General features: G+C 49.7%; 1 protein-coding gene across 2 annotated transcripts; it reads right to left on the bottom strand.

The window, feature by feature from the left end:
• Window positions 1–341: 341 nt before the first annotated feature.
• TMEM51 (transmembrane protein 51) lies at window positions 342–49022 on the bottom strand. 2 transcript variants are annotated; one of them, XM_064494043.1, is made up of 4 exons: window positions 48823–49022; window positions 7898–7971; window positions 3499–4036; window positions 342–1480 (listed from the first exon to the last, which is right to left on the bottom strand). In XM_064494043.1, the coding sequence occupies exons 3-4, from the start codon at window positions 3837–3839 to the stop codon at window positions 1072–1074; spliced, it is 750 nt and encodes a 249-aa protein (XP_064350113.1). In that variant the 5' UTR covers window positions 3840–4036; window positions 7898–7971; window positions 48823–49022; the 3' UTR covers window positions 342–1071. The 2 variants fall into 2 exon arrangements, with proteins under 2 accessions (XP_064350113.1, XP_031319969.1); XM_031464109.2 differs by lacking the exon at window positions 48823–49022 and adding an exon at window positions 47646–47876.
• Window positions 49023–69546: the final 20524 nt, after the last annotated feature.

The raw sequence follows: 69546 nt of genomic DNA on the forward strand, positions 1-69546 counted from the left end.
TTGACGGGGACAGTCTCAGCTCTTGGGAGGCACAGGTCCTCATTCAAAGTATGAACAAGCTCTTTACACGGAGTTGCACAGTAGAATATTTAAGAACTCAGGTCCTGGAGGCCTGGGTTCAAATCCCAGTTCTGCCACTTACATGTGGTTGGGCATGGGGCCTTTTAATTAACCTGATCCTTCATGAACTAACCTCCAAAATGGTAGTAACACCTGACTTGGGTCCAGTTGAAAATGGGACATACACTGTTTGGTATATATTAGCTAATATCCTTATCAGTGAGGCTTCTCCCTAAGCAAGTCAGTTTTGGAAGAGTGGCTAAAGTAACTCAGCACCAAAGGAACGACATAGAAAATATTTTATTACAAAAAGCTCAGTTGCACGGCGTTTTAGAAGGAACAGAACATCTCGTACGGCCTTCCTTTTTTGCTGTTACGCAGGAGAGACTAGTCAACTCTACCAATGAAGACCAGGACCTTGCGCCTCCTCAGGCCTGGGGTCCTCAAAAGAACCGATGGCATCATTTCTCTGAGAACCCCATGGGACCCCGCTCCTATGTATATCATCCAGCCTCTTGTTTGGCTTAATGCACGAAACAGGCCTGTGTCCCTTCTATAAAGCTGGGTCAGGTTTCCTACCCACAGTTCAGGACTCCAGTGAGAAAGCAAAGGCATAACTTGTTTTCTTTTGGAAACAGAACAGTCCTAGCGGAAGCAAAACAAAACCACAACCTAAACCAGTTGCTAGGTCTCCTTTCCTAATTGGAACAGGGAGTGATGTCACTGACGATTCAGAGTTGAGGAAGGCCAACAGGGACGATGCCAGCGCCCTGTCCCTCGATGGGGACACAACATCACGAGATCCGAGGCAGCAGCTCTTTCCGATGCACCTGCCACGTGAGGTTCTGTGGACCGCTCCCGAAGCCCCTCACCCCTTTGCCCCCGGCCCCCATCCAAATTGCTAAGGACACGCCTGGCCCCTCGGCTTCTCAACGGCGACTGAAGTGGCTTCATTCGGGGTCTGGTGGCGTGGAGGATGAGTGAGGGAGGGACACGCTCGGGGAGGGGCCATCAGTCGGGGGGCCGGGTGTCGGGGGCTTTCTCCTGGACTTCATCATACTGTGGGGGGGGAGTCAAAGGCTCGATGGAGGGAGGAGGCACATTTTTGTCTGGCAGGTTGATCCTGAAGTCTTTGAGGTGAAGCTTTTCGGATTTTATCCTTCGAACTTTGAGCGGCTTCAGGCGTTTGGCCAGTCTGGAGTTCTGCCTGTCGGGGGGGTTCCCTGGGCTGATCTCCACGTCGGCCCTGGTTGTGGTGGGGCTTGTCTCGTCCAGCCCCGTCAAGGACTCGTAGGAGGGGAGAGAGATGCTCATCCTGGGGTTCTGGTCCGGTTCCCTCGCCTCCGAGTAGTTTGTGTTCATCACTTCCTCGTAGCTGGGGACATAGTACCTCGAGGAGGCCTCCTCCTCCTCCTCCTGGCTGCAAGACAGCAGGCACAGACATGGGGGTGTTAGCATGTGCTCGGGTCACTTAAAATCACAGATGGACCCCAAATCCCGTGTTGTCACTAGGGCACATAAACCAGCCTTGTAAACAACAAAGGTGTCCAGGAGGTAATAAAAACCAACACTTCAACAGTTGATTATGAGCCAAACCCTGTTCTAAGTACATAGGAGCCAATTTCATCTTCACTAATGACACTATGAGTTAGGTACTATTAGTATACCCATTTTATGGATGGGGAAATGGATACATAGAGGTTAAGTGACATGGTCATACCTTTAAGAAGTGGGAGGGCAAGGTATGAATGCCACACACTTATGTCATATCACTGGTGTTAACCCCCCTTTGCCTTTAAGCCTCACGCTTCACAACATGCCCGATGGGCTCTTCTGATACCCAGCAGGGGGTCCTTTGACGAAAGGCAACACAAAATGCACGAAACAGCTGCCAATTTGAAGCAAAACAGTTATCCCCCAGTAGAGAAGGAATATCTGGAATATAAAATTCACATGTATCTCAAATTACTCTGTAATTTTGTCTTCCAAAGTTCACCGTTAGATGCAAAGGATGGGTCACATCCTCAGCCTTACTCTTGACTGTTGGCAAAGGAAAACCAAAAAGTCAGGGCATTTTTTTTTACATATTTTTTAACACTTGAACCTGTGTCACCTGTGTAGATGACAGTGGCCAACATGGGAAACCTCACTATTTGTCTGGGCTTTCCTTTCATCTCCTTTAAGAATGAGCTCATGAATTACCCAGGGTGGGTTATGATGGGTGACTGATCTTCCTTCTTTGTTCTTTTCTCTATTTCCCAAGTTTTCTGGAATATGCATGATTATTTTTTACTATCAGAAAATCGGTTTAATTTTTCCAAAATAAAAAACAGCTCCCATCTCACCACAGAGATAAGACATACTTGCAGAAAATTCAAACCATACAGAAAAATTGAATGAAGGAAAAAACACCAAAATCCTTCCACGCAGAGATGATAACCACCTTTGACCTTCTGCTGTGTACCTTTCCAGATCCTTCTCTAATCCCACAGCCACAGCGTTTGGTGCCATGAGGACCTTCCCTAACACACTGTGTTGTAACCTCCTTTTCTCAGCGTGCTGGACGCGGTCCCACATTAGCAAGTATAAGCAGCGCAGAACTCCAAGGAATGGGCATGTCATGCTCGATGGATGGGTGTTTAGGTTGTCAGTGTTCGCGGTTCTCAGCAGTGCTCTGATACACATAGGGGTGCAAACCCCTTTGCACCGGTGTGACTGTCTCCCACAGACACGCTCTTAGGAATAGCACTGACAGGTACACACGTCTTTAATACGGCCTCTTACTGGGAGCTCCCCTTCAGTAAGGTTATGTCTATCAACACTCTAATCAGCAACCCATTTTCCTACAAATCTCCAATCCCAGAGGCTGTCTTGGCCAATACGATGGCCAACGAATTACGATGCCCGTTTTGGGTTGTCTGCACTTCCTGACTAATGGGGCTGAACATCTATTGTTTGAGTTTCTATGAAATGCTTGTCTGTGTCCTGTGTCTGTTTCCCTGCTGAAGTGTTCATCTTTCATATTCCTTTGCAAGGGCTCCTTCTACAATAGGGATATCAACCTCGATCATAGGTTCCCCAATTTACCACTTGTCTTTTAAATGTGTGCATAGCATTTTTGGTCAAAGAGAACCCTGCTTCCCAACCTTTTCAGCTCAAAGCATAAACGCACAGGATGTGGGGTAAGTGGACAAGCAGCCGGTCTGAAGGCTCTGGCCGCTCCAGGCCCCCTGCAGATCCCCTGGGCATGTCAAAATCTCGATACACCTGTCATCCATTCATAGCACATTATTTGGGAATCTTTGGGATCAAAGCATAAAGTTCTTTGTAAAACGACAAACTGTTTTACAGAAGCCTTAGCGGGAGAAAGGCTCCTAGAGGAAAACGTCCTCATCACTGAACCCTGGGAGGGGGGCCGTGCGGCCAACCAGTCCTCACCTGTCCTCCTCCTGGGCGTGAGGCTCGACCCCCGGGTGCTGGACGTGTGCCAGCTCCTCGCCTTGCCGCCGCTTCCTCTTGTCCCGGACGCTCAGGCAGATGGACAGCAGCAGCAGCATCACCCCGGCCCCGACCAGCACGTAGGCCACGGAGAAGGTCTTGCTCTTGAGAATGCCGCTGCCTATCTCCGTCTTGTTGTTCCCCTGAGCGGTCGGCTTCTCGGCTGCGCTGAAGCCAGGTACCAGGTTCCACATGGCCATGATGACCCCGAGGACCAGCATCCCCAGGCCGATGGCGGTCAGCGCATAGTGCGAGCCGTTGGCCTTGGACTGGGCCATCATGCCAGAGGGAGCCAGACAAGGCCCAGGTTCGAAGAAAGAAAGGAAATAAATAAAAGGCGGCAGCAGCAGCAGCAAAGCCCCCTTACACGCCCTGAACAAAACCCCTAGGGCCACACTGACAACACAGCCACGGATTCTCGAGGGACCGTTTCAAGCCGATGCGAGGCATCCCGTGTGGTCGGCTGCGGCCGAGAAGTCTGAAAGGAAAGCGGAGGAAAATTAGAAAGGGAGGAAAATCAGCTCCGCTTCTGGCCGCCCTGGTGGACGCAGCGGCTGTCCGCTTGAAGGGGTTAAGAGGCAGGACTGAGTCCCAGGCGGGGCTGGGCCTCGCCTCTGATGCATTCCAGATGTCTTACGTGCTCCCACTCCTTCTGTGAGCCTGCGAAAGGAAGGCTGATCTGCCTACCCCCGCCCGAAAAGGAAATGACAGACCTTTCCCTGCAGGAGGACGGAAAGGTCAGAGCTGCAGGTCATTCAAACATGTTGTGGAATTTAATGAAACCTCACTCTGTGCGGGTACTGCAAGGAGACTGGACGATGGCATGTCTGAGCCGTGATCAACTGATGTACCAGAATCACCTGGGTGACGGGCATTGGTCAATGCTATGTCCCAGTCCAGACAGGCCCCTGCGGTCTGTTCACCACCCTCAGTGGCTCCCCGTTTCCTGCTGCAGAAAATCCAGGCTCCTTAGAATCATGCTCGTGGCTGGCTTAACCTGGCCCTGCCTTCCCCGCTTGTCTGGCACCTCACCTTCCTTCCCACACCCCGCCTGGCATTGCTGCCTTTCCCTGATGTGTCCCGCATGCCCCCAGCAACTACTGTGGCCCATCTCTCTCTCCCATGACCGCATCTTCTTCATTCCGCTCCTGGAACGTAACAAGGACTCCAAAAATCTCTGCTGAATCCAATGAATGAAAAATGAGGCCACATGAAGCCACCCTGCAGGACACACTTCTTTTCAGCCACATGGAGTTTTGCTTTTCTTAAAGGGGCAGAAGCCTGCACATTCCTCATCTTAGCTGTTGTGCCCAGCTGGAGGAGAAACTCTCTTCCCGTGAAGCTGCTCGGAGAACTTGTACAGAAGAGAGTGCTCAACCATCCTGGGAGTCCATAACCATCTGCTGGCTGGGAGAGGGAGCCAGATAAGCAACTGACTAGAAGGGTTTCGCTTAGAACACTTGCAGAGGGCGGGAGGACCAGCAAGCAAGGCTCCTGGCTAATTACACTCCTCAAGCACGTTATTTCTGCAACCGCAGCCTTTGCAGAACAGTAAAACTTTACAGCTGTTTAGATGGACAAAGTCCTGTTTGTGGTACTGCATTCTTTCTGCTCCTTGCAAAAGGACAGCTAACCAGGCCACTTGAAATCTGATGCTGCAGAGATATTTTCTCATCAAACAGTGGACTCCATCTGAAACTGGCCACTTTGTTCAAAAATACTCTAAAAATATTTGGGATAACATCCTTTATCGGCTGGAAGTCCATCCCTTCTTTCTTTTACTCAACAAATATTTCTTGTGCTTCTGCTAAGCAGTGGTAGGTGCTGGAGAAACACTGGTGAGTAAGTTAAGGATGAGGGGGGCTTCCAGGCCAGCAGGAAAACAGTCTACAGGGAGTAACAATAAATTGGGAAGAAAGTACGGGAACTGGGGCATAAGGCAGCCAGGTGCCCTAACTCGGGCTCGAGGGCGTATGGAAAGTCTCTGTGAGAGAGAAGTCCCACTTCCCATCATAGGGTCTGCGCCCTGAACGTGCTGTATTATATGCGTGGGCGTGTGTGTGTACAAACGTGTACACACATGCCCTGGTGCTTGAACATGCGTGTGGATGCACGCAGAGCACCGAACAGGGATCAGTCTACCATATATACAAGGGTGTATGTTTCTCCCATCACTCACGACCAGCGAAGGGAAGGATGAGGGGTTTGGCAGCCCTGGGAATGCATCAGCTCTGCCAAATGGATCTGAGACAAGGCCAGACTTGGAGGGCTCAGTGGTGGAGAGGTGCAGCCCCAGGCTCATGCTGGAAGCAGAAGAGATGAAAAAACCACTTACTGAGCACCTGCTCGGGACTCAACAGGCAGGCCTCGTACCTGGGAGGCTGACGACCTATTTATTAAACCAGTGATGGGGCCACGTTACCCTCTCTGCCTCCTTGCTCTCATTAATTCTCAGTTCAAGGTTTGCCTTGTATTGTCATGTGAGTAAAACAGGGCCCCGATGTGAGGCACGGGCAGAGATAAAAATGTCAGAATTAACAGATTTTTGGACCGTTAAATTGTCAATGACCAAAAACAAGTCATAACGCTCAGTGTGGGTGAGGGTGCTGGGATGGGCAACTTCACATGTTTTTTTCTGGATGGCAAGTTTTGGCATTTGTGGACCAAAAGTTTAAAAAATGTTTATACCCTTAGGCTCTATAATTCCAACTTCTAAGAACTGTGTACAAGGCAAGGATATGTATCGTAGCTTTATAGAAGTGAGAAACTAGGAACTGCTTAAATAGCCAATAACCTGGATATGGTTAAATAAAACATAGTATATGCACTTGTTCAATTAGTCTCAAAGCAGCTAATGATACATTTTAAAGTCAAACAACAGTATGTTCAGTGTGATTCTAATTTTAATAAAATTCTAAACACAAGTATGTATAAATGAATACACGGGAGAAAAGGCTGAATGATCCTTAAATGTTAAAATAAAAAAAGAGACAATATATTTTCTTACCTGCAAACATATACATAGAAATCCCAGGGGGAGGGACACATTCCAGACTTGTACCAATGATTGCTTTTGGGGTTGGAGGGGGCTTGGGAAGCAGAACTTTTACTCTATTTCTGTATTTTGGATATTTTTTACAATTAGGATGTGTTGTTGCAAGGCAACAGAGCTTGGTGGTTAAGTGTGAACTTCGGAACCAGGCTGCCTGGGCCCTGCACCTTTCCAGCTGTGTGACCTTGGACAAGTTACTTAACCTCTCTGTGCCTCAGTTTCCACAACTGTAAGTCGGAGATGAAAGCTCTCTAGTATTCACCTCATAGGGGAGTTACGATAAATCAACAGTAAGTATACATAACGCACCTAGAACAGTATGTGACCAGCACACAGTAAGTTCTTACAGAAATTAATATTATTATTATATTAAATAAAATTAATATTTTTTAAGGCCTGCATTCTCAATGGGGTAAGACCACCCCCAAGAGGGGGAAATTGGCTCTTAGGGATGGTATAAAATCATCTCAGTTGTTACAACAGTTTGTGGTCCTCCACAGTACATAAACGGATACCCAGCATATCCGTGGTATTAAAATTTCATGGGGTGGGGTGGGGACTATTACAAAAAGAAAGTCTAAAAAGACTCCTTAGGGAACCCTAGTGGGGCAAAAATTGTTGAGCGACACCATTGAATGTATGCTATTAAATTTTAACACACTAAAATTACACCTGCCGTGATGTTTACAGTTATTTTCTCCATGTGGGGGGATTAGAATGATTTTTATTTTCTTTCTCTTACTGGGAGGGTAAGAATTGGAAAACACTGAAACATGCATGTGTTGCTTTTCGAATAAGAAAATGAAGTAAAGGGTTTAGGGTTTTGTTACAAAATAAAGGTTTTGTTTGGAACACACAGCAGGGTTACGTGTCCAACAGTAGCTTAAAGTTGTTCATCGGTCCCACCCTCCCTCTGGAGACCAGGATCTTGAGCTGGTTCACCAGGGGGTGTGGAAACCCAGCTCCCTGAGGTGCAGCTGGTGACTGTTTATCTTCTTCCTGGCTTGTTGACCCACGTTATATTTAGTATGTTGTTCTTTTCCTTTCAAAAATATGGAAAGAAGCTAATTTTGTGCTTGAAGGATTTGGACCACATAGTTTCCAAGATGTCCTTAAAACAGAGCAGCCCTAGTGGGCAGCCTGGGGTCCCAGCTTGGCCAGACGCACCTCTGGACCCAGGAGTTGGATCCATCACGGGTCAGGTTCAAGGTGGCCCTAAGGGACAAGTGAGTGATCCTGTATCTGGGTTTTCAAGAAAACTGTTAACCAGTTAAGAGAGGCACCTACCTGTTGTTACCTGGGGAGGCTCTGGGCAGGCCTGACAGCAAATCTTCATGCTAAAATCTTGAGTTAAGACCCACCTGTAAAAAAGTAGAAAAGGAGCTTTCTAAGTAAGCCGTGAGCATGTCAATTTGAGGTGCTCATGGGGAAGGCACGTGCTTTCTTTGTTTTTTGTTGGGAGGGGTATGGGTGGGGGTAGGGTACAGCAAGAAAAGCTGTATCAAAAGCAGCCAAGATTCTGTACCACAAGAGTGGGGTTGCAGAAAGATGACAGTATGGGAGCTTTCCATGTTTTTCTCCCTCTTACACAAGTGCTCCAGAGGGTAAAAGAAGGTAAAATGACACTCTCCAGGTCTTCTTTTATGAAGAATATATAACCTTGACCCCAAAAGTGACAAGGAAGGCAGGAAAGGGAAATGACAGGTCAATCTGATCTACCAGCACAGAAACAAAAATCCTAAATAAAACATCAACAAATGGAATCCCACATTAAAAAAAAAAAAAAAAAAAAAGCTGATACATCACAATCTTGTTGGGTTTATCTCAAGAATGCAAGGTTGATTCAACATTAGAAAATCAAATACTGTCATGTCCCAGGAGAAAGGATAAGCCATGACAGCGGCTTACTATGCAGTGATTATCCAGTGGAGTACTATACAGCAGTGAAAAGGAATAAACCACAGCTACAAGCACCAGTGTGGCCCATTCTGACACATGGGAGGTTGAACAGGAACACAAACTGCAGAAAAACACACTCAGCAGGATTCTATTTATTTGACATTCAAAACCAAGCAAAACTGAACAATACATTGCTCTATTTTTATAATATTAGGAAGAAATACAAAGATTATAAACTAAAATTCAGGATAACAGCTACCTCCCTGGAGGAGTGAGAAATGGTGTTGGGGAAGGGAACAGTGAAGAGTACATGGATGTTTATTTATTATATTATTCTGTAAGCCTCACATTTATCTTATATATACTCTTTTGATTGGTTAAAATACTTTGCAATAAGAGATTGTAAAAGTCCATCAATGTCTTTCCATTACTCTTAGCATAAAATCCAAATTCCCACCAGACTGGATGGGACTGTTGCCTCCCTCACATCTTATCTCTTGGCTCACCAAGCCGTAGTGGCTTGCTTTCTGTTTCTAGTTAAACTAAGCACATCCTGCCCCAGGGCCTTTGAATTTACTGTTCCTGATAACTGAAACTCTTCCACCTGACTTTTCTGTTTGTCCACTTCTTTACTGTTTCTGTCTCTTGGCTCAAACACAACCTCTCAGCAAGGTCACTCTCTATATAATGTCCCCTCACTCACCCAACTACTCCCAGGCCCCAAACTTAGGTCCTTATGACATTGCTTCCCATGGATGAATGATACTACCTCAGTCTGTAATAGCCTTGTTTTGCTTTCTTTTTGTCTCCTTGTTTCCCCCATTGGAGTATAAACTCCCTAAAAGAAAGTTCTTGTCTGCCTTGTTCATCACTATATGCCTGGCACCCGGCACAGAGTGCTGAGAACATAACAGGTGCTTAATAACTATTTGTTGAATGAATGGATGAATATCTAAAAAGTCTAACCAATCTCCTCTGTCAATTAGGGGAAATGCCTAGTCCGAGGTGGGGACGGATGGGGAGAGGATTAGGTGGAGCTAGTTTTCAGGATACCCAACTCTCATATCCATATGCAAATGGTTTGCCAGCAACATGGGGAAGGCACCATGTGAAATGTGATTTCCATTCTGACCTGAGACAATGACTGTCAATATTCCCTGGAGCTGGAGGTCTCAGGTGGTCCTTGGTCTTCTCAGCAGGAGTATTAGAGCCTTGAGCCTTGCTCCTCCAGCCCAGGCAGCCCCTGTCTTTACTCCCATGCATATCTCAGGCCAGCCAGAGCCAGAGCTAGGGACTTCCCTGGGACCGGGGGAAGAGCTGTGCCCTGGGAAAAGTAGTCACAGCTCTGACATCAGTGCTTACCTGGCTGAGACCCGAGCTGAGGGTCACAACCACCAGTCCACACTGGGACTGGAGCCTCTCTGAATCTAGTATCAAGACAATTTAAATAAAATCAAAAAACAGAAAACGGTGCTACTCTGACTGATACAGAGCAAAAGTCTCCATGTGTTGCTGGGCGGGCCTTCCCTGGTCCCCCTCTCACTTGATCCCAGCAATTCCCCGGCACACAGCTTAGAAACCAGGGCTCTGATCTAGACCCTCATGTGGCCTCTGAGCTCTGCCCTTGGGCCCCGAATGGCACTGTCCAGCCCAGCTGGTTTAGGGGGAGGACACCTCGGCATTTAGAGGTGTCTGGCAGCATGAGCAGCCCCTGTGACAAAGAGGCTCCTTGACCATTCTCCCTGCGCCCCAACCTCTTCCTGCCAAGCTGCATAATTGGGAAGGGATCCCCAGCTCCACTTGCAGGGAACCAGGCTGTGCACCATTTCCATCACAAAGGAAGAATTCAGTGGGGCTCTTTTGGCCAAGTTTCAGCCCACAAGCACTTTTGTCACCAAGTTCCAGTCTCATGCCATGGGGAGGGGGTTGGGATGGGAAGAAAGGCCCTGAGCCACCATTGCCGCTGCCCCTGTCCCGCCTGGGAGTTTCAGGCCACCTCCCCAGGAGCCAAGGTCAAAGGGTGTCAGGTTCCTGTTCTTTTAGAACAGGTTCTCATAAACTGTGCACTCAGGAAAAACAAAAAGCACTGTGCAAATGAGTCATAAAGGTACAGGAGAGGGGAGGAGGGCTGCCTGGCCAGAGACAGCGGATGGGAAAAGAAAAAGGATGGTAAGGAATCTGCAAGGCAGAGTAATGATCATAGTAGGAACAGTAACAGAAGGAATCAGGCCTTTCTAAAGGCATCCCGTCCTCACAGATGACCTTCAAGGAATGATTAGCCCCACTATCTCTGAGTCTCAGAGAGGTTAGGTAATTTGCGCTAGGTCACACAGCTGTAAGCAGCAGGGTCAACATTCAAAATCAAATCTAGCCGACTTTGAAGCCCACCTCCTTTCCCTGGCACCAAACCAGCGCCGACAAGGCCGAGTCCCCCTGGGCCAGTCCCTGGGTGGGGCACGCAGGCCAGAAAGGGGCAACGCACAGTTCACCCCTGGAGATAATTCATCACCAAGGCGTGATGGGTGACAGGTGGACATTTCTTTTAGAATGGCTTTTTAAAGAACTTGATTGACTCCAACAATTCCTAGGTCCCTACTGTGTGCCAGGGGCTTTGGGGGACACGCAGGTGTGAGACTACGTTCACAGTCCAGCAGGAAGACGGGTGATTCTTCCTTGTAGAAGGGATGCCAAATCCATGTCAGGCCCTCTGTTGAGCTCTTTCCATGCACAATCATTTAACAGTTATTAGTTCTTTTCTATAGATAAGGACAGTGAAGTTCAGAGAGGTAAAGCAACTTGTCCAAGGTCACACAGCAAGTACATGGCTATGTCTTGTATAAGGTATGCTTAAAACCCATACGTTTCATCACTAAGCAGCCCTGCTAAAATGGGGCACGGAAAATGAGCCTCAGAAAGAGTGACCAATTCACCTGGGAAGGGGGCGGGAAGGAGAAAAGCAGCAGCTCTGTGAGGACTTGAGGTGGATAAAAAATTCCCTCGGGCAGAGTCTGGGGGCAGAGGAGGTTCAGGTGTTCTTTGGGAAGGGTTCCGCCTGAGAAACTGCACAGAGATGGGAGACAAGACGTCTCCCAGGACCTACCCCTTCTCGAGGAGAGAAGAGGCAGCTGCCCGCTCTCCAACATAAGACACTGTGAATTTTAAAAGACCTGATGTCTCCAGTCTCCTTGCCGATCCATTAAGCGTTGGCAAAATTAAGGAAGACAAAGTCATTCTGAACACTCCAGGAGCCATAAACAGAAGGAGCAAGTTAACAAATCAAGGAGCTTTTCTTCGAGAGCTTGACATGGTGTCTTTCTCTAAACAAGTGGCTGGCGTGTGACTCTATTTACAGGGCTGGCACCAGGGACCCCATCTGGAGGGCTCCAGCCACTCTCAGTATTTCTCAGGAAAGTGACACCTCTATGTGTCTCCCTGCCAGGACAGAGTCTGGTGCCTGTGGGTTGCTGGGCAGTACCCAGAGGTCCTGTCACCATCAAAGCAAGTCTGACACCGTGATCCTTCTCCAAGCTCTGTGGATGAGCCACCAGTGGTCCCCAGCTCTGGGAAGCAAGGCTGAGCACAGGCACCGACCACCCCACCCGGCCTGCCTGATGCCAGCCCCAGCACACAGTCAGCAACAGAACCATCTGCTACTGCTTCCCGGACAGCGGCCGAGTGCTGGGCTCACCCTGAGCACTGTGCATGGGTCAGCGCATCTGCCCAGCCACCACGTGAGGGAGGGACTGCTGTCCTCACCTTTGTCCATGTTATCACTGAATACACTGAGGCACAGAGAGGTTGAGAAACTTGCCCCAGGTCTCAAAGCCTCAGGCGGTGGTCCCAAGCACCCCGCTCTGGGCTCTGATCTCCTTGCTCAGACCTTTGTCGTCCACAGGGTGACAGAAAGCCAGTCTTTCAACCAACCTTGATTAACTCAAATCAAGGCAAAGCAGAAGCCGTTATGAAGGGTCAGCTCCACCGTCCCACCACAGAGACTACCCTCCGGGCGCGAGGAGGAAACGAAGTAAGATTTCACTGCCAATCCCCTGGAGACCAGGAGCGCAGAATTCTGAGGGTCAGCTCAGCTTCTGGGGAGGCGGGAGGATTGGGGGCCTCGGAGCAGAGGCTGGAGTGCATCCCACCTCGTTGCTCCTGGTCAGTGTGCTGGCTGCCGGCCAGGCTCGTGGGAACCTGGGCACCATCTGGACACTCTGTTTTGTCCTTGCCTAGCAGGCTGTTTTGGACACCAACTTGATTCATTGGGTTCTTGCTCCCCGAGAGGCATTTTGCACACAAAGTAAAGGAGGGGAGAGATGAGAGCTTCTAAAATCAGGGACTCCGGAGGCTGACTGCAAGAATCAACTCCACCCACCAAGTGGTGGGATTTCCAGTGTGGGCTCTGGCCAGAGGCTGCGTCCATCTCAGCTCTGCAACTTAACTGTTACCTAGACAGGTTCCTTCTTTCCTCTCTCAGCCTGTTGTCTCATCTGGAAGAGGGGAACGGTACTGGGATCTACCTCGCTGGGCTGTTACATGCTGTGAACTCAAAGCTCTGAGTTACAGGTATTTATTCATTCACGCAACACACCATTCGCTGAGCGCCAGCCATGTGCGAGGGTCTGCTCAAGTGCTGGAGACAGAGGAATGACTATAACAGACAGAAGCCTTGTCCCAGAGAGCTCACCGAAAACCAGCCGAACAGAGAAAATGCTATAAAACGTTAAGACGGTGATCCAAACTAGAGGAAAGCCATGATGCTGGGCTGGGCAGGAGGGCATGCTGGCAGTGCTGACTTCAGATACGGTGGTCAGGGAACACAGTCACTGAGACAGTGATGTCTGAGCAAAGATTTGAAGGAGGCGCGGCCCAGAAGGAAACACGTGGAGCTCTGGAGAAGGACGCTTCCGGGAGAGGGACCCACAGAACAAAGGCCCTGAGGCCGGAGCCTGCCTGGTCGTCCCGGGGTCAGTAAAGCTGATAGATCAAGGAGTGAAGGCACTGGGTCAGCTGTTATTTACAGACCTGCAGAGGCAGGTGAGAGACCGCCTACATTATAAGAAGCCCAGGAGGGGTGACTTGCTCATTCAAAGGCCATTCAAGTTGGGGACAGAAAAGAATCTGGGGTGCAGTTCAGGGCTATTTGCGAGTCACCACGCTGTGTTTCTTGGAATTTGGGAAGAGGCGTGTCAGATAGCCCCGAAAGGCATCCAGATCTTAATCCATGGAATTTGTGCCTGTTACTTTCTATGGCAAAAGGGACTTTTGGGGTGTGATTAAATCAAGGATCTTGTGGTGGGGAGATTAGCTGGGATTATCCAGGTGGGTCCAATTTAATTACAAGTGTCCTTATAAAGGGGAGGCAAAAAGTCAAAGGAGGAAGGAGGAAATGTGATGGAAGAAAGAGACTAGTGTGATGAAAGGAGGGGCCATGAGCCAAGAAAGCAGGTGGGCTCTAGAAGCTGGAAAAGGTAAGGACATAGATTCTCCCCTGGAGCCTCCAGAAGGAACCAGCCACTCCGACACCTTGACTTTAGCCCGAGAAATTGACGATGGACTTCTGACCTCCCAAACTGAAAGAGAATAAATCTGTGCTGTTTTCAGGCACCAAGTTCAGCATAATTTCTTCCAGCAGCCACAGGAAATGAACACAGGTGGCATCCGTGTCCATACCTTTCTAAGGCACCTGCCAACACTCGAACTGTTTACTTACCCAGTAGTTGGTTTAATTGGGCACAGTTCCTAAACCCTGATAAAACCAGTCCCTTGGTGAATTTTGTGCTCATTCTTCATGGGACCAGGCCGAGGGGAGACCGGGCAACCTGCCCCCCCCCCCCACCTGGTTTACACGTTAACCCACGATTCCGTGAGCGAGCCAAGTCTGCAGCTGTTCTAGCCTCGCTTGGACAGTAACTGTGACAACTGAGGGCAAGCTCTCTCACGCTGGTGGCCGCGGGCTCTCCTGCTGGCTCAAAACTACCGTTCCTAAACCCTTAGGACAAAACAAGGTAGATGTTTATTTTATGTGGTCCTTATATGAGGAGTTTTTAACTAAAAACCAGAGGTGTGCAGAGGAGACAGGCAGACCTCTGAGGACCGATGAATCCTGCAGAACCAAAGTCCTCCTGTTCCCAGGCCTTTATCAGACTGGCCTTGATTCTGGAGATGAGGACAGAGTTGGAGAAAGTTTATCCTGCCCATATCTGGATATTTTTCTTTTTTAGCTACAGCAAGGCTGCCTGTATAGAAGTGGTTCCCAAACTTTCTGCCAAGAGCCCTTTGGGAATACAGCTCAGCTGTGCAAACCTCTCCCCACCCTCTCTTCTCCACTTAAAAAAAAAAATTATTTTATTTTTATTTTGAAGCAGGGAGCTAATCAGGTTTATTTACTTACCTATTTTTTTTTTAATGGAGGTACTGGGGATTGAACCCAGGACCTCGTGCATGCCAGGCATGCACTCTACCACTGAGCTCTACCCTCCCCCTCTTCTTCACTTTTTATCTGTGACTCCTACTTGAAGTATTTTAGCCAGAGCTGCTGTCCTGAGCTCCCTGGTCTCCTCCTGCTTCTGATTTTTAGGAAGTCACCTGTCACACTCAATTCTTTATCCAAAGGTTACATTCTGGAACTGCAGCAACAACAGTGAACATTTCCGAAGCACTTACTAAGTGCCAGGCACTGTGCTGGATGCTTTCCAGGCATGTACTGTCAGTAATAATAATTTCACTTATTATTTTATTTACTTTATATAAATAGTTATTAATGATATTTTATGACTATTTACTTGATATACTTATATTTTAATTTATCATTTACTACCCCGTTTAAATTTCCCCCAAACCCTAATGAAAAAGTTTCTAGAATAATCCCCATTTCACAGATGAGGACACTGAAGTTAAGAGAAGTTGTCTACTCTAAATAGAAAAGAAGCAGGATGCTACAAAAATGAGAAACTTGTAACTGGAAAGGAGATAACTGCCATGAATTACAAAAAGAATAAACACAAAATTGTAAAAGAAGACATCTAAATCATTAAGAGTGGGAGAGGGAAGCAAGGAAAGGCACTGTGGAAAACAGTATGGAGATTCCTCAAAAGACTAGGAACAGACTTACCATAGAACCCAGGAATGCCACTCCTGGGCATATATCCAGAAGGAACCCTACTTCAAAATGACACTTGCACCCCAATGTTCATAGCAGCACTACTTACAATAGCCAAGACATGGAAACAGCCTAAATGTCCATCCACAGATGACTGGATAAAGAAGATGTGGTGTATTTATATGATGGAATACTATTCAGCCACAAAAATGACAACATAACGCCATTTGCAGCAACATGGATGTTCCTGGAGAATATCATTCTAAGTGAAGTAAGCCAGAAAGAGAAAGAAAAATACCATATGAGATCACTTATATGAGGAATATAAAAAAAAACCCAACCAAACAAAACATAAATACAAAACAGACACAGACTCACAGACATAGAATACAAACTTGTGGTTGCCAAAGGGGTGGGGGTTGGGAAGGGACAGACTGGGAATTTAAAATGCAGAACAGATAAACAAGATTATACTGTATAGCACAGGGAAATATATACAAGATCTTGTGGTAGCTCATAGAGAAAAAAAAATGTGACAATGAATATATACATGTTCATGTATGACTGAAAAATTGTGCTCTACACTAGAATTTGACACAGCATTGTAAAATAACTATTACTCAATAAAAAAATGTAAAAAAAAAAAAGAGTGAGGGAAATGGACCAATCAGGAGTGAGAGAAATAACCAATCAGGAAGGAGCTCCATGCAAATGAAGTACTACAAATGGGCCAATCAGGAGTTAGCTTAGGGAACCAACAGAATTTTAGGGGTAAGTTCCACTTTCCTAGGAGTAAGCGTTTCAGAGGCAAAAAGTGAGATAGAGCCGCTGGGCCAGGGAACCGGATGGTGCTGGCAGGAGAGCAGTGGCCCTACCTGGGGGTCCTGCTGGTCTTTTTTATGGGGCTTCCCATCTCAGGAGAATGAACCTGAGCATTTGGGAACACCATGATGATTTTCAATAAAAGCATCTCTTATTAAAAAAAAAAAAGAGAGAGAGAGAGAAGTTAAGACACCAACTCAAAGTCACACAGCGAATGGCACAGCAAAGATTCAAACTGGATGTGTCTGACCCCAGACCCAGAACAGCTCATCACCCACTACCTCCAGGTCCCCAAACTCCCCCAGAGAGTCCTCTCCTTAAGACTCAGCTGCTGGAAGCCCTCCAGAGGCCAACCATAGCCTCTGTGATCAGAAGGTAGAATTCCTTGTTTTTCTTCATGTCATTTGCCCTCCATAAAAACCAACTTCCCCTGTGTGAGTCACTCAGTCCCCTGCAGCCCTGATACTCATCTGGACATATTGTAAATAATTGACGCTGAGATGTTTAATCATAAAACTGAAATTGAGGTTAAAACGGGGCAGCCCACAGGAGAGGAGGAGAAAAACAGCCCACGGAGGGGAGTCTTGCTTTGCAGGGCTTGGCACCTCCTTCATGCTGGGAAATAAAACAAGAACTACCCCTGGCTGAGTGCTTACAACCTCCACGGCATTGCCAGTGCTTTCCAGCATCTTCTCCTTTTTTGCTCCCAGCAGCCTGTCAAGGCACAGTCAGTATAAGGGTTGGAGTTAAGGCCCTCTCTGTCCAGCGGTGATCAGAACAGACAATTATCGATCTCATAGGGTTGAGAAACGAATATTTTATCGACATAAATGTACAGTGCTGGGTATACAGTAAGTGCCAAGACACAGTGCAGCAAGGGAAGGATGACACTGGATTTCCCCAGCTTGTGTTACTGGTCCACACTCACCACCACCCACTCTCCCAGGTTTTAAAGTCAGCTAGGAATGAACAAGACTCATTTTCCTTTCTTTGCAGCCGACAGGTGACACTGACGTGGCCTCATCACCGACACATAAGCCCCGATGAACTGCAGAGGTGCAAAATGATTTCACAGGGGCCTCAGAGGGCACAGCCTGGCTGCCTTTCCTCTCTGCCATTTGATCTGCAAATGCTAATCAAGACCCAGCTAAGTGCTGGGAAATGTGATGACCTTTTCCAGATGTGCCAGATACAGCTGGCTGAGGTGAGATGTCACCTGCAGGGCACGCTCACCTCCAAGCACAGCTCATCTCCTGATCTTTTCTCCTACTAGTGCTGGAGAGAAACAAGAGATGGTGACAACTCACTAGCCTGATACTCAGGATGGTTTTCTTTTGCCTGCACATGGTTCCCAATATCCACTCTTCCCTTCCTCCATGGTTAAGAAAACTCCTGATGCTCGGTCTCCCATGCCTTCCCAGAATAAAGACGGCATTATCCAGCCTCGTGGGCAGCTAGCAGGGCTGTATGACTAAGTTCTGGCCAATGTGGTATAAACAGATGTATGTATCAGAGGAGGGGGACATTCAGGAAGGGTTCTTGAATGGAAGGGACATGTTTTTTTTTCTTCTCCTTCCTCCTTCTTATTGGCTGTAATGCAGATATGATGGCTGGGTCTCAGCAGCCATGCTGGAGCATGAGGCAGAAGCTGGCAGAGCAACAAGATAGAAGGAGTCTGGGTCCCTGGTAACCAATGAGCTAGCCTCCCAGCCCTGGACTGCTGATCTCTGGTCTCTGCTTATATGGGAGAAAAATAAAGGTTTATTTTATTGAAATTACTGTTTCTACGGCTTTTTGTCACCTAAACCAGCCCAGGCCTGGTAAAGAGTAACACTGAATTTGTTTGTTAAGACTCAACATGCGCTTTCTGAGAGGGTCTGAGCCAGAGGTGGGAAAAGAGGGTAGCCTGGGCAAAGAAGCCAAGAAGGACTCCTCAGGCAGAGGAAAAGGTCCTCAGAAGGCACAGGGTCCAGAGTTTCGAGGAGGAGGTGTCAAACAGGGAGGGGCAGTGGTCAGCCTGAATCCCCTAGAGAAGTTCAAAGGATGCCATTGTTCTACCTGCCCAGTGGCCACTCCCACTCCTACTGGAACAGCATCCTGATTTTCCTTTGCCAGGGACTCCCCACTCTCAGCCCAAGTGTTTGACCAGAACTCTGGCTCCAGGGGTGGGCACATGCCCCAGGCCTGGCCAAACAGGACATTCCATGCCCCTGGGATGGTTACTCTGGAGAGGAAATGAAAAATGGAGTAGGGGAGGGGAGGAAAAGAAAATGAAATAATAGCAACAATAATAAAACAAGAGAGTGATCCTGCAAGGGCCATAGAAGATGATATGGCAGAAATTAAGGGCTAGATTAACCCAACCTTCTGAGCCGAGGCCCAGCACTTCTGCCTACCACCTGACAAAGGAATGCTGGTTCTCTAATTCCACAGCAACCCAGCCATGAAAAGCTACAGAGCCAAGTGGGGCCAGTGTAATCCCAAGTTGTACATGGTAGGAATGGACTGATGGCTGCTCAGTTCCACTGGATGGTGTGAGAGACACTAATCATACCCAGTGGCTGTTAGGATGGCCAGTAGATATTTGCTCTATGCAAGGGCTGGACTGTCGAACATAGTGGCCACTAGGCACATGTAGCTAATGAGCTCTTTAAAAATGGCTGGTCTGTACTGAGATGTGCTGTAAAAGTGTAAGATACACACCAGATTCAAAGACTTAGTAGGACAAAAAGGATATCTCATTAACATTTTAAATGAATCCCATGTTGAAATGATCTCAGATATACTGAGTTAAATAAAATCTGTTATTAAAATTAATTTAGCCTATTTCTTTGTACCTCTTTAAAAATGCATGCGGCTCACATTCTATTTCTATGGGACAGAGCTGTCCTGGAATGTCAGCTCTCCAGGGTGGAAATTTCTGTTTTGTTTGCTGCTTTCTCTTGGTCCAAGAATGGGCCTGGTCCATGCAGGAGGAACTTAATAAATGTTCACTGAATGAATGAAAAGCATGACATGGTGGTATTGTGGAATTTAATGAAAGAATGAAGAGCTGACTTAGTGATATTGTTGAAAATACATGGAGTCTGTTGGAATGTACAATCCTGTACACCACTGGCAATGTACTTCACCTCTGTGAGCCTCAGTTTCTGCATCTGTAAAAGGAAGATGATGCTTTTGAGGATCCAGTGATGTAACCAATGCCAGGTCTGGCCAAGAACAGGCAGCCTGCTCATTGCTGCTGCCCTGTGTGTGCGAGACCAGGGGAGGGGAGAGGCTGGAGGGCTCTGCTGAGCAGCTGTGGCTATTTGGGGTGCATGAATGACACACTCAAGCTATGTGCCAGGTTGTGGCCTCCAGCAGCTGCTAAGAGGTTTGTTCCCACACAGAAGTGCCTCTATTGCTCCTGGAAACGCAGCCTGTTTCCCCATCCAGACAGGATGCTTCGAGCCCCAAGCTGGTATCAGGTGTGACTGAGGACCCCAGGAGGCATGCTCCATGGGCACCTGTAATGGCCGAGACTTAGGAACCCCCAGGGTGACAGGACAGGCTGTTCTCTGGGGCTTCCTTTCCAGAGAAGAAATTAGTGGTGAAAAAAGCATCTGCATTTCAGATATGCTACATGGGAACAGGGAGGCGGGAGGCAGAGGGAAAGGCGGCTGCAGTAACACCCAGCAGGGGGTTCCCGGGGCCACACAGATGCTTGGGACCAACGACCGCACATCATCTGACTGTCAACGCAGGTGAAAATCTGATAGACACCTATGGACCCTCCCTGGAGAAGGGCTGTGTTAGTTTCCTGTTGCTGCTGTAACAAATTACCAGAAATTTACCAGTGGCTTAAAGCAACACAAATTCACTCTCTTACAGTTCCGGAGATCAGAAGTCTCAAATTGAGGTGTCAGCAGGGCCGATTCCTTTTGGACGGTTCAAGGGAGAATCTGTTTCCTTGCCTGCTTCAGCTTCTAGAGGCGGCTTGCATTCCTTGGCTCCTGGCCGCTTCTCCCATCTTCAGAGTGCTTTACTCCAACCTCTGCTTCCATCACCACAGCTCCATCTCTGACTCTGAGCCTTCCACTTCCTTCTTATAAGGATTCTTGGGGCTATATCATGCCATCCGGATAATGTAAGTCTGCAGAGGCTTTTTAACCATATAAAGTAACATATTCACAGATTCTGGGAGTAGGATGTGGACATCTTTTGGGAAGAGAGGGTCATTATTCATTAATAATTTTATTATTCAGCATACCATAAAGGCCCGAGGCACAACCCTGTACAATTTGAGGGGTTCACTGGCCTTCCACACCAACTGTCCCCCAGGAAAAGAATCACCACTCAGGTGTCAGGAGCATGGCTCTCAGAGGTTCTGGTGGACCTGGATATAGACAACGTGTGTCATTACAAATCGGAGGCATTACACATTTTACAACAGGGCCTTTTCTTTTCAGAAGCTCGCATCTTTAAATCGTGGTAAGAACAGCTAGCATGCATTGAATGCTTCCTCTGAGCCCGCATTAGCTCATTGAATCTTCATAAGCACGCTGCCATCATCCCCATGTTACAGATACAGACACTGATGCCCAGAGAGGTTACGTGGCTTGCCCAAAGCCTCACGTTAATAAGTAGCAGAGCGAGGCTGTGAACCAGATAGTCTGAGTCCAGAGTCCCCCCAAATCCTGCCTCTCACCTGCCCTTAAGCCATGCTTTAAAGAATGAGTTTTTAAACATCTACACACTGCTTCCATGAACACAGCAGTCCTTCTGCCAACACAAGAAGCAGAGACTTGCTGATGAGAGATGGAACAGGCGTGCGGCTGTCTGGGACCACTCAGTGACAAAGACGAATGACAGTGACTTAAGAACCCTGCTAAGAAGCTAAGGGTCAGGGCTGAGTGCTGATCCTGCCCCTCTCCCCTCCTTGGCTCAGCCCCTGAAGCCCTGTCTCACGTGCAAGGACTCTGCCCCTCTCTGAGCTGCCACAGCACAATGCTGAGGGTTGCGACTCAACGCACTCACTCAGAGCCCTTCCTGGACCCGGGCACCAAGCTGGACAGTCCGGTACATCATGTAACCTGAATTATCAAAGTACTCCCTGGCTGCGCCCTCGCCTCCACTACAAGAGAAGGAGGGGGGCCGAGGGTGGTGAGCAGTCAGAGAAGACAGGCTCTGTCCAGATTCAGACCCAGCTCACCCACCTGGAAGTCCCATGGTGGGTGTCACAGTCTCCAGTGCATCGGTGGGTGTTCCAGTCATGTCTGCTGTCCCCTCAGGCCAGGACATACACCACATTGTCTCTGCCCCACGAGGAGCCTTGATGGCACTTTATAAAATTAGTGTTTATTAAATATCTGCCAGGTCTGCCCTTGGGTCCACCCTGCAGGGTGTTTAGATCAAAGATCAGCTGAGGAATGAAACTACATACGTTTTGGCACAGAACATTATCACTGAAGCAAAGGTAGCCAGAGCAGGTGAGGGTGATCAAAGGTCAAAACTGCTCCCTGAACCGGGAGAAACTTCCAGAACAATAACAATGGCCATGCAATTATGAGACTAACCACCACTACCACCAGCAGCAATAATTACAATGATGATAAAATAGCTGCCGTTTCCTGAGTGGCCCTGACGCACTGGGCACGGCTGGCTGGCGGGCGCTGCCCGGTGAGGGTGGGCCCCGAGGGGCAGGAGTAAGCCCGGCTGTCCCCCCCCACCGGTCACTGATTCCACGCGCAGGAACTGCACACCCACAACAGTCGCAGTGGCAGTCCACGTGCGCGGGAATGTGGCAACAGACAGCGTAGAGAAATCACTCTGTAACAGTGCCTTCTCTCTAAAACTCCAAAGTCAAACAGGGAAACTGCTAACAGGGAACCTGAGACGTGCTTACTGTTATCCCAGAAGTCTCCACATGGACCTTTCAAGTAGTGAACCACAGCCTGCTGCACTGGTCACTCCCGAGCAGGGTCACTGGAGGCCCAGGGGAGGGACCACAGTGGGCTGCGGGAACCAGGCTCCCCAGGGCTACCTGGGTGAGTCTGGATGCTGAGTGTGTTGGGGGAGGGGAGGCTTCTCCAGGCTCTAAGACTGGGCGTGGCCAGGCGTGGCCAATCAGATTTCCTATTTCCCAATGGGCGGGGCACCAGTCCAGCTAGAACCAATAGGACTCAACTTTCCACTGTTGAGGAAATGCCAAGGGGGCAGTCCGGCCCTCTGCTGCAGGGCCCTCCCCTGCTGGGTTTGCTGTTAGGACAAGATGTGGCCACCATGCTGGTGGCCATCTGGTCCTTGCAAGGGGAGAGGCTGCCCGAGGAGGGGCCCGCATGGAGAAAAGGAGAGCTGGGGTGGAGAGTGAGCAAGACTCCAGAGGACACCCCTTGAACCCAAGAATCCCACTGGACCTACCCCTCTGCCATATGAACCAATACATATCCTCTTGGCCTAGTAAAATAAATGACTAAAAATCAAAAAAAAAAAAAAAAAAAAAAAAGCCAAACCAGCCAGTTGCCCCCAACCTTCCCTTTTCTGAGGCAAGCTAGTGCTGACAGAGCCGGCAGCGGCCACACACTCCCAACGGGCATTCCCCTCCCATGCCCACTCAGACTGCAGAGCCAGGCCACCAGTTGGGGTTCTGGAACATGGCATGAGAGTCAAGGCCTGATTCCAGGCTTACTGGGTCTCTTCCCTTGGCTGGAATGTTTTGAGGATGACTATCAGGGTCCCTCACTAAAAGAGACCTGTAGCCATGGACATGACTGAGGAAGGACCCTGTCACATGGCAGTAGGGTGGCAAATGTGTCCCCGGGGCACTCCCCCAGAACACGTTGCCCAATAGATATTGTCATAAATCACCGGGCTGGGAATGCCTCTAAGTGGTTAGCAGAAAACAGAGGGCGGAAGAACCAGGCCTGCCCTTGAAAACGTCATTGCCAAGGTTATAATGTACATCATTGCCAAGGTTATAATGTACATAGAGCGAACAGATACATGCAGAGGAAAAAAGGAAGGAGGAAGGGAATGCATTGGAAGGGCGTGTGGGGACGGGGGACAGGCAGACACACCCGAGGGGATGCCATCTCTCTACCCTGAGGACCAGGCACTCTGCCGGGCACCGAGGGAGCCATCAGCAGCAATGTGTCCTCAGCAGTACATGCCAAGGAGGGGCAAAAGGGAAGAAAGATTAATTGTGAGAGCTGACAAACTGGGGAGAGGGACCAGAAGGAACAGAGAGACATGAACAACCCAAAGAAGGAGAGAAAAGTGAGCAATAATGGGGGGGAACACGTGACAGCACGGAGGAGGAAGGGAGGAGAAGCGGGGTGTGAGGATCTGGTCTCTGACCAGGCACCAGAGTGGGAGCAGGTGGGAGAGTGCTGGGGCTGAGGGGCGGGGCAGGGGCTGGGGTTGGGGGGTGCAGGCAGTTCAGAAAGAAAGGTGGATCTGGACCCGGGCTGGGCCTCATGCTCCCACCACTGGGCAGCTGCTGCCTCTCTGGTCAAACAGCCAGGCCTCTGGGTGCCGGCAGCTGTTACGGGGGCCGGCCCAGCATACGGTCTGTGTGCACAGACATGGTCACAGAGAGCCCCGGAGCAGGGCTGCTGGGGCCCCACGCCTGCCACCTGCATGCACTGCAGTGGCTGCCCGAGCACAAAGGGACAAGAAGCAAGTTGGGCCCTGAGGAGAGGCCACTCTCCAAGGGGGCCTACCACCGCCTGCTTGGTCCAGGCTGACCTCACGCCTCACCCAAACACTGGCCACAAAGGCTGCCTCCATGGCCTCCCGGCCTGCCCTCTCTCTACTGCTCTTCAGGTGATCTTTCCAAAAGGCAACACTCTTAGTCAAGACCCCTCCATGGCTCCCCATCACCCCCAGGATAAAGCCCTGCTGACAGGCCCCAGGCCCCTGCCTGTTGCTTTTCTTGGCCCTGGCTGATTCTACGCAATTTCCACGCACACTCATTTCATCCTCCCCACGGGCCCATCTCTGCAGATAACATAAATGAGGCTGGGAGAGGTTCCATGACCTCCACCGGTTTCCCACACGAGCCGAGTCACCATCCTCCTTGTCTGGGCTGGAAAGCCAGCTCGTCCATGACTCCTGGCTGCCCCTCACCCCTCCAGGCCCAAGTCTTGTCCAAAGGCCCACCACTTCCTCTTTTTCCTTTCCACTGCTACACTCTAGGGTGAACCCTTCCACCTCTGGGTGCCCACCTGGCTTCCTGCCCTCAGTCTCTCCTTTCTGTCCAATTCCTCCAGCACGCTGCTGCCATTTTGAGCTCCCAGAAACAGCCTTTCATCCTGTCTCTCGCCTGCTCAGACGCCTCCAGGGGCTCCCCAGGACCAGAGAGTCAAAGGCAAACTCCTTAGCTTGGTGTTCAGGCCCTTCCCCTTCACCTGAGGGATCTGGGGAGACAGGTACAGAGGGTTGCTGGGGAGCCTTCCTAGTGCACCCCCTCCTCACAAAGGTTCCTATCTCTCTTACCGGCAGGCAGGGGTTGTACCCTTTAGTAGGGGGTGGGGAGGGGCTGGCCAATGGAGACCAGAGCTGGATTCCAGGTGTTGGCGCCCAGCTGACCTCCCAGACCTGCACGGTCCTCACTTGGGGGCCTACAGGGGTGGGGCATCATTCTCTCTAGTTGGGGGGCTCCTTGGGGCCTCAGAAAGGACAGGAGCTTGGGGAGAGGAGGAGAGCCCCTGGCGGCAGCATTCTGTACCCGAGGCTGCATTGAAATTGACCTCAGTAAGACCAGTGAAAAGAGACCAAACCAGTGCTTCCCAGATCCCAGAGTTCACAGACCAGTAACATCCCTCCCGATCTTCTGAGAAGACTGACACTGGGCTGCAACCTCTCTCTTCCTCGCAAGGGCACTCAAACGAAACAAACCCCAAACAAAGAGCATCCTCCCCTCTGCTCTGCCATCCGTTCGCAGCAGAACGGCCAAGGGAACAGCAAAAACAGGAGGAGAGAATCTCGGAGTGCAGGACACACTCTTAAAGTGAAACTGGTTTTGATTTCAGGGAAATTTAATACACTGTCCTTTGGTTTTCTGATCTTGCTACCAACTGATGAAGTGTTTGTCACTGAGAGGCCAGGGTCTACACACAGCCCTTCAGAACTGCGAGGCTAAAATATGCCCCCTTTGTCAGCCACTGACACCAACCTCACACAGGGGCATGTCCAAGGGGGGAAAAAAACCAGAAACTTTAACTGTCACCGTGCATTACATTAAAAACCTGCAATTAAAATTAAGAAGAGACTATTATAAAAGGATTTTTCCATTTGCAAAAAAGTGTCCGGCCTCAGTTTTCCCATCGGTGAAATGAGAAGTTGGGTGGGACCAGATTATCCCATAGTGTCTTCCGGAATTGAAATTCTGGATTTCCCAAGTTAGTCCGAGTTAGAGAGGCTGCCTGTGTCACAGCAATGTGCAGTTTTCAGAGAGCTCTTTGGAGAAAATAAAGACTACCACAATTTATAGGGGAATGAGGTTTTAGGCCACTTGCCCACCTCCCACTCCTCTGGCTGGGCTTGACCTTCAGCAGGTGGGAGCAGAGCAGATTTGCCAAAACAAACAGGTGCCCTCCTCCGTGCCCGGCTCAGTGCACTGAGCATTTCCTTAGCACCCCTTCCGGGGTGAGGCTGTTCACAGGAAATCTGTATCCTGTATGTGCACAGATTACCACCTGGGCAGTTGGGTAGCAAACTGGTATCAGTGGTTATCTCTGGGGCGTGGGGCTGGGGCGAGAGGAGGGGGCTGTGCACTTCCGACTTCCACGCCTCTACACCGGGGTTTCCCGGCTTCGGCACCACTGACATGCTGGGCCCAATAACTCCCTGCTGGGGGGCTGTCCTGTGTATCGTAAGCTACTTAGTAGCATCTCTGGTTTCCACCCATTAGACGCCAGTAGCATCTTGATCTCAGATATTGCCAAATGTCCCTTGGATTTCAGGGGGAGGGGGGTGACCCCCAGCTGAGAACCACTGCACTAGACTATTGGTTTAAATTATTTTAAAATGAAGCACGTACAATAATATCTATTAAGGTTATTAAGGCTATCTCTATTCAACACCTCAGCAAGTGTTGCCAATCTGCCTCCCCAAAGTTCTCAAATAAACCTACTTCCTGCCTCTTCCATTGCTGCCACTGTCACCTGGGCCACTATCACAAAGCCTCCTATCTGGTCTCCCTGCTCCCAGCCTGGCCCCAGCAAGTCCTCCGCCCACAGCAGCCAAAAGGAGCTTCTGAAAGTGTCCTTCAGTCATGTCACTCTCCTGCCTGGCTTCCTACGGCCTTCAGGAATAAAATCCAAACTCCCCACCTGCCTTCCAGGGGCTCTGCTGCCCAGATCCTGGATCCCTCTGCCGTCTTCCAGTCCTGGCCACTCACGGTGAGGCCTGTGGACCAGCAGCCTCGGCAGCCCTGGAGCTGGTGAGGAAGGGAGAAGCTCAGGTCCGCCCTGGATCCGCTGGAGCAGAAGCTGCCTGTCCATAGGTGAGGTGCATCTTCCAGGGACAAGTTGGCCCAGTCTGCCCCTCACCCCTACCCCGCACTCCAACCCCTCTGCCCCTCATCACTGGCTCCTCCTCATGTCACTTCAATGTCACTAACATGGGGAGGCGTCTCAGTCCAGACATTTGCAAGTCGTGGCCCCATGTAATGTTACATCTTAGTGCCCTGCTGGTTTGGGACACAGCATGATGGCAACTCGTAATCATCTTGTTTACGTTCTGTTTTGTCTGTCTCTCCCCATATCCCACGCCCAGAGAAAGCTCTGTGAGGGCAGGTCCAGGGCAGGCAGCACCAGGCACAGAGAAGGTGCTCTGCAAATATTTTTGGAATTAATAACGTGCACAAGTATTGTGCCCTTACTATGGGGCAGTACCTTTTCTTAACGTGGATCATCTCGTTTATTCTTCATGAAACCTAAGAGGTGAGACAGGTACTATTTATGATAATCCCCATTTCACAGATGAGGAAGCAGAGGCACGTGACACATGGTCTCATAACAGGCAGAGTAGGGGTTCCATCTGGGGCGGTTGGGGGGTGACCTGGCCCCCGCCACTGCACACACTCCTACTGTGCCACCTGCCCTCTTATTCATAAATTAAACCGCATTTTACCTGCATGAAGGGGTGCTTGACATTGAGAAGAAATTCCTAGTGAATACTTTATATAAAATAAAGAATTCTGCTGTTGGGGAATCATAATCCTTTCATGTGCTTCGGGGGTAAGTTCCATCTTTGTATTCGGAATCTGTGTAAGCAAAGCCTGTCTATCCGTATGTTCCTGAAGACTGTTGCTATGGAACACTCCACTTCCAGATGTGAGTCCAGAAACAAGCCCAGCATGGAAGTCTCAGGCCACTCAAGCTAAGGGACGATCACTGTTTCCACGCCCTCTGGCAGCGGGCAAGCCTTCACCCCTCACTGCCACCCGGAAAGTGACCGGTGTTCATCGCTGGATATCTAGGGCTTTCCTTCTACGGCCCTTCCTGCTACCCTCAGCCTCGCTCCAAGGAGCATCAACCACGTTCCTTCTCACTCGGGGCTGTACCAGGTACTCGCAGCATTGCAGCTCCAGGATACTTCGGGGGACACATATGACCTTGTCTGACCTCCCTGAGAGTCAGGGCCACGTGTCCCCATCGTCACATCGCCAGCACAATCACCTGAATGTTCTAAGGACAATGCCAGGCTGCCTTCATTTAGTTACCTTCCTGAATTTAATCCTCATGACAAGCCTTTACATAGGGAACACAGGGTCTTAATTTGGCAAGTGAGTAACTTGAAGTTCAGAGTGGTGAAGTAGTTTGCCCAAGGTCACACAGCCAGTTGGTGAGAGACCCAGAGCTTGAACAGTTCAACTCAGAGCAGGTCTAGCAAACAGATAACCATGGTAGCTAATGCTTGCCGAGTCTGTACCGCACGCCAGGCACTGTGCTAAGACCTCACATGAGTCCCACAGGGTGGGTGCCACAATTGTACCCATTTCCCAGATGAGGACACTGAGGCTCAGAGAGGCAGACGGACACCTCCTCAGGGTCACAGAGACAAGAAGAGCACAGAAGTTGGAGTCTAGGAGTGACACGCTGCACAGGGTGGCCACCTTGCTTTCAGCCTAGTGTAGTCACACTATCTTCATCTACAAACCAGCCCTCGCGGAGTCTCACGTGGGCAGCTGGACATCATGATTTGATGGTTTGCCTTTTATTTTTGTTTTCAACCCAAAGGAAACCGAGCAGCTTGAGAAACCCACACTGTGGTTCCCAAGATGCTGGCAAAAAAGAAAAAAAAAAAAAAGAATCCACAAAATCAACAAACAAAAGGGTTGTTTGTCCATCTTGGGTCCAGTCTTGTCCAGCACCTGATGCCACTCCCCTGCCCCCAATCTGAGAGCCAGCTCCGTGTGGCAGGAAGCCTGCCGTCCATTTAGACATTACAGTGACCATCAGCCCTGATCTCTTCCAATGGAGTAAACATGATGGTTAGGAACACGGGACAAGGCTGGGAACAAGGCTTTGAGTTTTTAAAATGAGAGAATCTGAGAGAGGGTTTTAACCACAGAACGTCAGCTTTCCCTGCACGCGAGTCAGAAAGGCATCTGCTTCACCTGTTGACACAGGCCACCCTGAAGACTGTCCTGTCACTTCCCTGAAGGCATGAAGGACAACCTCCTGTCCTCTTGGCCTCCACCTGGCTCAGTCACAAACCAAGGGAGGTGTGTGACCTTGCAGTGACGGTAAACAAAGCTGACAGGTCTCACGGCGTACCATGGGCTGGATGCCACTCCGTGTGCTGTACACAGACCGACGCATGACAGCCTTTTAAGGTCTGGACTAGCACCCTCATCTGACAGATGGGAAACTGAGGCGGTTAGGCAGCTTGCCCTGGGTTCCACGGCTGGTAGAGCCAGGATGTGAACCTGCTTTCTGAACCAGTACACACGGCCTTCCTGAAGAAGGGAGCATCTCTTGCTCAACCAGAGATGGCTTCTCATTCGGGTACATGGGGGGCTTCTGTATTGATCCCCATCCCACAGAGCTGCCAGCAGTGTGGTGCAGTGAAAAGCCTCAGCAGTTAGGCAGACCCGAGTTTCAGTTCTAGCTCCATGGTCCTGGCTGCGTAACTTTGGACCAGAGACTTGACCTCTCTGAGCCTCAGTTTTTGCTCTGTAAAATGGGGATAAGAATAGCACCTATACCCATAGGGTTATTATAAGCATTAAAGTGGGTAATAATCATTGTAACAGCTAACATTTACTACATGCTTCCCTTGCTCAAGGCACTTTTAAGCAGTACTGCCATCTTCCTCATTCCACAGAGGAGGAGCTCAGAGAGGTTAAGTCACTTGCACGAAGACACACAGCTAATGGTGGCGATGTGGGGGCTTGAGCCCTAGGCTGACTCTGAGCTGAGGCTCCTAAGAACTGCACCACGCGTCCTCTTATATAATTCAACGTGTACACAAAACAACATAACACAACAGCTCTTCAACATACAAAGTCATTATTTTCTGGAGGGCAGAGAGACAGGATCCAGAGAGGGCCTGTCTAGTTCTGCCTGATGCCCAGTGCCTGGCAGACGCCTGCAGCCCTGTGCGGGAGTCCTGCCCTCCGTCTCCAGCACAGCAGACCCTGTGATGCCCGGCACATGGCCAGGATCAGCCCGGTGACTGAGGGCGCTTTGTCCACAGCTTAGAGCTGGTCTTGCCGATTATCAGGAGCCCGCCCTGGGACCAGACTTTGACCCCAGTTGAGTTTTACGCTTAAAAACAGTCTAACCGTAGGTGCTCGGCATCCTAGCCAGAAGAGACCTTGGTGATTAGAGTCCAGGGTGCCAAAATGCAGATGCCTCTGGCCCCACCCAAGACTGCTGACGCTGAGTGGCCAGAGCGGGGGCGGAGGCATCTGCTCATTTACTTGTTTACTTAAAAAGTATAATTTATATCCAGTAGAATGCATAGAGCTTAGTGTACACTTTGACAAGTTCTAACAACATACGTCCACATAACCACTGCTTAGATCAAGATATAAGCCATACCCATCGCCCCAGAAGGTTCCCTGTGTGCGCCTTCCTCGAATCGTCCCCCACCCCAGGCGGTCACGGATCTGCTTTCTGTCACTACTGGTTAGTGTCGGCTGTACCAGAAGTTTACATAAATGGATTCATACGGTGTGTGCTCCCTGTCTGCCTTCTTTTGTTCATCTATGGTGCTGTCTGTGTTTGTAGTTTGTTTGGTTCCTTTCTCTTGCTCAGACGGACACTATCTGGCGACACCACTGTCTATCTGGCCGCCTGCTGCTGGACACCTGGGCTGCTTTCTCGTTTGGGCTGCTGGGCACAAGCTGCTACGGGCGTTGGTCTAAGAGTCTTTGTGTGGCCTGTGTAGGCCTTTCCCTCCATCAATACCGAGGAGTGGGATTGCTGGGGCACAGGGAGAGGCACTGACTTTGACCCTCTCTCCAGGTGCTGCAGCCCAGATGGGGTGGGATTCCCTGACCTGCTCTCTTTTAAGCCCTCTATCCAGGTGAGAAGCCCGTAGAGGTTACTGGACCTGTCCTGGGTCACAGAGGAATCTGTCTTCCTAACCAATGATCCTTGAGTCATTCCACAGTTTGATTCACATGGAGCTTTGAAAGCTGAACCAATTCTGAGTTCTAACTAGTGATGACACCTGTTCATACAAGGGCGGCAAAGCCCATGGAGATAATGCAAAGGGTCTTCTCATTGCCAAAGGTTCATGCCTCCTTCCCCATCGTCTGCAGATTGAATGTGACAAGAATGCATCACTCACAGTCCTTCGTCTAGACTCCACCAGGGACCCCCATGGACCTCCAATGCCAACTGAGCAGAGGCAGTAAAGCGACGTGGTTAGAGTAAGTGGTGATTAAAATCCAAGTCTGTCTGGGTGGCCTTAGGCAAACTGCATCACTTTTCTGAGCCTTGCTTTCCTCATCTGTAAAATGGGGACACCAGCATTACCAGCTCATGATACTGGAGTACAGGTTAAACAACATGAGGTGCAGAAAAGGAGGTGGCAGTGGCTGGATGAACAGCAGATCGGGGGTCAGGGAGCAGTAACTTGAGACCCACTATTACCCAAGAATCCCTGCATCCCCTACCAGGCAGAGGTGGGGCAGGATTTGCTAAATATGCAGGTTTTAGGGCCCCATTGTGGACTTACAGAATCAGAATCCAGGGTGGGGTCTAGGATCTGCTTAAGCAAGCTCCCTGAGTGCTTCGGATGCTCACGGAAGCCTCGGAACCCTCATCCTGAGTGAGAACCACGGTGGAGCCTGGGGAGTCAGCTGGACGTGAGGATGCAGACAGTGTGGAAGGACCCAGGGGGGCAGCTGAGGCTTGCAAGAGCTGCAGCGAAGAACCGGGCCAGCGAGGACCAGGGACTGATTTATGCCTCCACCAAGACTGCCTCTCAGCTCTGCCCCAGGGATTCCAGCCACACGTGCCTCACTCAGCAAAGTCCTAACGCCTTTGCAAGGTTAAAAGGTCTGGCTTTGGAGCTAGGAGGCTCTAGGTTCGACTCCCAGCCATACCACTTCCTGGTTGCATGAGCTTGAGCAAGTTATTTCAGCTGAGTTATTACACAAAGGGTGTAATAAGAAATGTGTCTCTCTAACGGAGCTGCCAGAAGGAAGGCACTCGCTTGAGCGGGTAGACCATTTAACACCTTGCCGGGCAGCCTTCACACGGTTGGTCCTGATGCAGTGCTAGGACTTCATTTTGCATCCCTTTTAGGTTTAAGGGATGCAGTTGGTGACTGTTGATAACTGAGAAATACTCCCCGATGCATGGGGCGGGGGAACAGAGCACACGGCCCTTTCATGCACCTGGCTGTTCCTCCAGCCGTGTTCTCCCACCATTCGGTCTCAGCTTTAATCCCACCTTCTCCACGATGCTCCTAATACACCCATTTGCTTAGCCTTCTACAGCTAAACAGTGGGGTCTCCTGAGAGCCAGGGAGCCCCAGCTCTGCAATGGAGGGAGGGAGAGGAGCAAGCGACTTCAACAAGCCTCAGTCTCCTCATCTGCAAAGTGGGTGTCATAACAGAACACCTCTAGTGCATTGTTGTGGGACTTACGTAAAACAACCCAGATAAACCAGGTAACCCAGTACCTGGCCCACAGTAAGTACGCATTAAACCTCAGCGCACACACTGTGGCCTGGTGTTATTCCTGAGTGGCCCGTGGTGCCCTCCCTCTGGCCAGAGACTAGAAGCCCCAGGAGGACAGGGCTCACGTCAGACAAAACTACACCCAAACCAGAGTCCAGGGCCTCAGGGATGATCTCCGGCTGCCCTGACCAGGGAGGCAGATGTTAACTGTTCTTCTGGATGCCTCTCCGGGGGGCTGAGAGTCCCCTGCAGTGAAGGGAGGCTCCTCCGGATGGTTAGGGTGGGCTGTGGCCCTGGGTGGCCAAGGGGAAGCAGCCGCACTGGGTGAGGCGGGACTCATGAGGCGCAGGTGGGATGAGGGAAACCAGGAAGGACCCTGGGTGCACCCCGTCTGAACCCCTCGTTTTGGAAACGAGGGTTGCCTCGAGACAACTATTTTAGCACTCTGTGTGGAGCACGGGGAACTGGGGAGGGGGCTGGGGACACCCCCTCCCAACCCATCAAGGCCAGCCTTCTCATCCATGTGGGATACAGACCCAGGAGAGAGGGGCCCGAGGGGACTCTGCCCCAGGTCTCTGACAGCAAGGGGCCAACCCAGGATTTGAACCTGTGTCTCTAGGGCTCGAACACAGCGTTCTTACATTTGCCTCCTAGCAGGGTGCAAATCAGGCAATCTTAAGGCAACCCTCCAGCCAAATCTGAAACAGACTGAACCCCTTACAGAAACATCTGGGAGAGGGTCCCACAGAGACCACCTGCCTCTAACCAGTGCTCTTTGTAATCCAGCTGTTCCCCCAGAAAAGCTGTTTTTGTCAGTCTGTGTCCTCCTTTGTCGTATGACCACCCATGTCACTTCAACATCTTCCATTCCCCAGCCCCCTTCTCCTCCAGACTTCCCAGTCCCAGTGCAAGAGGCCCTTCCCTCACCGACCTGGGCTTGAAATCTCAGTGCCCTTCAGCATTCTCTCCTCCTTACTCCACCCCCAGCACAGACACACTCCTGGGTCTCAAACTGGCAGCCTGAGGGCTATATCTGGCCGTGGACATATCTCATCTGGACTGTGAAGTGTTATTTATTTAAATAATAGAGTAGTTGCCATGGATAATCTCATGTACAAAACTTAAAGATCTGGTAAACCTGGCCCCAGCACTCACATGTAACCAGCAGCTGGTGCTGAATCACAGCTGCCTCCTAAAGAAGCGGCCTGCCTTCCCTTTTGCCACAGTCCCCACCACTCCCTGCTGCCTCATGTCTGGACAGACCCTCTCCCTAAATCCCCTGCTGCGTCCTGTGAGACCCGTGCGCTTGGAACTCATGCTCGCTTCCACATTCAGTTGGTCCCCAGACTTGTTTCTTCTTCCTTCTCAAAGCCTTTCTCTGCAGGGATTCTTCCTGCCCCAACCATCTCCCTCCTGTTTCTCAGGCCCTATTGAAGGCCATAGTTACTATAACCCGCTTTTCTAAGGCTTTCTTGGCCGATAGGTGTAGCCACACCAACCCTCCAGCCACCATGTCTGTCAAAACATCAGAGGAGTCCCTCACAGCCTCCAGGACAAAGTCCAACTCTCCTGGGAGGGTTTGGACTGCCCCGTTCTGCCTTACTTGCCATGTTCCTTGAGTGACCGCTGTGTGCAGGGCCCTGTACCAGGCACCAGTAAGACTGGGGTGGATCCATACATGTTCTCCGCCAGAATGAAGATGAGTGCAACATCGGGGTCCCGTCCAAGGGAGGGAAACAGTACTGGGCTCACCCCTCCAGTCACATAGGTCTGCCTCCCAGCCTCTGCCCACGGTGGGCCTCTCTGCCTTGGCTCGCTCCCCTCCCCCTAGCTAACCAGGAAGGTCTCCCCTCTGTCCACATCCAGCTCTCATCCCCCTTCTCCAGGACACCTCCTCCGCGGCCAGCAGGAAGCAGCTCCTCTGAGCTGTCAGTGCGGGTCACCTGTCTTAGCCAGCCTCCCCTGGCCACTCACAGGGTTCTGGAGGGAGTCATGTTCAATCCTACTTTCTCGCTTTAACTGCATTTAAAGTTAAGCAAGCAGGGCCTCGTCCCTGTGTTCTTATTACCACCTCTGGGCATTTGTCCGTGTCCTGGAAGGCACAGAGCCGCGCCTATCACACCACAAAACCTCTCAACAAATCTCTGCTGACTTCATTCATTCATTCAACAAACGCTCCCTGAGCAAAGGCTGGGGGCCAGGCACCACGAACACAGGCGTGAACAAGACAGAGGCCTGTTCTCAGGAAGCTTCTCTTCTACTGCAAGAGACAGACACATGAAAGGGATGGATTAACAAGCGATGTTCGGAAGAGAAAACAAAGTAGTATAAGAGTAAAGGTGGAGGATGGTCCCTCAGACCAGGCGGTCAAGGGAGGGCCCTCAGAGACAGCGACATTTCAGCTGAGACCCACAAAGCAGCAGCCTGGCGGGAAGGGGAGGCTGGGGGAGCCCCAGGCTGTCCTGAGTGACCGCATGGGGCAAAGAGCTTACCTGCCCCACCCAACGCATTACACTGTGACCTACTAAGTCTCTTAAGCTGTTGCGATGTGGAGTGGTTTGCACGGTACATAGCCTCCTCCGACCTCAGTCTCCCCATGGCAGTTATGAGGATCAATGAGTTAGGAGTTAATATATACAAAATGCTTAGAAGAGTGCCAGCCACAATTGCTACAAACATTTAAACTAATGTTAGAAATACCTAGTAAGGTCAGACCCTCTCGCCAGCCAGCCAGCCAGCCAGCCAGCCCAGGATCTGCCTCCTCGAAGGCCACCCCAAAACTGGGGAGCTGGGAAGACTTGGCTGGCCGCCCCCCTCCCCCACAACTCCATCAAGGATGCTGACCCCCCAAAGGCTACTTCCTCAAGCATCCGTGACTGTCCTCACCCACCGGATACAGCTCTGCCTTCGGGGAACTTCCCGAAACTCTTTTTTGAGTATTTTTCAGCCTGAAACTCTCTTGTAGGAAGCAGGTTTGTCTGCTCCTCTCGACGAGAATTTCCCAGTGACTGGGCAACTTCGTTCCAGTTCCCAGTAACTGGGCAAGAGCATACGAGAGTTGTAAAGCTGCCAGCATACTTCCCCACATGCAATGAGTCAGCAGAAGCACCCAGGGCTGAAGAACACGCACTTCATCCCCGCTCGCTCAGCCCGGCACGTCCCTCTGTTCGATCAATGGCTCCGTCAGCTTCCAACCCCAAAACTGAGCACCAATGATCCATAAATTCAGAACCTGTACCCTCAGCTAATTACACACTTATCTCCTGTGTATCCGTACAAGGTTGCTTCTTGTACATCACTAGCCATGCTTCTTCCTTTCTGTTTTTCAGGCTATAGACCCCTTTAAAAATCTGATGAGAGCTCCTGACCTTCCTCTGAAAAATGCAGAGATGGAAGGTTTGATGGAAAATTTCAGGCATATATCCAGAGGGAACTCTACTTTGAAATGATACATTCACCCCAATGTTCATAGCAGCACTATTTACAATAGCCAAGACACAGAAACAATCTAAATGTCCATCGACAAATGACTGAATAAAGAATTTGTGGTATATTTATACAATGGAATACTACTCAGCCATAAAAAATAAAATAATGCCATTTGCAGCAACATAGATGGACCTGGAGATCATTCTAAGTCAAGTAAGCCAGAAAGAGAAAGAAAAATACTACTTGATATCGTTTATATATGGAATCTAAAAAAAAAGAAAAAAAAAGACACAAATGAACTTATTCATAAAACAGAAACAGACTCACAGATATAGAAAACAAACTTACGGTTACCGGGGGGGAAGAGAGTGGGAAGGGATAAATTGGGAGTTTGGGATTTGCAGATACTAACTACCATATATAAAACAGACAAACAACAAGTTTCTTCTATATAGCACAGGGAACTATATTTAATATCTTGTAGTAACCTATAATGAAAAAGAATATGAAAATGAATATATGTATGTGTATGTATGACTGAAACATTATGCTGTACACCAGAGATTGACACAACATTGTAAACTGACTATACTTCAATAAAAAAAAATTTCAGGCAGTTAGTGGGTCCTTAATCTACTTCTGAGGACCCTGATATGAGTTATTACAAGTTTAAAATTACCCCAAAATTTCAAAATGGTCCAGACAACTGTAACACTTTATTGTTTTGATTACCAGGGGACTATCTAAAAGCAGTGTTTACAGACATCATTATATGCATAGAAAACTTCCGGAAACATATACAGGAAATTATGCACCAGGTTCCCTCTGGGAAAAAGGACTGGGGTCTGAGATGAGAGAGATTTACATTTTTTCATTGAATAGCATTTTAAACTGTTTGATTTTTTAAAATCATGGATAAAAATATTTTCTTTTTCTTAACCAGAAGTTCTTTTTTTTTAAATTTTTTAAACCATAATTTTTTTTTAGTTGTTTTTTTTTTTGGGGGGTGGTAATTAGGTTTATTTATTTATTTTTAGAGGCAGTACTGGGGATTGAACCCAGGACCTTGCGCGTGCTAAGCATGCACTCTACCATTTGAGCTATACCCTCCCCCCAAAATATTTTCTAACTAAACAAAAAAAGTTAATAAAAAATGACTTAAGTTAAGAACTATACATAACCCATTGTTACTTCCATTCCTCTAACATGAGGAAGGGGGAGGTCCCCAACTGGGGAGAAGTCAACTTCCTTCCTGACAGAGCTGAACCTACATCAGTTGGGAAAAGGCAAAAACATCACTCAAGGAGAGGGGACGAACTGTTTCTACTGGGTGTTCAACACAGGTCATTAAAGTTCCACACTGGAGGGGAGCAGGGTACTAATATTTTATTAAGTCCCTGCACAGCCTTGGTGCTGGGAGTAGGAGCTGGGAAGAACCTTCCTGTAGAAGTTAGGGGCTTCACACTTAAGCAAATCGACTCTGAGCGAGGCTGGAGGTTATCAAGATGTGTAAACGCCAGAGCGATGCTGGGAGGGGAGGGTGTAGAGATGAGAACACATAATGGATAAACCGTCTGTTATCACAACCTCCCCCACCCTCCTCTGTCCCCAGATTCAAAGAGAGTAGTTCTGCATTTATTAGGTCGAATTATGTGAAATTGCCTTTTCTGTGGGTCATCTGTAAAGGGGAGGCCAGAACCTGTTGTCTCCCAGGCTGTGGTGAGGGTGGGATGAAGCCCCTGGCTCCGCGTGCGGCACACAGCAGGTACTCAACAGAAGTCCATCCCTCCCGCCCTCCCCTCCCCGCATCATCAGCACAAAACTTTTTCAGCTTGGCCACTTCACACACATGGCACTCACCACACACACCCAGCAAGCTCGCTCCCAGGTATTTGCCCAAGAGAAACAAAAAACTTATGTTCATCCCCATATCTGCACACGAATGTTTACAGCGGCTTTTGTCATAATCACCCTAAACCAGAAACAATCCAAACACCCTTCAACACGTGTAAAGGTAAACAAACCGTGGTACCTCCGTGCAACGGAACAACACAGCGTGGAGGACTTCACATGCGTTATGCCGAGTGAAAGAAGCTGGGCTCAAAAGGCTTCACCCTGTATGATTCCATCTGTATGACACCCCAGGAAAGGCACCACTGTAAGGCGTATAAGCAAACATTGGTTGTTAAGAGCCAGGGGTGGGAGAGGGGGTGACTATAAAGGGGCGGCGTGAAGGAATTTGGGGGGACGACGAGACTTCTCTAATGTCTTGATCACAGTGGTGGTTACACAATTGTATGTGTTTGCCAAAACTCGTACATTGAATTGGACATGAAAAAGGGTAAATTTTACTGTTTATAAAAATATATATATTTATATACATGCACACCCCTCAGAGTATATAGATGTGTGTGTGTGTGTGTGTGTATTGTATATAATGGGAGGGTGACGTCTTAGCTCAGGCTGCTAGAACAGATACCGTAGACTAGGGGGGCTTAATCATCAGACATTTATTTCTAATAGTCAGAGGCGGGAAGTCCAGGATCAAGGTGTCGGCACCCTTGGTATCTGGTGCGGCCCCACCTCCTGGCTTGTAGGCGGCAGCCTTCCTGCTGTGTCCTCACACGGCCGGCCTTTCATTGGTGATCTCTCTCTTTCTTCCTCTTCCTGTGAGGGCACTAATCCCATGGGGACAGTCTCACCCTCATGACCTGCTCTAAACTTAAGCACCTCCCAAAGGCCTCACTTCCTAATACCATCGTTAGGGCTTCAACATATGAATTTGGGGGGGGACACAAACGTTCAGCCAATAAGAAACAGCTTTCGCAGGTGCAGGTGAGTGAGCTGCTGTGGTCTCTGCCTTGCTCCTATCTCAGCTTCCTAAGTCCAGGAAGGGAGGCCCAGATGCTCAAAGTTAAAATGGTAAACGAATCATCTAGAAGAGTGGCTAAGATTTGCAAAGCCTTCTACAGCTTACAGACTACCTGACCTTGTAGTAACCCCCAGGGGATCCACAAAAACTCTATGAGATTTTTAAAAAGTAAAACATTTTCTCTTGTTATAAAAACACCGCTTGTTTATTAAACAAAAATTAATAAATCTAGATTAGCAGAAAGCAAATTAAAATCATCCATCACCCCACCATCCGTAACTGCTGAGAATATCTATGTTGGTGTTCAGACTTTCTTGAGTGTTTTGTAAACAAATATACTTTAAATTTTTTTTCAAAAACGAGATCTTACTGCAGCATGTAGTGGTGACCTTTTAAAATTTTGATATATAATGAGCAATTCTGCACGTCATCAGTATTCAGCTAAACCATAATTTTTTAGTGGTTGAGTAATATTCCTGTACACGGTGGACTCATAATTTATATAACCAATCCTCTACTGCCAGACACACAGTTGGTTTCTAATTTTATTGTTATTATAAAAAAAAAAAAACCAGTTGAAACTAACTCTTTACACAATCATGATTCCTCCAGATAAATTCCTGGTATTGAAACTGCTACGTTTCTTAAAGCTTTGACATGCGTTTTCAGAATGTCCTCCAATTTACACTCCCTCCCTGAGCTTGGGAAAGCCCCACCTCCCAATATGAACACATTTTTCAGCTTAAAATTTTCAAACTTTTCCAAACATTTAAAATTGGCCATGTGAAAGGCGGCATTGTTTTAATTAGCATTTTCTTTAATATGATGAGGTTGAATGTTGTTTCTTTTTCTTTTTCATTTTTTTCCCCCAATGTGCTTATGCACCACTGGCATTCCTTCTTGAAAGCTCCCTCTACAGTCCTCCGCTCTACCAACTGAGCTATCGAAGGAATCACTGGCATTCCTTCTTAATCCTATTTCTCCACTAGGGCATTCAATTTTTCATTGGGAAAGGTCCCAAATGTGTTCAGAAAAGAGCCCCTTGCCTGTTGTGTGTTGCAAAGATCACTCCAGTTTAATATTTGCTGTATTAAATGTTTTAAATTTTAGGAGCCTAATCTACCCATCACTTTCAGGAGTTTCTTTTATAATTTGATCTTTTACTATCATGCTTTAAAAGCCCCTTCCAAAAAGGGGCTTTAGTAACTTTATAGTGGACAAATCTTGTAGACACAACTTTGACCAAATGATCAAGGTTAACATCCCCAATAAGTCATGCTGGTGTCGTGTAAATCCTGACATGATGTCAGGAGGACACTTCACCTCTGTAGTATTCTTTCCCCAAACCTCAAACCCCAGTCTAATCATGAGATGATTATCAGACAAACCCAAAGTGAGGGACATTCTACAAAACACTGACCAGTACTCATCAAAGCTCTCAAGGTCACAAAGTCCAAGGAAAGACTGAGAAACTGTTACAGATCGGTTGAGACCAAGGAGACGTGGGTACTAAATGCAAGGTGGTGTCTTGGGACTGGATCCCAAAGCAGAATCATGACAGTGGGAAAATGGGTAAGATCCAAATAAAGTCTGTCCTTCAGTCACTGGTCATGTGAATTTCTTAGTTTTGATATGGGCACTAGGGAAGCTGAGTGAAGGGTATACGGAAACTCTGACTATTTTTTGCAACATTTCTATAAATCTAAAATTATCCCGTCCTTTTTTTTTTTTTTTTTTTTTCCAGTTTTGACTAGGACAGACAACAGTCCAGGCAGAAAAGCCATCCAAGCTCATGGCTATGGGTCAGGGGTGGGAGGAGGAGAGTGAGTGGGAAGTGGCTCCTGGTTCCTTCTGACAGACTCACTGGAGGTGTGGAGATGGGCAGGGGCAGCTAGAACGGGTCTGGAAAGGTAAACTGAGTCTGAACTCAAAGGAGTCCCAAGTTTCAAGAAACCATCTTTAGAGCTTTCAAAGCAGCTTAGCCCAGACTTGATCTTGCAGGCAGTGGGGAAGCAGTTAAGATTTTAGTTCAGTGACTGATATGGTTATGGGTTTATTTCACTTGTTTGTTTTCTAACATACTGACCCCTCCTCCCACCCACTAAGGCCTCAGCTCCAGGAGAGCAGGAACCCCATCTCGCCTATGGAACATTTCTCCCCAACTCCTCCTCCAAAACCCTGAACACCTGGCCTGTAGAAAGAACTCAGTGGATACGGGATGAATGAAAGAAATCATGTAAATGGTTTTTCCCACCCCTGCCCTCCCCATCTTGTATCAGCCGGTGTGAATTAAGCTGTTTTTACGCCTCTGGGCCTTTGCACAGGCCGTGCCCTGCCAAGTGCACCCTCTTCTGCTGCTGACTTTCTGCTTCCCCTTGAGATTTCAGCTTAGACTTCACTCTTTCTGAACTTGACTCTCTAAGAGTGGGTTAAACTAACTCTCTAAGAGTGGGTTAAACTACTTCCTTTGAGCTCCAGGGTGTCTTCATCCCTGGTCAGCTTATTGTAATGGTGACTCTCAGGAGGACTGGCCCACCTGGAGGGCTGAGCTGGCCTCTTTAGTTCACCACCAGCTGTGTGACCAGCACACGGTAATATCAGTACATTTGTTTAAAATGCCTGTCTGTGGCAGCCAAAGACTTCCTCCCCATCCCCCCATAGTACAATCTGCATCTGTCACTGTTTGAAAGCAATTCCCCAAAGGCAGCTAATTGCTACCCTCCAAACTGCTGCTAATGAAGCTGTAATCTTCAGGGTCTGAAAGTGCAAGGGGTTTGTTTTTTTATCATATTCCCACCCACCACCCCCAACCAAGTTTCAAGAAACCACGCCCACACTCTACCAACAAAGCCTGGCCAGTGGGGCGGGGAAAACACGGATCAAGGGCAAGGTACATAAATGCTCTCTCTGCCTCTCCCTCTCTCTCCCTCTCAGACCAGATGTGAAGAGGAGAAAGCGGCCAAGACATAAAACCCACCAAGCCTTAGTGCCACCTGGTTCTATGTCCTGAATAGAAGAAATGGCGGAACCTTCTGGACACATCCAGAACTATACATCCTACGAGATCACGATCCTAAAAAAAAAAGGACCTTGCTCACCACGGTGAATTCTTGTCCTGGTTCTGGCAAGATTTTGCTGGGTGACTTTGAGCCCATCACTTATTCACTATTCTATTAGTGAAGCTCTGGGGACATTAAAAAAGAAGAAATGCCTCCTCGAAAAAGGCTTAACCAACCCTGTGATATGTTTTCAATGCTGGCAGTGAACAAATGGACTGTTTTGTGCACTGTGACAAGGCTGGACCGCTGGCATGACAGCTACAGGCTTTATGATAAACATGAATTCCTGGTGCACATACCAGCATGGCCTGTAGGAGAGCCAGGCTGCACAGCAAATGTGTGTTTTGGGCCTGCAGCTCTGATACTGACTTGAGTGCCTCATCCGGAGACTCTCATCATCGCCAGGCCTGAGAGCCCACCCGCCCCGCCCCGCGCAGGCCCCAGTCACTCTGTTTTCTGGCCTCAGTTTCTTGGCTAGACCAGCCGCAGTTTCCAACTTGCCGTTTTGTTTTATTGTTAAAGTCGCAGGATCTCTTTAAAGGGATCTGTCGCACTTTGACATCTGGAACGTTCGTGAGCAGCGTTTCTGTCCAGCTGGCCCTGCTTCCCATCACTCAGCCCTGTCCCTGCAAGCCCTTGAGTTGCTTCTGGGACCCGTCCAAGGAAGCCCAACTTTCCCAGGATCACAGTTATAAAAACCAGTGGACCGGAGCACTGCTGCCCAAGGTTCTTACCCCGCCGTTGGAAATATATTTGTCCGGTGACTCAGTGCACAGCCTCCTACAAATAGCTAAGAAAGTTTTACTAAAGAATACTTCTCATGACAGGAGATGCTCTGTTTGCTTGTCTACTTTCTTCTATTTCACTTAAAAAGAGCTCGTGGAAAACCACTTCCCTGATTTTAAAACCCATGAATAAGTCTCTGCCTGTGGTCTGTAAACGTTAGCCTGGGGAATCTCCCAGATCACTTCTAGTGTTGGAAATTTACATGGCATTCACAAAGCTGGGATCCAGGTAGAGGAGGAGAGATGCCAGGAGATCCTGTCCCCAGGGTGGAGTGACTGACCTCACCTGAGCAGGTAACAAATTCTCTGCACATCTTTGCCACCGAAACACCTGCTCTCCAAAAGGCAGGGCTTGGAGACAAGCAAAACAAATACTGATTTTTCTAGGGACCTGCACTTGCCACCCCAGTGCCGAGTCCTGGGGAGATTTAGGGCAACGGGTGATGACAAGAAGGTGGGAGCACTTGGCTAGGTTCAAACCAACACAGCAAAAGATCAGAAGACACAAAACTCTCTTCCTCCCTCCTGTAATCTCTGGGTCACACCCACCCCACCCCCATGGCTGGTGTCCTCCATTTCCAAGAGGCTCACTGAGAATCATTGTTTGCTTTAGATTTTGTAAACACAGCCCTTTCCCAAACAGCCATGGTGATGCAGAGGTGATGCACTGTGGGACTTCAGGGCCCCCTGAAGTCCCACAGTGGTGAATAATTTGCATAGGGTTACAGGATTTTGGCTACTGACGTGTTCAACAGAGCCAACACAAAAATCTGGCCTCCAGACGTCAGATGGTAACAGCACGTGAAACTGGCAGGTTAGAACCGGTGTGAAAAAATTATCACACGGGGAAAATACACATTATGATGATGAATTGAAAAAAACCAGGATATGAAATAGCAGAGCAAGCAAGCAAACAAACAAACAAAAAGATTTGAATAAAACATCACCGTATCAACAGTGGTTGCCAGCATATGGAGATGTTTTCCTTCCAAGTTTTCTATGTGGAACATTATAAAGTGTGGTTCAGGGAGAGACAGGTAAGTTTAATCACTAGCTTACAAACTGGCGTGAAAGTCAGCTTGAACAAACAGGTCCTGAAAATGTGAAGATATATACAGATACACACACACACACACACTCCTTGCTTTCCAGGGGCCCCCGCATGTATTCCTTCTGGACATGTGACTGGGATGTCCCCAGATACCTGGCAGTGTGAAGTGTAGGGAGAAAGGGGACCTTGCGGGGGTGGGGGGGGGTCTGTTCTGTTTTGTTTTTTTCTTCAAGAACCAACCCCCAAATCAAGACATAATCGGGGAACTTGGGTTCTAGTCCTGGCTCTGATCTCAGGCCCAGCCCTTCCCTTCCCTTCCCTTCCCTGGGCCTCAATTTTCCCATTTGTAAAATAAGTAGAGTGGACTTTCTGATGGTTAAGGTCCCTTCTTGGCTCTAATATTCTAAGAGCAAAAAGGCCCAGCATTCAGCGGGAAGGGCTGCTAAGTCTGACAAATCTAGGGCAGGAGAGAACAAGGAAACTTGCAGCTGCTCAGCCCACGTAAACACAACAGACTAGAAGATGAGGGCCAGGCCAGCGCCTGGAGGTAGGGGTTGGGGCTGTGGGCAGGGAGGAGCTGAAAATCAGCCTGAGGCACTTAGCAGAGACCCTCGGAGCACTACCTGGGGTCAGCGTCTTGAGCAGGGCAGCCTAACCTGAAGCAGGACAAATCAAACAAATGACCTGTTTCTTTGCGGAACCAGAGCTCCCAGGATGGGCAGCCAGTGCACCAAGTGTTCAATACAGGAGGAGGGAGGAACAAAACACATCGCCAGGCTAAGCCAAGCTACCTGTCCAAACTGGGGAGGAGCAAGACTCTCTGAAGCGGCCGGCAAGACTAAGATGGTGATAAAACCACCTACCCAGGACTAAACTGGGGCCTAAAGCAAGTCTCTGACTTGCAGGTGGCCAGGCCTCCCGGGATAACCCAGAGGAACCTCGACCTGGTTCTGCTGCTGACTTGCTGTGTGCCCTTGGGCAGGTTCCTTTCCCTCTCTGTTTCATTTGTCAAATGAGAGGACATTCTAGGGTCCTCCCGTGGCAGGTGAAAAGCCGTGTGTGGCCCACCTCCCAGAGAGATTTATAACCTGGAGAAGGATACTTTTACAGTTGTCAGCTGCAAAAAAGGACTCCTCAAGGCTTCAGAGCATACGCAACAAAAGTGAAAGCAAAGGCCCGCAGCCAGAAGCAGACCCTGCACCATGTCCCCAGTTAGAGGGCAACTGCGCTTCGGGAACTTTCCTAGCACTTAGGGAGAAAACTCTTTTCAGTCCCTCAGATTCCATCTTAATTTGGAGCAGGGGGAAGAGAAACCCAGAGCCAAAGGTCCTGGAGCCCCGGTCTCCTCCAGCCCGAGAGTTCTGAGGGCTTCACTGCCAGCCCCGCAGAGGGAGGGAAGGACATTTACCAGAACCGAGACCCAGGAAACCAGGAGCCCCCAAAGGGGTGGGCAGCCCAGTGCAAATGTCAACAGGAGATGGGCTGCTGGCTTCGCCATCCCTCACATGGACCCAGAAACTCCTGGGCCGTGTGACTTCTGGGGCCAGAGAGCTGGAAAGACACAGCTGGAGGGGCCTGGGCCCTGCCGCGGTCCCCGGCACCTGCCACCTCACTGTGGTAGAAGACAGGCTGGCAGTTTGGGCCTCATACCGAATCCACAAGTCTCACCCTTGACCAGTGGTCACATGTTAAGGCCACATGTTAACCTCTGCCTCCTGTGTGGGGCTCCAATCCATCCCCCCTTTTCATTCCCACTGTCCCCACCAACCTGCAGACCAGCCTCCTCTCTCCTAGCAGCCTTCTCCAAACACCCATCCAACTTCCACATCGCCAGAATTATCCTCCTAATGCATCAATAGGATCAAATAACTCTCCTGCCTAAAGATCTTGAACAGAATTTGTGTCTTTCTTTGTCTTTTTGTTGTTGTTGCTCAGTGATCTATATTCTGAGCACCTAGAACAGTGCCTGGCCCACAGCAGGTGTTCAGTCAACATGTGTGTAATGGTTCTGAAATGTCTACTCAATAAAGTTCCACTGGCAGTAACGTGGCCCTGCAGATCCAGTCCAGTTCATTCCAGACCCTCCACTCCCCTTTGTTCCCCCATCCTCTCATAAACCCACCTGCCACTACCTGAGCACCTCCCCCAGCCCAGCACACCTCATGTACTTTCATACCTCCATGCCTTTGCTTGTGTTGTTCCCTCTGCCTGGACACCCTTCCTACCTCATCCCCCTGAGACACTCTACTGTTAATACACCAGCATTCTTTTCTTAGCAGGACCTCTTGGCATGCTTTGCTCTGAGTTACTTTCTGTGTTCTGTTCTTCTTTAACCCTGTAACTTCCTACAGAATACTCGCTGTGTGCCAGGCATGAATGTCCCACCTCACCCTAGGTTAGTCCCATTGTACAGATGAAGAAACCGACGTTCAGAGAGGCAAAGTGATAGCCCACTGTGGGGCACACATCCAGGGAGTGGTGGGGTCTGACTATATGGCCACTTCTCTACAACATTTGCCATTTACTTCTCACTAGGCTGGGAGCTCTCTGAGGCCCCTTGGCCCTATATCCCTGGGGCAGGCCCCGCCCTCTGGGATGCCCAAGAGACCCTAATTATTGAATTTCTGTCAGCCTAGGACACCGTAAGGAACAGATGGACCACCAGCCTCCTTCCCTTTCTCTTTCTTCTGCCTTTTCTCCCAGTCTGGGCGGTACCTCTGGCAAGCTGGGGAGGGACATATTTGGAGGGAAAAGGGGCCCCCTCCCAATTCCATTTGGCCCTATCAGCTTAAGTCGAGATCCCTGTGTGACATCTCCAAAGTGTGAAAGCCTTTCACAGGTCCCAGAGCCAACCCTTAACTAGGGAAGCCATCCTGGAAGTCACTCCCTCAAAATGAAAGCCAGAAGCCAGCCCTAGAGGGCAATCGTTCTTCTGCGCCCGCCTAGGCTGGCTCGGGCCCCGCCCATCCCATTTCAGCCATGCCTCGGTTCCTAGCTCCTGGACCACCAGCACAGTTAGGAAGGACCCGACCCGTGGACACACAGGCTCCTCAGACCGCTGCACAGGTGCCTGCGGCTGCCACCCACCAGGGAGGGCCCGAGTGAGACCGGGAAAACCGAAGTACGTCAGTGACCCCCGTCCTTTGGCTAGGAAAGATTTCTTTTGAGAGTGACCATCCCTCTTAATCAGACCTGGCGTACCGGGCCACAGACCTCCCTTCGGGATGCAGACTAGAGATCTGATTTGGATTCTGAGTAGTATTTGCTATGCGGTAGGCGTGAATGCCCCATCTCATCCCGGGAGGTTATCACACCCATTTTCCAGATGAAGAAACCTGAGTTACATCCCACTTCGCTCACGCCCGATTCCTTATTCTTTGCCTCTAGTACCTAACACACACACACACACACACACACACACACACACACACACACAAACACACACACACCCCTAAATCCTTTAAAAGTCTCCATTTCCATAAAGAGTAAGGGATGCGGGAAAGGGGCTCATGCGGGCAGCACCACGGCGGTTTCCTGGGATCTACTGAGCAGTTCTGCTCTAAGCACCGGTGGAAGTGCCTCTTTGGCCAAGGATTCGAAACCCGCTGGGCGAATGGCACCTGTCCCCGCCAACAGGGGCCCGGAGGCCGGCTGCCTTCCCCCAGCCGAAGCCAACTGGCCTCACAGCGCTGCCCGGGAGGCGGGTGGTCCCGCACTGGCCCGGCGCGGCTCTGGGGGCTGCGAGTACCGCGTCCTCCCGCCGCAGACCGCGGGCAGGAAGCTCTCAGACAGACGGACGGACAGACAGACCCAGACAGCCGTCGACTCCCCCCGGGGCCCCGTGAGGAACAATCCCTCCGCGGGGCGCGGCGGAGCGGAAGGCGCAGACTCACCGGGGCGGCAGCGGGTCCTGCTCGGTCCCAGCTGGGCAGCCGGGGGCTCCACGGCCCCGGCCCGCCCCCAGCCGTCTCCTTCTGGTGCCGCGATCCCGGAGCTGGGGGCTCGGGAGAGTCTCAGTCGAGGGAGCGCGGTGGCGGAGAGCGCGCCGCCCGCTCTCGAACCGGGATGGGGACGCAGGAAGCGCGGCCGCGGAGCGCCGGCGTGCGGGAGGGAGGGACCGCGAGAGGCGCGGGGCGGTGCCGGCCCGGAGCGGCCTCCGGCCCCGAAAGGCACCGCCCACCAGTCGACCCTACCGCCTACCCCCCACGCCGGCCTTCCGCGCCGTCCTGGGGCGCGCGGCCCCAGCTGCGGAGGGGGGGAACCCACTCCCTGGCGTAGGCTGGGGGAGTGCGGGCTGGAGGCGCTGGGTCAAGTCCTCCCCGACCCAGGCCGCCGGGAGTTGGCTAAACCATGATGAGGGGAGGGAAAAGGTCCCTGACCCCTCCCCACCCGGGTCCGCGAAATTGGCTGTGTAGGGATGGGGTGCGGAGAGGTGTCTCTGTCGCAAGTCCAGGTAATTAAGGGTTAAGCAGAGCGGAGAGACCCTTCTCAGTGCTAGACCCCAAGCGAGTGCGGAGGCACAGCTCCGCGGGCCCGCCCACCGCGCCTTTACTGGGTCCGGCACTCACGTGGACACGAGGTGCACCGGCCTCCTCTCCTCCCCTTTCTGGGGAGACCGCCGCCTCCCTCTCTACCCTGGGGCGGGTTCAGGGCGCTGGGGCCCGCCTGCACCTCCCAGGGCTGGTGCCCTGCAAGGTGACTGATGGGCGGAGGTAGGAAAGGAGGAAGGGAGTTTTTGAAAAGGGAGTCAGCTGAGGCCCTCAATCCGGCTACTCACCCCCTTCCGGGTCCCCCGAACGCCCTCCAGGTCGCACCCCTGGGCCTTGGTCGGGGTGGAGTCCATTCCAGGTGCCTTCGCCCGCGCACAGAATGAGGGCGCCCTGGCTCGGGAGCTTCCCCTGCTGGGGGCCGGTTCCCAGCTTTGTGGAGAACTCGCCCAAGGGAAGCACAGGTTGGTGTCCCGCCAACCAGGTGGCAGGCGAGTGGCCCGCCTCTGCTTAGAGCCCCAAGCTGCTGCCCGAGGCCTGGTTCGGGGGAGGGTGAACCGCAACTCGGGAGGACGCCTCTTACCTGCGGCTCTGCCTCTTCCCGGTGCCCGGAGCTTTGCCCTGGAACCGTGCCGCTGGGACCCAGGACTCGGGTGGGTTGGTTGGTCTCAACCTGATTCTAAAGCACAGAGGGAGAAGGTGGACCGCCTCCTCTCTCAAACTTAGCTTGTTTTGAATTCCAAGAGAGATCTGGCTGGGGTCCCCTTCTTCGGTGACTGTCCAGCCCTTTGAAGTTCAGATCCCAAGAAAAAAGCTGATAGGCAGCTGGCTGTTGTCAGAGAATCTAGCTGAGGACAGAAGGCGCCTCCTACTGGGAATCTGCCCTGTGCGGGATGGAAAATAGACACCTTGGTGGTAATTGCAGTCAAGTTCACTTCCAGACTTCGGACTTCATGGTCCCCATGTGTGGATGCCTACAGAGTGGACACACGTGGATATTTTTCCCGTTGTTGCTTCTTAATACGCGCGGTAACGGTTCAACAGGTCCCTGGTGTCTACAGAGAGGTCAGTTTGGGGCTGTCTTGTGATTTGGGGGGTAGGAAAGGCATTTGGGGAAACAGTAATGAATCTCCGTAAGCATAACAATAACTGGTATCTTCACATCCTTACTGTGGACCAAGCACCAAGTTACCAGCCACTTCCCTCGCACCATCTCATGTAACCCTCATAACAACCCTGGAAATGGTTGAGAAGTATTGGGAACTCAGCCCACATTGGTCCACTCCAGGGCCTGTGCTCTCCCTGCTATAGAAAAATCCCTTGTCGGGGTCTGTATGTGCTCTCTGCCCCAAGACAAACTTCCCCTGCGTCTCCTGTCTGTCACTCAGGAAGAAGTCGCCATTGTTGCCCTCTCTGCAGAATGATGTAATTCTTTTAAAGTCTGCCTCCTGCTCTCCTGAGGACAGGGACCCCTTTGCCCGCATGCCCTTTGCCTGGCCCCCTGCAGGTGCTTGATAAATACCTGTTGGATGAATGATAGCCTCAAATCACAACATTGTTTTAGCAAATGGGGAGAACTTCCGTGTCGAAGGGACCTATGACAACAGTCTCCTACTTGAAAGCTGAGTGTATCCACTGCAAAGTTTAGACAATGAATTTGGGAATATTCCAGGCTCCAGAGGAGTGATGGGAAACAGTCACGTAGCTCTCAGATAAGACCAGGAATCTGGTTTTCATTTCACTCTGCGAGACCAACTTTGGAGAGGCCTGGACTGGGGATGATCATTTCAGATTGCTGCTCCAGCTCCTACCCAGAGGCAAAGGGCCTCAGTACTTTTCCATGCCAGGATCCAACTCCAGATCCACCCTGCTCTGCTGCACACCCAGCTAGGCAGGTCTCGTCTATCTGAGAAAATCATCTTCAGAGTGTTCCTTTCAGGCAGGCTCACCCTGGCTAATCTGGGGAGAGGCTGGAGAAATTCTCAAAGCTGAGCCACAGGCAAAACCAAGAAGCTGGCAAAGGAAGTATGTTTCTCCTTGTCATCCTCCCGTTCAAGCCCTCTCCTTCTATGTGGCTAGTTTCTCTGAATCTTCCCAGGTTCTCTATGGCCTACTGAGGAGCCTGACTTAATTCAACTGCCACCTTATCCCACTGATTATCAGCTGACAAGGGCCTGAGATGTGTCCTTTGGGAAAGAGCCAAAGAAATAAATCTTGAATGGTGGAATTTCTGTTACCTGTTACCATAATAGGCAGTGGGGAAGATGATAGTTACCATTTACTGAGCCCTATGTTTCAAGTGCTATGCAAACATTGTGTTATTTAATCATCACAAAAGCCTTAGTAGGAAAATTCTATTATTCCTGTTTTTCAAGTGAGGCTAAGATTCAGAAAAGCTACATACCTGGATCCATGAGTAAGTGGTAGAGCCAGGAATTGAACCAAGATATATCCTTGCTCTTAACCACTATGCTAGGAACCCCGTGTGGTAGGCAAAATCATGGCCACCCAAAGATGTTCACATCCTGATCTCCAGAACTTGTGAATGTGTTACCTTACATGGCAAAAGGGACTTTGCAGATGTGATGGAGTTAAAGGTCTTCAGGTGGGAAGATTATTTTGAATTATCCTGGTGGACCTAATGTGATCACAAGGGTTTTTATGAACTAGGCAAAAGGGTTGGAGTCAGAGGGGATGTAACGCTGAAAACAGAGGTCAGAGTAATGCAATTGTTGGAGGGGGCCATGAACCAATGTGGCAGCCTCTAGAAGCCGGAAAAGGTCAGGGCTGGATTCTCCCCTAGGCCCTTGAGCAAGAGCACAGCTCTGCTGACACCTAAATTTTAGCCTAGTGAGACCAATGTTGGACTTCTGACCTCTATAACTGTCAGGTAATAAATTTGTGTTGTTCCAAGCTGTAAAGTTTGTGGTAATTTGTTACAGCAGCAATAGGGAACTAATACACTCTACAAACTCAGCCATGTTGGCGGATGTTTATTTCACCCACATTTTCGGATAACTATTCACTGTAAAGCTCTTCTCATAAGAGGTACCATGATACAACCTACATCCTAGAATTTAGAAAGAAGGCAGGATTTCATCACATCTGTCTTTGGTTTCTGAATCCTCTGCCACTTATGAGCTGTGTGACCTTGAGCTAATATCTTATCTTCTCTGAGCCTCAGTTTCTTCATCTGTAAAATGAATGATGCCACTAATATGTAATTTGCAGGACCAATACAAGGATCAGGTGAACCAGAATGTGAAAAAGTGCCTTATAAATGGTCCAGTGATACCTGAACATGAGCCGTTTGGGGCATTCGCTTGTCCAGCTCTGAAAGTCTGCTTTCTAAGAGGATTGGACACTGTTCTGAGCATCTTCTGACATACATTTTTATTTGCTCCACATGGGTGGGCAAGTAACTAATTTAAACATTAAACTGTCTCTGGTCAATGACTAGACCTCTATCTGTTATAAAGTAAGGCTGAAAAATCCACTTGGAGGAAGATATCATCTTGCAGAACTCACATGTGTGCTCAAGAAGATGTGTCCCAGGATTTCCATTGTGGATTATTGATAAAGGTGAAAACTGTTACCAATCTAAATGCCACTAATAGGAGATATGCTAAATTAATTATGGTGCTGGCTCTTACTGGAATACTATGCAGTCATGAAGAAAGAAGGCACTAGAGTTAACTGACAGGGATGAATATCCAGGGTGTATTATTAACTGAGAAGAGCCAGAGACCAAGCATTATGATGCCACACAAATGGCTTTTAAAACAAACATAGACACATACATATTTGATTATTCATAGAAAATGTGAGGGAGGGACCAAACCAAACCAAACCGTAGTTACCCTTAGAAATTGAGAAAAGGGGTGTGTGTGTGTGTGTGTGTGTGTGTGTGTGTGTGTGTGTGTGTGTGTGTGTGTGATGGGGCAGGTAATTATTGTTTTTTCAACAAGAATGTATTAAATTAATAATAAAACTTGGAAAAAATAGGGGGGCCAGGAACCAACTGTATGGTCCACCAGAAGCACACCCTCCTTTGTCGGCCTCTGTGTCTTCCCTTTCTTGCTGTGGCTTTTCTCCATCTGCCACTCTTCCTTTGCTCAGTTCTGAGTGGGTGATCCCCTCTTCCACCGACTCTTTACTCATTTCTAAACTCTGAGGATCTGAGCGATGTCTCCATCCTGTGACTCTTGCCAAAGTCAGCAGTAAATCATGTCCTTGTACTTGCAACCTGGCCTTCACCTGGAGTGGTTCACATTAGTCACCCACCGGGAAAGGATGCGTCTTGCATGTAGGCATCACCCATGACGTACTGGCCCAACCTCTCGGAAGGCTGAATCAGGTCTGCAGAGTGAGAAATTGTGCTCATGGAGTGCAAGGCGAAATTGGTTGGACCATTCGTTTAAATAAAACAATTTCATCCCATTTCCTCAAATTTTTTCATTCAAGAAATACGTCTTTACCTGAGTTACCAATGTAATGGGGCCTGTGTAGACAGATCAGATGGCCCAGAAGGGAGCTGATGAGGACATCATGGCTTTAGGGTACATGTTCTTGGGACCCCTGGGCACAGAGAACCAGCAGTCCTACCCCCTTACAGCCCTATGTTCCTTTGTGCCCCATCCTGTAGAACCTTCCTCTAGGTCTCAAGATCACTCAGTTCATCCAGCTACTTTCTAACTGGGGTCCTGCTCCGAAGCTCTCCCCCTTAAATCCATTCTCCCAGTTGAAAGGTTGGCAGTTTGAAACACAGGTCTGAGCAATGCCTCCCCATAGCCCTCAGCGTCAAGTCCAGACTCCCTGGCAAGGATTCACAGGGACTTCATAATTGGGTGGGCCCTTCTGATTTGTTCAGCCTCCTTACTCACTCTCCCTCAGGCTCCCTGCTCTGTCACTCTCTCTTCCTTTGGGTCCCTTTCCTATCAATGATGAAACCTTTCCCAGAAGCTCCCAGCAAACTTCCTTGATGTCTCCCTTCCTGGAACTGGGTCACAAGCCTACTCCTAAACCCATTCAGCGGAGATCATCAAGACTGGTGGAGACTCTCAGGATTCACCTGGAGTCACTTGGGATCGGTGCAGACGCTGAACCAAATAGAGGCTCTGCCAACAGGAAGAAGAGGCCAGTGGCTGTTGGTAGCCCCCCGCGAGAGCAAGCACGGCAGTACAGGGAGGGCTCCGTGTGGGGCTGGCGCACGTCGGAGCAGGAAAGCCCTCCGCAGAGAGTGGGAGAGAGATGCTGCCTGGATTGCTCCTGGCAGTCCAGCTCTTAGTGCTGAGCAGAATTCCTGTTTTGCAGTATTCCTGCGTTTCCTTTTCCCTTAAACTAGTCCGATGAGTTTCCATTTCTTGCAACAAAAGGACCTTAAGAGAAACCCCTTGAAACTTCGGCAAGCAGCCAGGAGGCAGGGCCAGAGGTCAAGCACAGATGCCCCGATCCTCTCCCAGTTAACTTAGTGCATCAAAACCACCAGCAGCAAACACAAGGGCCCTGTGTGACTTGGATTTCACGGAAACCCATTCACCTCTAGGATAAGTAAACAACACTGGCAGCCACCATTCATGTAGCGCTGATACGTGCCAGGCGCTCTTCCACACACCTGACAAGTACTGTCTCATTTAATCATCCTCATAACCACGTGGAGAACGTACTGCAGTGCTCCCATTTGACAGATGAGGAAATGGAGACACAGAGGGGTTAAGTGACCTGATCAAGCACACTTAGCTGGTAAGTGGCGGGTCTGCCCAGGACCCCAGTGTGCCTGGGGCCTATGCTCCCACGTACTTATCTATCCCGGGTCTTGTGTAAGTGGTATTTGTGGCACACCCTTAGGGAGTCCTTGATCCCGGTTTGGAGGGTGAGAGAGAAACCTGGGGACAGGGATTCAGCTTCTTCTGACTGAGAGGGGCCAACAGGAGGAGCACAGCCATGTCTTCTGCACCTTCTACAGTCCTGGTTGCCCATTTATTCTGCACACACTGCTGTCTTGGGCTAATATTTAGTGGCATTGATGAAAGTTGTTTTTCTCCCTTTGGCTCTTTCGAGATCATGGCCCTTCTTACTTTGGGGGAAGCTTAATTCAGCAGAAATGTAGGGATAACACTTTTGAATTTCAAGAACCAAGACTTTGGACAGCGGGAACATGAGCTTTGAGTTTCAAAAGTGGAAGCCCTGGGGACCTCTGGGCATAACGTCTATGACATTAACAAATGGTGTGGAGCCTGAGCTCTGAGAGCCATTTCCCCTAGCCCAGATCCGGTCAAGTGTCCTCGGGCTGGGGGGCTGGCAGGAGGGCAGAGGGGAGAGGAAGAGTTATGATGATGTGGGTCTCCAGAGAGGCGAGTGGTGGCCAAAGCAGTGGCCCTGTGCTGGCTTCGTGAGGGAGTGTGGATTGGTGGCCAGCCCAGGAGGCTGTCTGCCCCTCACCCAGCATGGCACGGGAGGGGCAGGGATGGTCATGTGGAGTCATTCCCACAGGGGCTGAGACAGCCTTGCCAGGGTTTGGCAGGACCTGCCCATGTCTCCCGTGTGCCTGAGAGGGCAGAAGAATTTGAGAGAAGAGTGAGAAGCTGGGCATAGAGAGGGCTTCCAGGAGGCCTAGGAGGGCACACCTGCCATCTCGAAGGCAGAAATTAGGCCATCTCAGCAGGTGCAGAGGAGAGAAAGCCCCCTGCCCAGGTCTGGCTCTTTTCTTCCCAAATAAGAAACAGACACACAACACAGAACAAGAGGTAGGGAGACTCTAATTCATTATGAATAAGTTTCTTCCACCTCAAAATGAAGTAGAAATTAAGTCTCATTTGGAAAACTGAAGTTGCGTTTCTTGCCCACGTCATGGTGTGGACCTTCTGTTCCCCTGCTTTCCCTCTAAGAGCCATGTGTGTTCAGCTCTGCTCTCTTGTGCATTTCTATAGAAAAAGGAGGTTAGCATGGTTCTTCAAGAGAATCAGAGGAGGCAGAGCATGGAGCAGAGGAACAATCCTCCTCCTCTTTCTGCATCTTCTTTCAGGCAGCCCACCAGTCTCTGTCTTCTACCATTTAAGCCATCCCTGCACCCTCACCTCCAGCAGAAAAGCCTCCCAGTATTGATGTAGTGGAGGTGATGGTTCTCTGTACCTACATCATAAGGACCCCTCCATCAGCCTCCAGACGATGTACCTGCTCTGACCACACCTGTCAAGTACATAATTGCGCCTACTTGAGTGGAGGCTCAATATGACACTACATTGTCTGTGACTCTTACAGCTCTTCAGACCAGAGTTTCGCAACCTTAGCGAAACTCTGGTCTATTCACATTTGGGCAGGATAGTTCGTTGCTGTGGGGGCTGTGTATTATAGGAAGTTGAGCCATTTCCCTGGGACTCTACCTACTAGATGCTGGTAGCAACACCCTCTCAAGTTGTGACAACCAAAAGTGACTCCAGACATTGGGGGGGTGTCACCCCCAGATAAAGACCGCTGCTTAAAACATCACACACATGACCCCCAGCGTGTGCTTTTTGCTTTGATATTGACGTCAATGAGAGAGACAGAATAATGTAATCAGAAAAGCAGTGGCCTGGAAGTTAGAAGACCTGGGTTCAAGTCCCAGTTCTCACTTCTTATCTGTGTGGCCATGAGCAAGTCACAGTTTTCCCATATGTGTGTTGGGGATAATGAATGAGGAGAGGATTTTAGCTGGTTTCGTTTGCTGCTGTAACTCCAATATCTAGACTAGTACGTGGCATATAGTAAGTGCTCAAGAAAACTGTGTTGACTAAATGAATATCTGCCCTGCCTCCCTCCCAGGGCTTCTGCAGGCTTCAAATGGATAAGGCTGTGCAAAGTTCCAGGACAGAAAATATGGTACCCTGTCCAAACTCAGAACACAGCTGCCCCTGGCTGACATTTTCTAAACTAATTTCATAAATACAAAAGGATTCAGAATAACCCCAAACTGGAAAGAATCTAAATGCCCTTCCATAGAGGAGTGGTGAAACTGTGGTACATCCATACCATGGAATACTACACAGTAATCAAAAGGGATAGGTGATCAATATATGCAATGACTCAGATGGGGCTGGAGGGAGTCATGCTGAGTAGAAAGAGCCAATCTCAAAAGGTTACATACTGTATGATTTTATTTATATAACATTTTTGAAATAACCAAATTATAGAGGTGAAGAATATTGACAGGGGTTGGCGATGGGGGTAAGGATGAAGGGAGGGGTATAGCTACAACGGGGTAGCATGAAGGATGTTTGCAGTGACGACACAGTTCTGGATTTTGATTGATCACGTGTGATCATATTGATTTACACATGTGATAAAATTACACACACACACACATACATGAATACATGTGAAATATGAAATCCAAATAGACTCTGTGAACTGTACCAATGTCAATTTCCTGGCTCTGCTATTGGACAGTGTTTATGCAAGAGGTTACACTGGGGAAGGCTGAGTGAAGGACACACAAGATCTCTCTGTACATTAAAAAAAAATTTCCTGTGAATCTAATTATTTCAAAATGAAGATTTTTAACCCAAATAACATATAAATGAAATTAACAAGTACATAGGGACATAAGAAGAAAAGAGTTCTCAAAAAACATGTGCAGCATAGAAGTAGTTAAATTTCCCAAATCACCAGAGGTGGTAAAAGACTAGGACTACAAACTCAAGCTGGCAGAAAATGAAACTATTTTTCCATGACTCAGCCTAATTTATCTTACAAGCCCCTGTTCTTCCAGGTGGCGGAAATGGTCCCGTCCCCACTTTGCTGGGGTTGCATTTAAATTCTGAGGGTCTTATATAGAGCCCCCCCTCCCCTCCAAGGAGCACATCTGGTGCCGATGCCATCCACCTGTGTTCCCAGACTGGCAGCTGGCTGTTGGTCCCTACAAATTCACGCTGAGCCATCCCTCACCCCTACTTCCATATGCTGGGCCCAACGGCAGCCCAGCAGGACAACCGGCCCCTACCTGACACCCTCTGATTCACATGTGGCCCACAGATACGTTTGATTTGGCCCATATAGTATTTTTAGAAAATGAGTTGCCTTGTATCCATATGAGATGATGAGTTCCTTCTAAACTTATTGTGGTCATTGTTATGTATTGTATGTAAGTCAAGTCACTATGCTGTACACCTTAAACTTATACATGTTTATGTTATGTCAACTGTATCTCAATAAAACTGGAAGAAAAAAGAGCACATTTTCAGAAATTTTTACAAAAATCATTAGTTGCTGAGATTTGAGATGGGAATTTGCACAGAAGGATCTAGCTATCTGGAGCAGAGGTCTCTGGGCACACATCCCAGTGGGGCAGCAATCCGCTGGACCTGTGTCGTGGCTGCCCCTTTAGACCAGGCATGCCCTTCTGTGGATTCACCACAGTCCTCACCATTCCCTATTACCCACCCAGCCTGGATTCACTCCTTTATAAAACCTGCCTAGCCTATTGAACACTTGAGTTGGCAACCCCAACTCTTCCACAATTCTGTCACTTTTCAGTGCCCAGGAATGATCGTTCTGCTCCTTGCTGGTGCAGAGAAACATGATGGAGCTATCGCAGACCCACCTGCCCAGATATACTGTTCCGCCTAGGCTCCTGCTGCCCTCCCTGGCTCCACACGGGAAAGGGAAAGGGGCACAATGGAACACAGCCCAGGGCCCTCGTTCTTGGTTTTCTTTGCTTCCTTTCAGACGTGCCCTCCTCCTCCAGATCTGGGAAGCTTTATTTTGTCTTAAAAGAGTCAGGAAGCCTTGCTAGTTCAGCATCTGGGTCGTCCCCCACTCCCAATAGTAGAATCTATTCTACTGTCTGCACACGCCAGTCCTTTCTGTTTCCCCGACTTCCTAGGCTTTCAAAATTCAAAACTCAGGACTGTTTGGTTCTCTTTTTCCGCTGTGTCATCCCTTCCTGCAGACATATGATAAGAGCTGCTTGAATTTTAGGGGTGGAGAGGGTCTTGAAAAAATCAGAAAACTGGGACTGAAGAACACCATCAGTTAAAATGTCACCCTTCATCATCTTGGTACATGCCAGGTGCTGTGCTAAATACTTCACATGCATTATCTCATTTCAACCTCAAATTGGAAGCGGAGCGTTTGTCCAAAGTCAACAGCTAGTGGGAAAGCAGAGCTGGGACTTGAGCCTAGAGCGAATCCTCTTAGCCACTTGGTCCCCACAAAGGAATGGCTTTATTTTACCCTCACCTTTCCTGATACCTGCACTCTCAGGTCACTGCCGGTCTGCGCAGGGTCACAGGCTTTACCTGGATGAAAGTGAAAGGCCATTGGTTAAACTTTTCCTAAGGCCCGCCTATTCCCTCGGTGATTGGCAGAAAGGTTGTGACTGATACGAGGCGGATTATAGACACAGTGAAGTATATTGACCCTTCTCAGGCCACTTTAACCGCCGCCCGGGAGTCCAGACAGCCTGAGCAGGTCGACTCCCTGGAGAAGAGCAGGGATAAAAATGGAAGGATGAAACAAGAGGCCGAGTCTGAGAGTTGGCAAATCCAGTTACAGGGAAGAGTAAATGCTGGCTGAGGTCAATTTGTAAATCAGCAGCTTGCAAAGCTAGACAAACCTATTTCTTGGAAAATCCAATTATAATGCAGAGCTTAGAGGGCTCCCTGGGTTTCTGCTCAGCTCCCTGCAGAGCCCCGCCCGATGTCCCCTTGGCTGTCTCCTGTCAAAGGGCCCTGAGCAATCCAAGAGCTTGCTAGTCACTGGGACTCCAGGGAGCTGTTTTATCTAAGCACTTGGGCAGAAAGGTATTCCTACCTTCCTTCCTCACCTCTGGTGGGCAGGAGCATCGATGAGCCATTTGTCGTGCCAGCCCTTTATCCACCCAAGGGCTCTGCTCTGAGGCTTTCTGCAGCCAGTGTGCTGGGAACAGCGAGTCAGTGCAGGCCTGGGAAAAGACAGACCCACCTCATGCCTTTGGATTTTTTCAGGGGTTGTATTTTCCTTGTAAAGCACATGGGCCTGGTTTGGACAGCACCATCGGGCTAACTGGCCCTCTATTTGGCCAGAAGTGAAGAAAGTGTTTTGTTCTTTTTTTCTTCCAATTCAATGTAATCCAAAGTTTTTTTTTAAAATTGTACATTAATTGGGATTCTGATCTTTTCCTATTAGAAACCTTTAACCATTTCTTTCACCTTGTATTGCCTTTTAGCTACTCCCCCCCCAGGCACCATTCACAGGGTTGGCACTTATGTTTATACTGATGGGAGGTAGTCTAGCTTGGTACTAGGCACATGGCCTGGCATGTGAGCTGCCTGACTCTGCGGTTACGGACTCCGGCTCCTTGGGTGAGTCATTTCACCTTGTGGGGCTTCAGCTTCCTCATCTGTAAAATGGGGTTGGTAATTACGTCCTGACAAGTTGCCCATTTCATTGCAGCAAACAATGAAAAGTTGTTCATGAGAAGTTGCCCTGTACAGGAGAGGCTCCTATTGTTATTTGAGAGAACCCCCCAACATGAATGAAACCATTCTGAGTCAGGAAGAACAGTGATAGGGGTCACTGCTCTTGAATCAGGAGTCACTGGTCTGGTATGATTTGAGGGTCCAAGACCTAGTCCCGGTAGTTGAATTTGACTCTCCAATGTCTTGGTTGGAGAAGCAACTGTGAACTTCACCCAGAGAGCTTCAAAGGCCAAGAGGAAGGTGCCAGGCTGGGATTTCCTCTCTATGTCATCCGAGATCGTGGAACACTTGTGTATGGGGGCAGGGGGTAGAGGCCAGCAAAGGATGGGGGAATGGGGCCCAGTCTGAGGCCTTGGCTGTCAGGAAGTGGGGTGGGAGACGGGAAGGGGAGGGTAGGAGGGTGGAGGGTGAACACCCACAGCCTAGAGCCAGAGGAAGCTGTGCCCTTTGTCCTCTCGGCTTCTGGGGACCAGGCTACTCAGAAGGAGGAAGCAGTAGCCAGAGTTCTGAGCTAGTGACCTTGTGGGCTGCCAGGGGAGGTGGGAACAGCCACCCAATCTTGTGGAAATCCCCTACATATGGGTGGCTGAGGACCTTCCTGGGCTGGAACCCTCTTTTGCTCCAGACCTTTTACTTCTTTTTATTTCTTCTTTTTTTATTGAGGCATAATTTATATTCAGTGAGGTGCAAAACTCTTGAGTGGACAGCTTGATGAGTTTTTACCTAAGGACATATCCACGTAGCCATAACCCAGCTCAGAATTGAGAGCATTCCCAGAACCTGAGAAGGCTGCCTCGTATCCTTTTCCAGTCCAAACTCCCTCAAGTCACCTTAATTCTGACCTTCATCACTGTAAATAAATTTTGCCTATTTTTGAACTTCGAATAAACAGAATTACCCAGTATGTGTTCTTTTGTCTCTGACTTCTTTCACTCAATATTGTGTCTGGGAGATCCAGGCAGGGTTTTTGTATGGCTGTCCTTTGTTCTTCTTCACTGCTGTGTAACATTCCATTGTCTTACTATACTATACATTTTCATTCTTCTGTTGATAGACTTCAGGGCATTTCTAATTTGGGGCTGTTCTGAAACAGCAGCTACGAATATTTTTGCACCTGGTTTTGGGGGTACAGAGCTCTCCTTTCTGTCAGGCATACACCTAGAGTGGTTCCAAGTCTTTTAGACATCCTTTTTAAAAATGCTTCAAGATAAGGGAAAAGGGCACTAGTGCATTTCCCTCCCTTCCCCTCCCTGCAACACAATCGCCCAGGGTTGCAGGTGAGATGCTCCGAGAAGCAGAAAGGAGAGAGAGAGGGCTCCGCACAGCCGCAGCCCCATTCTAAAGATGTAAAAAGATGTTGGTTACTTGCCAACAGAATTTCCCCTTTCAGAAATGTCCCCTGATCTTTTGCTGGCAATGTGCATGAGAGAATTTCTGAGCCTTAGAAGAAAGTTCCTCTCCTTCCCCTCCTGATGGTGCCTGTTGAAATCTTGAATGTCCGGTAGACCTCAGAGATCATTAAGTCCTTTCTTCCCATGTTACAGCTACGGAAACTGATGCCCAGAGAAGGGGCTTGCCGAAAGCCTCACAGCTGGTGAGTGGCAGGGCTAGAAAGACAAAGAGTCCCGGCCTTCAGGGAGGAAGGGATTATATTCATTCATTCATTCGTTTGTTCGTTCATTCATTCATCTTCCCAGTGCTATTGGGCTACACTGGAGCTCTTGGTCCCAAAGTTTAGAGTCTTTCAGTAGTCGTCCTTCCATGGTTATTGGATGGCAGATTCTAGACTTACTCTAGTCATCATTCAATAAGCCTTGTTGATCACCTACTGTGTGCCAGGTACTGTTTCAGTCTCTTGGCACACAGCAGGAGATAAGACATTTCTGCCCTCACGTAACTTGCATCCTCTCAAGGGAGAAGACCAAGAAACACATAAATAAGTAAATTGAGGTAAGTTGGGTGAAGATAAGGAGTAAAACAAAGCAGGAAGGGAGGATGGGAAGTGCTGAAGGCTTGAGGAATAGGGAGAGTTGGATTTTTGAACTTAATGATCAGAGAAGTGACATTCAGAAATCCTGAGGGAGGTGAGGGAGTGCAGGGAAGTGGAGTGGAGGCTGTAGGATGGGGAGGGTGTTCTGGGCAGGAGGCACAGCAAGTGCAAAGGCCCTGAGGCAGGAGTCTGCTGGGGTATTTGGGGAACATTGAGAAGGACCATATGGTTGGAGTGAGTTAAGCAAGTGGGAGGGTGCCGGGGGATGGGGTCAGAGAGGTGAGGGGCAGGGGGATCTGTAGGACTGTGCGGGTTACTGGAAGGACTTGGGGTTTTACTCACAGATGTGGGGTCTTCAGAGAGCATCCTTCAGAGGAGTGACAGGACCTGACAGTGTTTCTAAGAGGAGCTGGCTGCTGCATGGAGAATAGATGGGGACAAGGACAGAAGCAGCAGGAGCATTTAAGAAGCTGTGACAATAATTCAGTGACAAATGATGGGGCTTGGCCAGGTGGGGACAGTGGAGGGAGATGTCTCCTTGTGATGCTTTGAGGCAGTGCCAACAGGACTTCCTGGCATATTGACGTTGGTCCTAATAGGAGACCTTTGCACCTTAAACGCAAAGCAGGTGTGCTTTGCAAAGGAGGCCATTGAGTTTCAGGAACAAGGTCTTCCTCATTCTTCTAGATCTTCTAGGCTGACATCCTCCCAGGTACAAGGAGGAACAGAGAGTAATTCTCTGGGTCAACAATGGCAAAATCAATCTTTTGGGCTCTGACTGGGTCATGTGCTCATTGCTGCACCAATCACTGGCAGGTAGGGGCATGGAACTGCACCCTGATTGGCTTAGCCTAGCTCCCCTAGCACCCAAACCAAAGGGTCATGGCACCTGGGACATGGGGACGGGTGGGTTGAACTTGCTGCTATGACCAAACACAAATGATGATGGTAATAGTGATAATAACAGTAACCACAATCGCTTACACAGTGCTTGGTCTTGTTTCAGCAGCAAGAAGGAGGGAGGACGTCTGGACACCAGGCTGGAGACACCTGTTAAGGTGTCTTGGGAAACTCTTAGATTGAGTGGGAGATTGGATTTAAAAATCTTGGCTGTGTGTTAGGATCACCTTTTCCAGAGTAACTATGGGCCCCACCTCAGACCAATTGAATAAGAATCTTTGGGGTGAGACCCTAACACTAGGGTTGAGAAACTTCTCCAGGTGTTTCTACTGCGCCTAGCCTCCGGGCCTGGGAATGGCCTGGCCAGCTCGGTGTGTCCTCTGCAGGGTGGGACGTCTGCAGCTCCAACAGCCCCCCAGGTGTTTCCTCTGCTCATTATAGTTTGTGGACCCCGGAACGAGGCCTTTCTTTTCCTCACAGCTTAGCTCCCTGGGGTCAACAGATAAGGCTGCTCCTGGCCAGAGGTGCACCTGCTGGCCACCTGAGGGCGGAGAGAATGAATGTCTCAGGCACTCATTCGCCATTCTGCAGTGGGAACTTGACCTAAGGTCTTTTTCATGAGTCTATGACTCTTTAAAGTCGCCTTAGCCCCTGTAGTAGGACCCCTGGGTCATTACTTGACAGTCTCATTTTCTTGCAAAATTAATGGTATCTTCCCTGGAAGGTTTTAAATTAGACCTTTGCCCTTTTGTTGATTTGAGCATTATTTCTCCTCTCCCGGGTGTGGCATCTACAGCCTGGAGCTTCTTTAACAGAATGGCTGTCTGGGGGAGAAAGAGTCATTCTGTCCTCGTTCCCCCAATAGTGACAATTGTACACTGAACGCTCCTGATTGTAATATTCAAGAAAGCTTTGTGGGAGCTGCTTATGTTCCAAAGCCTCCTTGATAGACGTGTGAGTGGGAATCAACATTTACTTTCTTACGGCAGCAATACTATTAAAACTAAGGTGGTTTTCCAAGATAGTCCACAAAGATCTATTCATTCAAAGATCTCATTATTCTATGAATAATTAAAAAATGCTGGAATAGAACATTAGGAATAATTTTTCACTTACATAACATCTAACATTTCAGTTAGGAAAAAATAAACACTGATTCCAGAGTTAATAGAATTTATGTCATTAGAAAAATATTTACACTTCCCCCTTAATCTGTATGTTTTGGGCAGAGAGTACATTTATCTTTTTCATTTTTCCCATTTCTGACTTCCAAGTCCATTTTATTTCCTGAACCAGAATAATGTTAGTACAGCAAATGAGTGGTGAGTGACAAACACACCTATCAGGTGGCAGGGAGTGGTGGCAGTCCTGATAATGACCGTCCCTCATGGCTGACATACATGATGGAGCCCACAATCCACAGACCAGCTGTTCACCCTCAGCTGAGCCGGAGGCGGGGATCACACAGGTCACTTCTACCTGCTCCCGGCTGTGCTAAGTAATGCGCATCCCACGCGCTGTGTGGCGTAAACATTAATTACAGGGGCCGCTGCTTCTCAGGAAGAGCCACAAGGATGTCGGGGATGGGCCTGTGAAGGGTGGAGACCTCTGGGACAATGGCTGGGGGAGGGGCCTGGGGCTGCCCCTCACCCAACTCCACAGTCTTTCTGGGGATGCCGTCCAGCTGAGCCACCAAGTTCAGGGACTGTTTGGCTGAGTGTCCTAGTGATAACATCACCGTCTTTTCTAGAAGCCCCCTTGTTGGGGCTGGAAGGGCTACACAGTGCAGACGCTTTCATCTCGGGATGAGACGCTGAAACCAGCAAAAGGTGTGGCTTCTCTGCCCAGGATCACACGGCCAATCAGAGGCTGGACTTGAACTCACATACTCTGACCACAGGTGCACGGCCCTTTCCACTCTGCTCTGATACCTCTCTCCTCTTTCCTACACATTTCTCAAATTCTGGTTAAAGACAAGAGCTGTCCTGTCATCCCAAGCACACAAGTGAGGCACACTGGAGAGCCCCAGGGGGCCAGGGCCCCCCTCTTTTTCATTTTTTTCTGGGCCTTGGGGGCCCCGTGAGAGCTTCCACTACTCTTCAGGGGATTTATCTGCTGACATGGCTTCTTCTAGTAGAATGTAAGCTCCTTGAGCGGCAGAACCGTATCCCATTTGTTTCCTTGTTGCCCATGGCAAGCTGGGGGTCCCATCCAGAGAAAGCACTTAAGTGTTTGATGAATGAATATGTGGGCTTCACAGCATGGTTTACTCTCATCCAGATAGAATCCCAAACTCTCTCTCTATCTCCACCTGCCCCCTCTCAGCTGGATCCACGTCCCCTTCTGGGATCTAGAGTGTGGGTGTGTGGTGAGCTTAGCTGAGACTGATAGATGCTGGGGTTTAAAAGCTTTGCCACTCATGATGCTCCTTTACTTGGGTCTCATCCAGTCCCCCAACAACCCAGGGAGTGAAAAATACAACTGTTCCCGTGCCCCTTTCCAGAAGAGGCGACTGAGATTGGGTTATCATCGAGGCCAAGGTCATGCAGGTGGTGAGTGGTGGGACCAGCCTTAAAGGCAGGTCCCTGGGTGCTGGATCCCAGCCTTTCTTGGCTGTAAGTGAGTATCCGCAGACTGTTTAGAAGTACCTCCTAGTCAGGGATGAGTTGTGGATCGTATGTTCCTAGGTGTGCTTGTGGGGTTCCTCAGAGCCCTCTGGGGTTCCGTGAAGCACAGTTTGACCACCACTGCTTCAGGCATTTCTTCTTTAAGCAGTGGTTGTAGAGCCGTTCTCTCTGCCAGGATTAAGAAGAGTGAGATCCAGATCATGGCTCCAGTCCTGGCTCTGATCTCTGTAAACTGTGTGATCTTGGGCAAGCCACGTCTCCTCTCTGGGCCTTGCCACCCTCACCTGTGATGTGAGCTCGTCAGAACCTATGGCCCCACTAGCCAGTCCCACGCCCCTGAGCTGGCCGGTCAAGAAACAGAGCACTGGTCCCAGGGTCTCCATGGCTTTGGCTGGTGAGGAGTCGCCCTGTCTCGGGCGATTCTGGAAGATTCCTATGGGTGTCCATTCTGCAGCGGCTCCCTGACAAGGCCACATCTTCAGCCCAGAGGGTTCAGAAGCTCAGGGTACAGCTGGAAAGGAGCCAGGCACATGGCTGTGCTGAAGATGGGTCCTGGGGGATGGAGTGTGGGCAGGGCTGCCCCAGGGCCTAGTCCCTGGCCCTGTTCCTGCTGGATGACCCACACCCCGTCTCCTCCCATCACAGCCTTTCCTGAGGAGCCCAGGGGGTGGCATCTTGTTATTGCCTTGCCCCAGCCCCTTGGCCTCAACCTGGAGATGACCCCCACCCCCAGGGGCGGCAATTCTCCAAAGGGTTACAAGAGCTCACTTGGACAACAGGGAGAAGGGTTACAAGAGCTATAACTGATAAACCCTCACAAGCATCCCTGAAAGACCCTGGCCAAGTGCCTATGTGTCCCTTCCCGTTTCATCCTCATGATAACCCCTGAAGGGTTACTGCCAACCCATTTTACAGATGACCAGACTGAGGCCCCAGGGAGGTCACATACACACCCAAGGTCTCACCACTGATTAGTGACCATGAGGGCACTTGAACCCAGGCAGGCAGGCTCACGGGGCAGGGTCCTAGTCAACAGAATCCTACAACTGAACCGGAAGCAGTGGCTTGGAGGATGCAGTCTCATGACTGTGTTTGCCTGGCTGGGGTAGGGAAGGTGACCTCCTCTGTGCCTGTGTATCCTTGGGACCTGTCATTGCAAACTTGGCTCCCTGCCACCGTTCGTAAGTGGTTCATGGGGCACGAACTAGGGGCAGAAATCAAGAAAGGAATGAAAAAACATTTCCTCCTTTTTGAAAGTACAGTTCAGCTCCGCTGGGTCATGTTTTCATGACATTTATCACGAATGTCGTTTAAATCTTTGGTGTCTGTTCCTTCTGTGCTGTCAGCTCCATGAGGACAGCGGCCAGGTCACTTTTGTGCACTTGATGAATGACCAGTGCCCATCCCAGTACCTGGCATGTGGGAGGGGACTGTACCCTCCAGAGTGAGGAGCGACACTTTAACACCAAGCATAAAGCGTGGCGCGTGGGATTTCTTGGGCCTGCTGCTAAGATGTTAGCCTGGAGCTCCGGGTCATATCCCACGCCCCCTGGATGTCACTGCGTTACAGGCTGGGGGTGTTTGTATCCTCAGCCTTACGCTGTGAGGGCTGGGGGCCTGTGTCCTGGATGACAGCTTCCCACAGAGACACCTGCTCATTCACGGCCTGAAACCCCAGGGTCTGTGTAATGCCATTTCTCAAACTCTGCTCTGCCCAGAACAAAGCGGGGATGAGAGAGGGACTGGCGCCTCTGTCTGAGATCGCCCTCAGTTCCTTGCCACTTGGGCCTCTCCGTGGCTCAGCTTACAACTTGGCAGGTGGTTCCATCAGTGAGAGCAAAGAAGAGCCAGAGCCAGAGTCAGTCTTTTATAACTAATCTCAGGAGTGACATCCGGTCCTTTTTGCTGGATTGTATCTTAGAAGCGAGTCACACGCCAGTGGAGGGGATTTGACAGAGACATGAACACCAGGAGGTGGGGCCATTGCAGCCGTTGTAGGAGCTGTCTGCCGCATGGGGGGCTCCAACTCAAGATCAGATGCGTTGGAGAGAGCAGGGCTTGGAGTCAGGCAGAAACAGCTTGATGCCGGCTTTTCCTCTAACCTGCGGCGTGAAACTCGCACATTTCTCAGCCTCGCTGAGCCTGGTCTGTAGGGTGGAGGCCATTTCACCTGCCGCATCGGGGCTGAGCTGAGGGGCGCGTGTGATCAGCGTTGCTACGCTGCCTTGCCCCGGGTGTTAGCTCCCCAGGGCTGCGCTAACAAAGTGCCACAAACGTGGCGGCTTAAACAAACCAGAGGCACGATTTTGCAGCTCTGGAGGTCAGAGGCGGTCAGAAGCCTGACACAGGCGTCACTGGGCTAAAAATCGAGGTGTTGGCTGGGCCGCATTCCTTTCTGGAGGCTCCAGGGGAGAATCCAGTTCTTCCTTTTCCAGCTTGTAGAGGTGCCCATACTCCTTGGCACGTGGCCCCTGCCTCCATCTTCAAAGCCGGGAAATGGGGTCAAGACTTTACTGTGCATCACATCAACTCTGACCCTCTCCCACAGTCACACCCCCGCCTCCACTCCCTTCTTCTGCCTCCCCCATCCTCTTTTAAGGCCCCATCAGGGAGCCCAACCAGACAATCCTAAAATAGGATCATCTCCCCTTTTCAGGTCACCTGATTAACAACCTTAATTCCACCAGCAACTTTGATTCCCCTTTGCCATGTTAGGTGACATAGTCACATGTTCTGGGGACTAGGAGGTGGACATTTAGGGACCATAAATCCGCCCACCCCAGTCTTTCCACACACCTGTCCGCCTTTGCCCTGAGATGTCTCCCTCCCCACACCCTGCACCCCGTACTGAGGACACCTGATTGTTCCTGTGGGTTCCCGGCACCCAGAGGGAGAGGCCCTCCTTGGCACACCCAGGGGCAGGAGGAAGGCACATCTGTTCTGCAGGAACGTGGAGAGGAGGCAGGTGCTTGGACACGGTGAAGTTTATGGGCATTCCTCGGGTGCCCCAGCTGTGTCTGACTCCCTGGGGCTGTCCACGTGGTCCCGCGGGGCAGTTTGTATAGCCCTCTCTCCCTGGGAACAATGGCCTTCAGAAGTAGCCTGCTGCTCCCCAGCTGCCTGGCCACAGGTGTCCCGCTCCCGGAGGCCACTGGCCAGGGACCTCTCAGCAGAAGGGAAACAGCCGGCACCTCGTGTTGGAGTTGCATCAACAGAAGAAGGCATCCTGGGTGAGATCAGCCCTGTCTCTCAGCTCACCTCCTGCTGGGGGGGGTCTCCTGGCTGGGAGGGAATCTGGGGGGGTCACCAGCATCCAAATTTGTCCTGAGGCCAGCTTCCAAATTCTGCCTGTCACACTGAAGATGTGTTTCTTGCCTTCAGTGGGGAAACAAAACAGAAGTCATTTCTCTATCAAGAGCCACACTTTTCAGGCTGCAGGGATGGACGGGGGACCCTGTGACAGTGACTTGTTGGGCCTGGATTGCTGGGTGGTCTGTGCTGGTTTGCTTGCCATCTAGTGGCGAGTTATGGGACTGCGTGCTGTAATAGCCCAAGGACCGTCTAGGCTGGATTTACTACCCCAGGGCAGCGGTCCCAAACCCTGACTGTGCCACAGAACCACCCAAAGAGGTTCTGGAAAATACATATGCTCAAGCCCCACACCACACCTCCTGTATCTGAAAACCTGTAGTTTAGTCTTAGAATGCAGGCCCTCAAGCCCTATCTCTAAATTCTAAATTGCTAGGTTGAGGATAAGACCTGGGTCGATTCCCCACAAATGCAGTTTGGCCTCTGACTCTGCAACATTACAAGCTCAAGGGAAGGCATCTCTAGCTAGCAAAATTAGGTCAGTCCAAAAAAAAAAAAAAGAATTTAAGATTATTCCATCTTTCCATATTATTCAATGTAATGCGGGTAGAGTGCTTGAAATGCGGTGGGTAGTCATGTGCATGCCTGTGTGCATGTGTGCATATGTATGCGGGATGTAGGAACTGAGAGAAGGGACAGGAGTCGCTTTGGGGTCAAGCCCAGCGGTTGGTGGGTAGCTTAACTGGGACTCTTAGGATCGAGAGCCTAAAACCCAATTTGAGTTGCCTTAAGCGGGTGGTGGGGGGCCTGTGTGAGGGTGCTGTAGGCTGAACTGTGCCCCTCAAATTCTTATGTTGAAGTCCTAACACCCAGTGCTCCAGAATGTGACCTTACTTGGAGACAGGGTCTTTAAAGAGGTGATTAAGTTAATATGAGGTCATTAGGGTGGGCCCTGACTCAGTATGACTGGTGTCTTTATAAGAAGAGGAGATTAGGACACAGACACACACAGAGGGAAGCCTGCAGGGGGACAAAGGGAGAAG

The sequence above is a fragment of the Camelus dromedarius genome, chromosome 14 (assembly GCF_036321535.1).
Source record: "Camelus dromedarius isolate mCamDro1 chromosome 14, mCamDro1.pat, whole genome shotgun sequence".
NCBI classification, from domain to species: Eukaryota; Metazoa; Chordata; class Mammalia; order Artiodactyla; family Camelidae; genus Camelus; species Camelus dromedarius.

What these genes read in the sequence shown, in the direction of transcription:
- TMEM51 (XM_064494043.1), bottom strand. Translation starts at nt 3,839, where the DNA reads ATGATGGCCCAGTCCAAGGCCAACGGCTCGCACTATGCGCTGACCGCC. An exon ending in CACGCCCAGGAGGAGGACAG is followed by an intron (nt 1,481 to 3,498) that starts GTGAGGACTGGT and finishes GCTGTCTTGCAG; the next exon opens with CCAGGAGGAGGAGGAGGAGG.